We start from the raw sequence: 60759 nt of genomic DNA on the forward strand, positions 1-60759 counted from the left end.
TTCATGCTCAGAATCATTCTAGATACCAGATTCCAGGTACATCAACCAGCAAATGAGGAATGCAGGCTGAGTGTCTAAAAAAGTTTGGTGTACTATGGGAAAATTAGGAGATCAAATTAATTTTAATTCTGTAGTGGTCTTGCTCTTTAAAGTTTCTTTACAATGTTCACACTTTTGTGTAAAATGTCCTAGGTTTGAGAAAAGAAACAATGGTAAAAAAGAACAAAGACCCCTCTGAAAGCAGCTTTATCTTCCTGAGTATTAACAACCCTGCTGACAAAAAGTATCACATCTGAACATGCTGAGAATGACCTTAAAAAGAACATTAAGAGTTTTGGCCCCTGTATGGGTCCCTGAGGAACACCATTAGTAACCAGCCTCCTTTTTATGTGAAGTTAGCACTGCTGATCAACACCCATTTTACTGCACAGCCCAGCTGATCATCCATCCACCTTGTACATTTTCCCACTCTGTATCTCACCCATTTGACTGTAGGGACACTGTGGGAGTCCAGGCTGAAGGCCTCCCTTAAGGCAAGGTAAATAGCAAGCACTGCTCTTCCTCCTCTGTTGGGCCAGTCTTCCCATCAAAGGTTTACCCTTGGTAGAGCCACATTGCTCCATCTGTTCTCAGTAACCTTTGTGTCCCTCAAGTGCTAGGAAATGTGTTCCAGCAGTATTTTCCCCAGACTCATCCTGGGGACAGAGCTGAGGCTGACAGACCTGGTCACAGACCTGTAGCTCCCCGGCTCTCCCCTCTTCTTGAAGCTGCAGCAGCTCATAGATCAACCTTCACGCTGAAAAGAGCAGTGATGCGTTCAAATGCTCTGTGTCAAACATCTCAGAACGTCTGTGTGTTTATGTACTCGTGAGAAAGAAAAAGAAGCAAAACTTTTGGAAGCCTGGCTGAGCAAGATTTACATAATCTAAGGAAGAATTAAGCAAAGGAGAGGATTTTAAAAAAGGCATTTTATTAAGGAATTCTTGCAAAAAACCTTGCAAATGTATTATTTAAAAATTATGGAAATTCCATAGTCCACAGTGTCCAGTTTTCAACTCATTTGAGTTTAAAAAAATGACTTTATGTATGGATGTCAACACAGTAGTAAACATGTGGTTATAACCAACATTATAATAATTTCTTCTCACAGGACTTATCAAGATGGCATAGCTGACCATTAGCTTAATCTGGACAGATCAGCCTGGCTAGTACTGGGTGTCTAATTTACTACAAGTGTGTCAGCATTTCTGGTTAGTTAGTAGATTATAACTGCTAGATAATGCATTAATTACATATTAGCGGAAAAAAAACCCAAAAAACCAAAAACCAGAAACCCAGAAGATAATGAAGGTCGCTGGAGTTTTAAGTGTCTAGTGTAGAAAACTGGAATACTTCCCCAAGCAGAAATTCTATGGACAATAAAACTGTATTTTGACACATTTAAACTTTTTGAGAAGTTTATCCAATAGTTATTCAGGGCAAAGTACTGAAGAAAATGTTTCCAGCCTGGTCTTTTGCTGAATTCATTGCGCTGCTTCTGGAGATCCCTACCCTTTTCTAAAGAATTATCCCATAGAAGGGAAGATAGTCAATGGCAACATTTCATCAACCTTGTCTGGATGATGGGTATGTAGAAAAACTTGTGTTTCTTGGGAGGTGTGGTTCTCTTTGTAGAAAGTGATGCTTATATCTTTCTGCTGGTGCAATTACACATAGCTTGGGCTGTCTTAATAAAACACTCCTTCATGTATGGAAAAAGAAAGAGTTTACCCGAGATTAGAGTATGACTCATTTCTAGGCAGATATTTTTCAGAATATGCTACCTTGAGTTTTCATTTTATTTATTAAATTCCTGTTATTTTATATTAAGGCATATTTGTGCAGTAGTGGAATAATTTTGCTGAAATAAATAGAACTTGTTATAGCAAATAATTTTGCTTCTTTTTCTGCATGCTGCTTTCCCACAGATAGGGAAGAATTTTCTCCTTGTTAAAAATTTTTGCAACATAATTTGTAGGTGCTACTACAGAAATAAGGTAATTGTTTTGTTACAAAGTAAAAGGTGTCAAGTAAAACTCTTCCCTTCCCCTTGAAGATTGCTCTTAACTCCATGGTATCAACATATATTTTATCAAGAGTAAACAAAATATTGCTTGCATATTCCTCTATTTTAATACATTTCAGTGTCTGGCTATACTACACTTGGCTCTTAGTATATAATTTACATTTTAAATTGAGAAAAATAGTCAGGATCATTTTTTACTTGGCATTATTAGTAAGTGAGAAGTATTCATAAATAACTAGTGACAGATACTAAATATTTTATACATGTGTAAGATAATACTTGTATAAGAAACAAAAATTGTAAAGTGATACATGATAAGAAATTGGTCTACCATATTCCCAGAATATTTAGTAAGATGAGCTAACTTGAACAATATGCATTTTAGTATAGTTAAGTGCAGGCTAATACTGCTACAAAAATAAAATGTAATTTAGTTACCTGAGGGAGGGCTGCATCATGAAAAGGAGTGATACAGAAATGCAGTCATGGGCACACAGAAATGCCATCCTTATGAATAAGTGTGGGGAGAACTGTAGCAATAGGGATTTTGTTGGTGGAGCAGTAGGTCTTGCCCTGATACCAAGACAAAAACTGAGAAACTGGTTAAGCAGAACTATGTGGTTGCTTTAGGATCTAGAAACCCTTTTTACAAAAGAGACTTTAAGAGCTTCATCTCTTTAGCCCAATAAAGAACCAGGGAAGAACTAACTCACCTGGAACTACATAAATAAAGAGAATAATCATAGAAATCTTCAGTTTAGCAGACAAATCTTTTAAAAATTGGAATGGTTGAAAACTGAGTCAAGAGATATTTTTTGATTAAAAAGAAAATATCAGAACAAACACAAAACCCCTTGGATTAACTAAGCCCTGGGGAAAAAACCTGATAGATAGACCTGTAAAGTATTCTTTTTTCACATGAAATATTTAAATCAAGATGGTGGATTTTTTTCCAAAGGACACATCCCTCAATCTAATTATCACCTGTACCATGCAAAAGGTCAGGCTGAAGACCTGTGGTGCTTTCTTCTGGCCTGAAAACCTATGATGCTATGAAACCTCAAAATTAAGTAAAAAAAGCCCTTCCAAATGTTTTATAAGAATTTTAGAGTATCTTCCGTAATATTCATATGGTATGAGGTTAGACACTGCAATGAACAGACTTTCAAAATATTTTAACAGGCTACATTTTAACTACAATAAAGTTGGGTATTATTCCTGTTTGTATTGCTGTATTTTGATGAATAGATATTAGAATTGCAGTATCTCTTTTATTTAAGCTAGCAAACCCCTTTCCCCTGGTAAGATTTTCTTTCTTTATTGGTTTATCAAATCTTTTAAGACTGATATTTCAATGTTGGGTGTTCACCTAAGGATAGCTTTCTGGAAAGCATATTCTGTACTTGGCAGTGATCATAAACAACACCAAAAGCAAAATTACTGAAGCTAATAAAAAAAAATGCTATTGCAAAAAGTAGTTCCAAAATGTTAGACACATGGGCTAATATGAAGATTTACAAGATTTCTTTATCTTTTATATTACAAACTCTCGATAACTGTATTTTTTTTTCTTGTATGTTGATACAATATGAACACGCTTTTGGACATTTAAAAGTGCTAATCACAAAATAACAAAGATAACAAGCAATGTAAGACATTTATCTTGTAACATATAATCCCAGTGTCAGATAGACTCTTTTTTTCCAGCATGCATATGTAGCTCTTATTACTGAAACTCCAGTTGCACATAATTACTGGTAACAGAAAAACACTGGCGTTTACCTCCCACACACAAAGCCACACCTTGCCCTCCAGGAAATCCAGAGAGCTTCCTAAGAATTATTTCTAGCTGTGGCCTAGATTTCAGCCTCTTTTGTATCATTTTACAGTGAAGCTTGTCAGAGCCAATCCTGTCTGGTGGACAGGGTTTGACCAAAAAAAGAAATTAAACTCATGAAATCTGGTCTTACATTGGACCTTTTATCACAGGATCTCTTCTAGGTCTGCATGGTTCAACAGGTTTGATGCTTTACCCAATACAGATTGATGCTGGGGACAATCTCTGTTCTCTGCAGTAGGAGACAGAGGACAGAATTAAAAGCACATTTCCATAAAAGTTACATACAAATTGACAAGGAAGAATTAGCTACAGTAATACTTTGTCTGTATTTCCAAACTGATCATACTTTCCTCTCATTTAGAAAAAGACTTATTTCCTAAGCTTGCATGGAATTATTTATGAAAGAGAAGGCATGGCATGGTTGCCTTTGTCAGGAGAGTCAGGCTCAGTGGTTCAAACCCTATTTTTTTATTTTACCAGGCAACTTTTAGATATATCTGGAAAGAAATAGCAGCATTCATTCTGATCCAAGGATTGATCCAAGCTGACAATGCATCTGGCTATGGCCTCTGTCATTCAGCCTCACAAAATGTGTAGTACTGTAGTGCCGCTATGGGATTCAGGAGATCTGTCCTGTCCTCAGTCTCCTTCTTCACAAAGACTTTCTGGTAACCTCTGATACATCCCTTTGAATCTTATTTTTCTACAAAATCACTGTGAAAGTATTTTTGCCTTATACAAATAAAAAAGAAGAATATATATATTCCAGAAATAATTAAGGCCCAGCAAATCTCATAGGAAGCCCTCTGCTGGGAAGCAAAGTCAATGAAAAGTCAAAATGATCTCTCAGATCACAATTGCTACTTCTCTGACATAGTGACCAGAACATGGAAAGTAACTCTGGTTTGCCCAAGTAAGTAAATACTGAGAAAAGATAAAGAGGTTTATAGTTCATTTGTGTCTGGTACTGATGCAAGGAAAGGTGGAATGTTGTTTGGGATCTGGGTCCTAAATTCAAAAGAGTGATGAAAAATTAGAATGATTTCACAGAATAAAGATGAGACATGATTAAAGGATACTCCCCTTCTAATGTGGGGCTCAAGGAGTTCCACCTATTTAGCTTATCAAAGAGAAGGTTAATGGGGGCCCTTTATGTACCATTCTATGGGGTAAATATTCATTTAAAAATCCATGCCTTAGCTCAGGCAGACAAAGATCCAAGACCTGCAATCTTAATTTATAGTTACCCATAATTAACCACTGAGAGGGTTACCAAGAATTATGGTAAAGTTTTCCTTGATATTTATATCAAGATATATGTGTCCCCCTTAAGATGATACAATCTAGTTCGGACAGGGATGAGCTCAGGAAAATCCCCTCTCCATTATGCCAGAAGTCAGACTAGAAGATCACACAGGTCTTATCAGGCTTTCTAATCTGTTAATTAGATAGTTTATATAAATTCAGTTTAGTTGGGTCTATGTTTTTAATAAACAGTATTTTTAATGTTTTGTGTTTGACTGTAACCTCATGTAATCTCAGTTGATTCTTACTGTATGTGTGTGGTGGGACTTTGTCATTCTACCAACACCTCCACCTTCATCTTTAAGTGTTGCATCATTAGCTTGTTACACAACCTGCAGGGTTGATACTGTTGATATGATGCCAGCCTCAAAAGCATTTAGAGATGGAGTGATGGCATTGCTGGAGGTCCCAACAAAAGTGCTCTAGATCTTGCACACAAGTTATTTATCAAGACCAAATTCTGTTTTACCATTTTTAGGGCTTAAGTAGAATATATTGCTCAGATGATTGTAGTCTCTTTACAGGTCTTTGTTGCGAATTTTTAGCATGTTATTCCAGATATTTTTTTTTATTTTATTTTTTTTTTTACAGCTAAATGTATAATTTTCCAAGTTTTTATCCAGGATGAGCCTGATATTTAAAAAGTTTTGTTCTCACTTGTTCTTTCAGCCATATTTTGCTTGGTAGTCCAGGGAACAGCCTGCTACCTGATATCCATTGGACATGCTGTTGTTTCTCTGGGCACCCCTTCAGCTTTGCATGGAGACCAGCATGTCTTTAACACCTTCTCATCAGGAAGCATTCCATCCTTTGGGATTTCCTTTCCTTTGGGCTCAAGATCTTTCATTCCTTCAAGCCTGTTGGCAGAAATTAAAGGGGTACCTCTGCTGTTTCAGGCAAGATGTCAGTGCAAAGCCCTTACCTGCTGGCTGAGTTTCTAGGTGTTATTCTGCCTTAGGAAGAAGCAGGCACTCCACAACTGAATTTAAAACTCTTTGAAAAGTGCTGTTCCCTTCCTGTTTGCATTCATAAATTGTTTCAATATTTCTCATTTCCAAAAGCAAGCAGCAGAAGATAACCCTTTTCACTCTTTTTGTTGTGCCATGTTTTGGTGCCAGTTAATCTCCAGCTAGCTTCCTGAGCCCTCTGGCCTTTAAATACTTCTTGCTTTTCCAAGAACTTTCAACAGCCACTACCTCACTACCTAAAATGTCAATGCTACTGGATGTTCCAGTGTAGTCTCAAACCAGGCTTCCACCTACTGTGATTTAGAAAAGACATTGCAGATGTCCACTACATATCTTCCACTAGCAGAAGACTGTTTGCAGAAACCAAACTACCTACTGAGGGTGAAAAGCATTTTGAGAAAACCCTTGTAAGTAAGCTTAGGTAAAGGCTTAGCATGAAGCCAGGATAATCTTGTGACTAATAATAGATCAAACTCAGAAAAAAATTTTAGCAGCAGAACTGCTGTAGTGCACTGGAAGGGCTCCCAGAGAAGGAAGGAAATGAACTGTTTGAATCTGTTAATATAAAACACTCTTTATGCCCCCACCTTTGTATAGGCATACATCTTATCTGTACCACTCCTACATATCCTAGATCAAATGTGAAAGCCATCATACTTCAGGGATCTAAATACTTTTGGATGCTTTATTTCACAATACCAGAGTTCTGCAGGTATAATTTTTTTTTTATATCTCATATGTTCCTACATCCATGTACAAGACTTACTGGAACCCTTCTCAGTATTAAGCCATCTGGGACAGGGTGCTATAGGAATCTGAGGTACTCCTTTTGAGAGTCCAAATCAGGATATTCCAAGCACTAACAGATACAGACCTGTACCAGCAGTGAAAGAAATACCATGGGTGGTTTTCTTTAAGAACAAAAGCAAGTATTCTGATTGAGAATATTGGCTCTCTATGTGTGAAATACTTTAAAGGCTTGTGCCTTTGAATGTATTAGGTCCAATTTCCAAGGCTGTTGAGAACTTGCCAACTGCATAATTTTCAGCTGTAATTATGAAAGATGACTGTCAGAAAGGCTGACTTTCATTTTTGAAGGCAATTCTTGAGAAGATACTGAAAAAACCAGACTCACCCTCGGTGTTTCTGATGAACCTTTTACAGCTTCTTCTGACAACGTAATGCTGGTAAGATAATAGCTTTGCTAGAGAGCTTTTGAAAACTGGTCTCTCAAGCTTAGACAATCTGTGTGAAGAAAGTAATAGTTATCATTCAAACTTGACGCCAGACTCTAATTATTACTTCAAACACAACAGGATTTTTTTTTAATCTCCTTGGTACTGCAGTAGCCACACCTGCATCCTTTCAGAGGAAACATATTTCTCTTCTGGATACTTTGCACAAATATGTATTCATTTGTACAGTACACTCATAAATTTGTTTAGAGTTTGGCTCTTCTAATTTTTACTCTATTCATCTTATTGTAATGCTTTATGCAGTACTGCATTTAAATTAAACTGGACTTACTTCAAATGCTGTGAGCCCTTGAAACTTCCCTTGCTTAGGAAAGACACCTTGTTTATGGTAAAAAGTGGTAAGGGCCACAAAGCTGCTCAATTTCACTTTGCCTTTACCACAGTGGTCTAACTAAGCCAATCAGACCAGTTGTGCTCAACAGTGTTGTTTAGGAGTGTCACTTGATCCCACAAAGTGCTGGGCTCATACTCCCAGAGAAGACAGGGACTATGAAATACGGATTAGCCTCTTATCTGACATGCAGTGTTTCATCTTTCCTGTACTATCTGTCTAGCTGACAGTCATCTCAGTTGGAATGCCAAGCTAAACCCACAGACCCAAATAGCATTATTATATGATTTTCAAAGCAGCCAAACCACATGCTCCACGCCTCCTTTCTTAGACTGATTATATACGTGCTGGTTATTAACAATGAGGGCACTGAAATCCAGAGGAATTTAGCATTAAAGAAATACTACATTTTATTACAAAAAAGTATTGAAATCCCAAGTTCTCGGTACCTGCAGGGTCCCGAGCAGTGCTTGCTCTTTCAAAAATCCCAGCTGTACATTTTGACACACAATATGGGTCTGACTTGTAAAAAGGATGGGATTTGAAATATTCTTACAGTTTTCCAAGAGAGGCTTAGGATTCCTTAAGAAATTTAATGTATGGAAAACATGCATGAACTTGTATTTTGTAGTCATATTTGTGGCTTTATTAAAGGTTCTCCGTGGAACTCTTTACACCCAGCAACAGAAAATCATTGCTGTATCGAACACAGACATACAAACGTATGTTAAACACACCTCTTTTAAAGGGGCTTTTCTGAAAGTTCTTCCCATTGCTTTCCTGATACGGCTGTGTCCTGAGGTGACTCTCCCAAATTTTCCCTAAACCAAGACAGGCTGCAATGGTCTGGGGGTACAGACACCATAGGAAACATATGAAATATAATTAGAAATCAATGGAGAGGCCGTAAGGTACACACTCCCATGGAACATTTTCCCACTGTTCTTTGGAATCTGGTTTATTTGAAAGTGTCTGTGTTGTCAGACTTATTTTGATGACCAGGAAATAATGAAGGACACAGAGGGACTTTTTCTCACAAAGCTAAGATAGGACTATGAGGAGCAAATAAGCTCATCTAGAGTGTAGCAACCTTGTACATTATATACATTTTCATCCAGTGACTTGATACCATGCCATTATTATGCATTCCCAGGAATGGAAGAAGCACAAGGAGTCATACAAAGGAAGGATGGGAAAACTAATTCTGCTGTTAGTACCTCTGTTCTTTGGATTTTTATTTACTGTACGGTGCAAAACAAGACCTGCAGAGATACCTAGGAATGAGTTCCTTCATCCTGGTTTTCCCACATTCCCAGCATTTAGCAGGCTGTATGCACCTAAAGTATTTCTTAGCCTTCAAGGGAGATCTTCAATTTTCCTAGAGAATAAGCTATTCTTTATATCCACACCACTCATCTTCCTCAGTTCTAACAACACAAATCAGGACTGGGAAGACAGAGCTTCCATTCTGCCAGAGACAGGCTTTGAAAGAATATCTTAAGCTACTGAGATGTAAAAAAATATATATCTATAAAGGTGGGTATATCACTTTGTCCTGATTTGGGGACTGAAAATACAGACATGAACAAAGAGAGACAGGAGGTTCATCTGTGCCCAGCTCACGTGCTCAGAGAGGTTCTTGAGTCAAGGCATGAGGCCTCTCTGAGGTTTGTGCTAACACCACCCTGCCAGTGCCAGGGACAAGGTCATGGTCAGGCCAAGGTCATGCAACTCCTGCTGGGGACATTTTCATCGTGTTGGGACTACCCCACCAGCCCCAAACAGTTTGTGTCAGAGACTATGGAAGGTTCAGATTTTACCCTTCGGGTTTTATGGGGATTCCTGTGTCTTTGAAGTTCTGTTCCCACTGAAGATGAAGGCAAATTCCCAATGATATTAATGGGGTTAGGATGTGTCCTTGTCTCTGTTTTTTTGCTGTTGTTTCCTTTGTTGCAGTAGACCTATTCCTTTATTAAAGTTTTTGCCTGGGGGAAAAAGAAAAGCCACATTGCTAAATAAATTATGAAATATTTACATTTGTGAAGCCAACCCCTTATGCCTAGCTCCTCCTCTAATATTAAGATGACACTTTTTATAGAGCTTCAGCTTCTACACTGCCATTATTCCTCTGTGGGATCTGAGACCAGGAGGTGACAAAACAGCCACCATGAGCCAAGTGACAGTAAGTAATACCCAGGAATGATTGCTGATTTTGACTCAGTGCAATGAGAAACTACTATACTAGACCAGTGATGGTTTGTTTAGTGAAGGAGAGCAAAGTAGGATCAGAGATGAAACTGAAAAATACCATAAAACTGGGGAGGTTTCTAAACAAAGCTTGATTTTTAACCTGACAATAAAAGGCCGTATGTTGTACAAAATACCCATAATAATAATGATCCCAGGAGCAAAGTGTTAAAGGCATCAGTTTGCTAATCCCTATGTATGTTCTTTTTACTTTCTTTTGCATTTTTATTTACTTCTTTTTGCCTGCAGTACTCTCAAAGCTACAAGAATGAATGCAGCTCACTTTACTGTCACCAGCTGTAATGAAATGATCTGCAGTTACTCTTGTGAATGTTTTGCATGTCTTGTTTTTATTGCATTTGTACATTGGCTTTAAACCTATATAGTGGCTTCCTTCTCTTAAAAAAATGGTTTAGCATGTGTTCAAATATGTATGGTTCAAACTGGTTAGCCTAGCTTATGAATTTCTCCCTCCTACTTTTACCTGTTTAATGCATTCGACTTTACCTTACCCCACCTCTTGTAGGTTTGGAAACAGAGAAGCAATGACTTTCTCAGGTGTTGGTTTGTGCTGTGTTTTTTTATCACTTGGTTAAGGCACTTCAGTTAATGCCTTCTGCTTTTATCTTTGTGGTGTAGCCTATGGAGACTGTATCTGTAAAATGGGTGAATGTTAGGTAACTATCATAGTAAATGAAACAACCTAATAACTGGAATTTTGCACAGCTAACTTCAAAAGTGTCACCACACTCAAGGTCTCTGACTCACTTGGTGTTGACCATTATAATGTTCCTTCTGCTCTTCCCTTGCTTCCCTTCTCTTGCTTACCTTCAGTAGTCTTGTTCTCTTCCATTCTCCTACAAACTATTTTTGCTCCCATTTCTGTTTCTTCCTTTGGCAGGTTGGTGAGCGGCTGGGAATACAACTGCACAAATTGTCCCTAACTGCTGTGAAGTGTTTCTTTCTTTGCAAAACGTTCTCTGCAAAATTTTCAGTTCCTTCATTCTCACTTTGACTTTCCTGAAAAAAAATATTTGGAGTAGTTAGAAAGCAAGAATTAAAAGATTAGATTTGCCTTGCACAGTGCCTAGGATTTACAAGGTCAGAATATGAAATGGAGCAGCTTTCAGAGCAGGGAAGGGAAGAGTTCCTGAAATTGTGCTGAAGTGTAGGACAGTGGTGCTTACCTCCTACGTGTGTAAAAATACATTTTTAAAATGCACTATAGCAAGAAAAATGTTGCTATTTGGCTGACAGAACATTAGCCCAAAAAAGAACCCTGGAAAATGGCACATACAAAAGCGCCCTGGAGCTAAATACTCTCACTCTTTAGAAAGTCATAAGTAAGCAACAAAAAGAAAACACTCAGTGACACAGCTTTTAGTGAGCTTTTGGCAGGTTTTGGAATGTAATGGAGAAACCACGCAGCGCTATAATGTTATACCCTTAATTTGCAGGCATTAATACATGTGAAGACAGATTTTTGGATTACTGTATTATGATGCACAACTCTGGCTAATTTGCATGCAACATTTCTATGATTAATAAATGAGGCAATGCTGGTAACTACTGTATAACAGTGAACCACTTGTAGCAATTGCCAGCACTCCAGCATGCAACATCAAATACTATGCTCTGCTCCTGTAAGCTTTGAATATTTGAACATCAGTTTGCAGTTCCCAGGCTGCAGTGATCAAAGGAGGGGAAGAATGTTCCTTACTTTTATCCTTCTTACAGAGAACCAGAATAGTCAGCAGATACCTTGTGTAGAAATGTCAAGGAAACACAAATGAAAGAAAATAAAATCAAAAGGACTTACTAAAATAACTTGAGTAAAAGTGTAACACAGCTCTTTATAAAAAGCAAGATATATTTTCCAAGTCCTAATGTTTTGTAGTTAACAGTTCTAGTAAAATGAGCATATCATATATGCATAGAATAGCATACTCTCAATACTGGGATATACAATTTAAAGACCATAAAGATAAGCATATAATGGGTCTGCATTAAAAAATTATATTATGCTGTCTGAATCCAAGATCTAGAAGTGTTACAACTGATTTCTTGATTCAAACACAACTTCTTTTACTGCATTCATGCCAAATTTGTGAGGATTATGAAAAAAATCAGTATATTAGATCTATAATCTGCTATTTCTAAATAAAAAAGTTTCAGATATGTGACACATATGGCTAGCAATTTGAGGCATCAGGATATCTGGAATACACCGATATTGCTATCCTAGGTTGGAATTTCAGATCAGGCTCTCTGCCTTTTACTATGGAGAATTTTTTCCCTGCTACAAAGGGTTTTTTTCACACTTAGCCTAACACAAATTTTTTCATCTCCACTCTCATTTTTTAATTCCTGTCTTTTTAAGAAATCTCTTGTGAAATTCAAGAGGTGCATCATATTCTTGCATCACACCCTGAGCACAGTTAGGCTTTGGCTTACCGAGCTTTCAGGTGACGCTGCCAGCACCACTCTGCCTCCTGAACATTTTACTGCAGGCATGGGCAGCTTACATGTTCTGAAGCAATTACTATATTAAGTACCCAGTGATGTATCCTTCCCAGAAACTGAAAATAAAGGTATAAAAGAAATCCGCACAATAATTCATGGGCGTTAACATATGGGTGTATTTTCTCTGTGGATAATTATCTGGCTATGCTAATAAAGCCAAGGATGCTTTGATACATTAAAACAATTTCTCACAAAGATGCTACTGAGCATTTCATTAGTCAGAAGTATGCCTGCAGACCCCTGTGACAAAGCACTGGGCTACTTTAGAACGCCTTGAAGGTTCCCAGCTCAGAGAAATTGCTCCCAAAGCTTCCTTTGACTTGCTGGCAGGCAGCTGGCATGGAGCCCCAGAGTCCTTGAGAAATTCTCCAATACATTGCTCATCACTCCCATCATGAGTGCTCAGGGTATGTTTGGTGGCTGTGCAGACCCCAGAAGCGATTCTGCCACAAAGGCTGCCCTGTGAGGTGGGCTCAGGCTGCCACGCCTCTGCCTGTTTTCCAGTATTGCAATTGCCCAGCTGGAATTGAACTTCACACAGTTTAAATTTTTAAGCCTTCAAAGTTTTTTTTATATTTTTGGTTTTTTCTCAATGTTTAATCCTTTGACCTCTTGCAGTAATTTTGCGTAAAAATGCGCTATTCTAACACAGCAAACCACTGCCCTACTGACAAACAACTACCTGCATTAGGGAAGCATCCTCAGGGATACCGGGGCTTACAGAAGAACCAGCCAGGTTTTTTGAGCAGTGTCAGGGAGGCAGAGTCCTGCCCTTGCTCTGGGGTGGTGGTGGTGGCTGTGGGGAGGGCAGGAGACGCCCTGGTGTGGGGGGGCTGGATTTGGAGAGCCTGTGTCTGCATTTCCTGCGCCCCACGAGCGTGTCAGGCGAGCCTCGGCTTGTGGAAATGATTACAAGGCAACTTATACCAAACAACCATCCCTGCTGCTGTGTTTGTGTGTGTTTGTGTTGGCTGCTGTACAGTAATGTTTAGTGGATTAATGTTTGCTTTTGGCCTCTCCTACTCCCTCGGCAAACCATTTTCATGTATAATAAATGTTCTCAGAACAGAGCCCAAGGGTCAGAATAGCCAAACTTGCATGCTGAGAAGAGACTCCAGGTTTCCACACAAGAAACAGCTTTCTTCCCTCTCCAGGGTCCAGTGTCTGGGCTTTTCTGGAAGATCAGTTTTGCTGAGCAGGTACCCCTGAAACTGCAGAGGGGCCACACCACATATCTCCTTTTGCAGGAACCAGTCTGTCCAGTCTAAAGGGTCACAGTGGGCAGCAGAGGCAGCACAGAATCACCAGGACAGGCAGATATTTCTTGAGTGTTTGGCATTTTGAAATAGAAAAGCATATTTTAAATTAAAAAACTTAATCTATATATGTATTAAGCAAAAAGTGAACATTTCACACAGGGCATACTGTGTTGAGCATGATGTTGAGTAAGTGGCTTATGGTCTGGCATTTTCTAAGAAAGCCTTAGAGTTACAAACCCTTTAAAAATCTATACGGTTTATTTTGTCAATTATTAGTCTATTTTGGGAAACAAAGAGTCTGCCCACGTGTCATAATGTGTGGCAGAAATATAAGGATATGCAAATAAAGAAGTTACACAACAAAAGCAAAACTGAATTAAACTGTCTACAGTCAAAAAAGGAGAGAACCAGAGCTGCAGCCTTTTTATTGCTACACCACTGAAATGAGAGTGTGCACAGCCAGGCTGCTGAGGTACAATGGTACATGGTACAGCTGTTTCTTTACATCTTTCCTCTGCTCTTTATGCCTCCACAGTTACAGCTGAAATGGAGGCAACCAGCCTTGGGTACAATGAAAGAGGAACGTATAAGTAGTCTTGTAAAACTTTATGACGACTATTAATTGATCAAATAATTAAGAAAAGCAATCAGCACTTACTTCAAGTGGCCTGGGGAGCAGGAGCCTGGCAACACTGGGACAGAGACTCTTTGCTATTGAACCCTGTGACCCAAATGCTGTGGCTGAGTATTTGAAAATACTACAAGAAATACAGGTTGTGCCACAGATCCAGGTGCTCTCTGACACACATGGTGAGCTCGCCAGCACTGTCTCCAGTGGAGGATTTCTTGCCAGTCCTGTACACTGAAGTTGTGCTTACACAAAGCTGTGGGTAAGATACAAGAGCTCAGACAGGCAGGTTAGGTTAGTGTCTGCCATGAAAAGATAGGCAAGAGAAATTAATTTTGTCTTGGCTTATCTGAGCAATGCCTTACCATCCCACAGTGCAGTGTTCTGTGTCACTGGCAATTTTTGCTGCCACAAAAGGTGTTACTTGACCACAGCTAGCCAAACAAGAAGTAAATATGTAAAACAATTTGACTGGCATCAGACAAAGAACATTATCAGACATTATTTATCGAATGTTATTGGGTCATATGCAGAGAAAATAAAATTTAAAAAAATTCTTTCAGGATATCTGAGCAACAATACTATTTTCACTGAGCCATCAGACTCAAGCTACGAGCTATCTTCCATCCAGACTGGCTAACTATGAAACTTATTTCTTTACAACCCTCTTCATTATGCAGGATACATACATTATTTCTATCTCTTATGCACAATTTTTTTCTGAAATTAATTTGTTTGGCACTTTGCACACTTTGTTGTTTGGCTGATTGTTCAGGATGAAAAGGGAAAGAAATCTTTTGTAACCTCTTGTGGTTGTGGGGCATTTCCTTACACCTACTTCCATGGAGGTTCAGTGGTAGGGACCATGAACACAGCAAAACAGAAATGTGAGCATGACAGCCAGATCTTCAGACTGAAGTTTATATTACCAATTCAGGAAAAAAAGAGATAGAAACATATAAATATATTTAGGAACACATTAAACACAGATACACTTTTGAAATCTGAACACGAGAGTGTATTGGGATTTTGCCAGTCACCTTTATCTTTATAGCAAGACCATGCAAACTTCAGGTCCTAAGCCTGAGACCAGAGATATTGAAAATTAACAGCCGCACTTGTTGCAATGTGAAAATGTAGGTTAAATAACACCTTTCTTCAAATATATTCTTCTCTTTATTTTTTTTCCTAATTGTCTCCATTTTTCCCTTGGCACCTACAAAACACTGTAACCAACCACAAATAACTATACAGATGGAAGAGGGATACTGTAAATAGACCATTGTTACTCCTTATTTTGCTTATTCATATTTTGGACATGCTTATTTGTTTATAAAATTGCTGTACATGAATAAAAGCGCTAGAAATATTCCCAAGCTATTGATTACAGATAATTTAAAGATGATTTAAAGTATATTAATTCTCTAAAAGTGAATCATATGAAGATGGGGTCTTCCTGTCTTCAGATCTACTCATCTCCTTGTCTGGATCTAATTTTCTCAGCTCTTTTAGAGATTTAGCCCAAGCTGAGCAGAAATGCTGTGATTTATCTCAACAGTGCCAGAAATTCAGGGCAGTTTTGAAGTATTTGGGAGTACTTATCCCTTGCTACCAGCCCAGTCCTGACAGCCCAGCTCATGAGAGGTTTCTGTTGTCCCTCCTGTCCCATGTCCAGCCCCACTCCTAAGGTGCCCAGGGATACCCGTGCAGGGTGCTCACAGAGATGAGCTTTGGTGCAGCCCCATGCAGCAGCATACCTCCAGTCCCAGCCTGGTGGGAATGCTGAGAGGAGCCAGGGGAGCAGAGCAGGGCCCAGCACACAGCCCCAGAGGGCCCCACACCACAGGGAAACAGCTGCCCTTCACCTGCACACCACCTGCTCCTACAGCTAACAAGATGTGCTTAGCACATCTGGAAACTCACAGGGCTGATTTTCAGAGTGAAAGTACAGTTGAAGGGAGACATTTCCTACACTTCCCATGTAGCAAGGGCTGTGCTGGTTGGCAGGAATGGTTTGTTATAGCTCTCTGGGAGCAGAAGTGCAGCTTTCATAGTGGATTATCAGATGCCTGAAAGCTTTGTAGATCTGTTCATTCTGGGTACAGATGAACCCACCACTTCTCCAAGCTTGCTCAGCAGCACGGTTCAAGTCCCCAATGCATGTCCACTGATCTTTGTACTTCCTTGAAACAGCCCATTTGGAATGGTCATTAATGGAATGAAAGGTGGAGTTCAATGGCATCCCTATGATGTTTATGTTGTAGACGTGGTAGTCAAGAGAGCAATTTGAGTAAAGCTTTTCACCAGAACGCTGCCATGATTCAGCCAACAAATCAGTCTTCAGTTCCTGAGCCATCCAGGCCACATAGATATCTGTGGGATAACATAGGATGTGGACAATCAGTGTTTCATGTTCCTTCATTCAAGAATAGACTGAAAAGCATAATCTAAATTGTGCTTGTTTCATTGTAATGCATGAAGTCAGCCAGAGAATTTTGCCAGCTCCCCTTATTTTGACTTTTTCAGAAGTTCATTTCTAGTTTTTTTTCCTTCTAGAAAACATGTTACAAACAAACAGCAGGAAAAAAGGGAAGGGACAAAAAAATTGCAAGTCTTCTTCATAACAGAAAACCCCAGATGATGCAAACCCCCTGTTTCTTCTTTCCTGTAGTGTTGAGTAATGGAACATAATTTTCCTGAAAATCTAATTGTTGAATACCTTAGGATGGACCAGACAGCTTTTTGCTTTGTGGGGCTGAGAGAACACTGGGATGGGACAGCATACCTTGCTCTCTGTTACATTTATTTATGAAGCTGAACTTTTTTCCCCCTCAGGAAGAATGTGAATTTTAAAATAATTTATTAATTCACATTTTAAGAATTAATTGAGAATCTGTTATATAGAGAGCAAAAGGTTCTCTTACCATCTATGAACAAGCGTGACTTTGCAAAGTGGAGAAAGGTTTCCCCATGAGCTGACTGGAGCTTGGAGAGGTGGTGCAAAGGGACTGAGGGCAGCCTGGACTTGGCACAGAGTTTCTGGAGATTTGGGAGATCAGCTTGGAAGATGTCAGGGATGGAACAGCTGTAGATTCCTGGATTATAACTCAGCATCTGTTGGTCTGAGAAAAACCCACAGAAATGAAAGCATGCAGAATTAAAATGGGTTAAAGAAAAGCAATCAAGAGAGCAAAATTCTGTCTTGGACAGAAAACCTAATCTTAATCTTCACAGCCTATCTCCTGGATGAGTTGAGTGTCAAAGCACCTTATTTTAGCAACCAAGAATTTGTGCATTGCTTTGTATTCTGACTGGCCCAGCAGCACAAAGACTGGCTGGGAGAGTAACGCTCAGGCTTTCCACTTACACCTCATCATTTCTAGCAGAACTGTTAACTGGTGGTCTTGGTCCACTGCCACTTCCACCCATACTCATCTTCATCCTCTGTGCAGCCCCGGAGCACTCAGACATCGTGTGTAAATCCAAACCTGTCTGTATTTACAGGAGTAGTTTCCAGCTAGTTACAGCAGCCAAACCAAACGCAAACAGGAGCTGCCAAAGGGTCTAGTTTGGTTTTAGGGAGAACAGAACTCAACTTTCAGCATCTGGATTGAATTTGCAGAATAAATCTCCTTTTCTGAACAATGCACAACTCAACTGTAGAAGTCTTTGCCATGGATAGCATAAACAGCAAGGGAACAAATGGGCTCATTAGGTGAGTTCATGGAAAACCAGTCCATCAGAAACATTCTAGTCTTTCTGCCTCAGGAAATCCCTGAACCACAGATTAGCAGAAGCTGGAAGGACAAGGCAGGAAAATCATTAGCATATGCATCTCAGTTTTTGCCCTCTACTGCTAAACACATGCATAGATGTGTTTCCACAAACAGGAACCTGGGTTAGATAGCTCTGAGGTGTGGCCAACCTGGCAATTTGCACAGCACGTGTCTTTCATTAATATAATTTCAGGTTTTTAATGGAGAAAAGAGTGAAAAAAACAGTGTGAAAAGAGTTGAGGAACATGCCAATATGACTTCTTGTAGTGTCTTTTGATAGTCCCTTTTCAGGATTCCAGTACCAATTATCACTGCCAGTTAGATCTAAATCTTGCACCTATATTTTGTTGGGTTTGGGGGGTTTTATATATTTAGTATTAGCAATTTTTGCAGCAAAGAAATACCTGGGAAAATTCTAGGTGACATTTATTCCATACTTCCTACTTCTGTTGAGTCAATGGTACTACTCCAGCTCAGGCAGTGGTTGCCTTACATTTTTAGAACTGCAGATGACTGTTGCTGACTGAGCTATTACTGTCAAAAATTATTAATCATCCTACTTTGTATTTCCAAAGCATTTTGTTTGCGTGGACTGAGTTTACTCTTGATGTGCATTTGTGACTATTATTATCCTAATAGTCCCCACAGGGAGATGAAAACAGAGTGGAAGAGTGAATTTCCCACATTCACTCAGGAAATCATTGGATAAACACAACTGAAGCCAAGAATGATCTTTCCAGGCCCCACTTGGTTTCCCAATGTGACAAAAAAAAAGTCAAGAACAAGGAATTTTTGAGGTGAAACCTCAAGGAAAGCATTCAGAGAGGTGTGGTGGGACAAAGGCCTTCTTAGGGAGAAGTTTTCATACCTATTTCTGTGAACTGATCATATTTGAAGGTTATACAGATGGCTGTCTGTCCAAAGGACTCCCCAGTAGATGGATATCCATAACCATCCTCAGGAATGGGAGGGAACAGGGGCACACTGTGAATCACCCAGAAGCCTTGTGATTTATCCAAGAGCAGAAATCCTGTCAAAATAAAAGTTATTGCAAATGAATTAAGGAGGAAAAAGCCCTGAGATGATAGAGCTGTGCCCTACTTTGGTTTTGCTGCTGCAGATACCACATTTCTATGTGTTAATATCTACAGTAAGCTGTTCCAGAGTAGATTAGTAGACCATAGGAAACACTAATATTGTATTAAAATTGCATCAATTCTTCCCTGCATAACTCAAACTGTCATCATGTTTTATTTGAAAAAAATCCTTTCACACCCCCTTCCTCTGCTCAAATTTTGTCTTCAAGAGTTCTGACAACTTAGTAGTTGTGCTCCTCTCTCCATTTCTCATCTTTCTTCACTTCAAATATTCACTGGATAAAGGGAAACGGATTCTGTCAATACTGTGTCTTCTTTCCCAGACCAAACTGTTCCCCATGGGGAAGCAGCAGAGGGACAGGCTATGCTTCTCCCCTCCAGGGTAGATCACGGTTCCTGAGCTGTGCCCATTGATGCAGCCTGAAAATACAGTCCTGCAAAATGTGCTCATTTCCACATCAGGCTGGGCAAACCCCATCTGCTTCCCCAGGGGAACATTTAAACTCCACTGAAATTTACACTTATTTAAAGTCTCAATTTTGTGTAACTACATCCTACAGCGCTTCCATGATCTTGGCAGCGGTTTCTTGTCCCAGAAAGTTTGGAGGGGTTTCTGTTGAGGGTATCTTTCCCTTCACATCTTGTACTGCTTTGTCATTAGGAACAGGATGGTCCTAAAAGGATTTGTACTAGTTTCAACTCTCGAAACAAAGAATCCATATGCCCCAAGATCCTTCACACAGCACAGGTGTAGCACAACCCAAACAGAAGCTGCAGTATACGTAACTATATGAAAATCACACACCATGCAAATCCCTCTTTGGTTTTGCTTTAGGCAGGAATTTTAGATATGCAGATAGACAAAACAAACAAGTAAATGCTAACCACAGCTTTAGAAAGGAGAAAATATTAGTTTGGGCCTCTCCTTGTACCTTTGGTGTGTCCACACTTTGACCCTTTGGAGTCTGGTTCAGGGATCTCATCGTTGTATATCACATATGCAGTGGTGTTCCTCTGCAGGGAAACACACATTTCTGAAACATGACATCCAGTAAAAGGAGGACATTTAAGCAAATATCTGCTGGGAACAGAAGAAAGAATTCGGGATTCCTCTGTGTGAGCTTCATGAGCCTAATCCTGCTCCCAGTTCAGCTGACACAGTCTCCACAGACATTACAGTAAAATAAACCTGAATACTCAGCTTTATGGCCTCAGCTGACATGAAGTGGAAGTTCTCTCCATCACTGCAGTAGCCCTTTCCCAGGGGTTGAATATGCTTGCTAAGCCAGTTTACATGGGTTTAGTGGGCACTTGCTTGCAAAGGAGTTCCACTCTGTTTTTTGGGCCTCTCTCTGATTTGGCAATCAGATCTAGTAAAAATATTTGCTGAGTAAAAATAGACATGACAACTGTTCTTATGAAGGGCAAGCAATTAAAGCTTTTCTGCAAAACATTTGTATACGACCGCACCTTATTTCCCCTGATCAGAGAACTTCAAAGGAGTTGGGACATGCCTCCCCTCCCAACGTACTCTGAGTTTGTGAAAAGTTTATTACAGCTACAGTAAGACCTGGGATAGCACAGTTTTCTGCCAACATTTAAGTGACTTCTGGGAGTCTCTTCTACATACAAATTGATTGCACCCTACCACAAACCCACAGGAGAAATGCAGACACACCCAGACTCCCAACAATACTACATAGATGGGAAAAAAATAATTATAGGGAGATCTTTTGATATTTTACAATCACTTCACACAAATTTAAGTGAGGTGTCTGAGTGTGGGAGCAAAGAAGGTCAACAAGCAGCACATCTGCTGGAGCAGTCAGTGATTCCAGGGGGATGATGAAAACCCAGATTTGATTTGAGTCAGAGTATGAATCGCATGTTCATAGGAGGGCTTAGGACAAGTGTCTGTAACAATTCCACCGACTTTAGTTTAAACTTGCAACTTCAGATGTTGCTCAACATGAATTGCAGAAAAGCCAAAGGGAGAATGCATGAACACTTTTTTTGATGAACAACACTCTAACTATATGGAAAGCTTGACTAGATATTTAGAAGTTTGAGGATTATTCCTAATTGTAGCCAAAACTGCAAACAATCTGCCCAGCTGTCAAGGTGCTCCTCCCCTCTGTGTGTTTTAGCAGATCTATCAGTCAGACCTGGCCTAATGTGCTTATTTGGGCTGCTTTCATGTTGTCTGCATATAATATCAAGTAACCACACTAACAAAAATGAAACATCACTTGCCTTGGATTCATATGTCTCATACAGCTGCTGCAGTGTTTGTCCCAGAGCACCCTGTGTCATGTTGATGAGGTATTTACCAAGCTGCCACTGCGGAGCCAGGGTGTCCATGTACAGGTATTCCAGTCCCAGCATGGGAATCTGTCCTTTGGCATGTTTTGGCAACTTATAAAGAACAAACCTGCAACAGTGAAGAGCAATTGTTTTTTTTATCACCACCCTGTTTGAATGTGTAAATCAGTATCCCCTTCCCTGAGGAAGAGAAGGGTGAATCCAAGGATGCCTGGGCTGGAGGGAGAGCAGTGTGGACATCTCAGCCTCAAAGGGTTCCAGCCCAGGAACCAGCTGCAGTTTGGCAGCACAATCCCTTCTGCAGACAAATCTTTTCTGCTTCTTAGCAAGCAACAGAGGCTGATTCAGCATCAAACTCCTGCTGCTGTGGCCAGCTGTTGGTACCCCTGAAGAATCTGAGGTAGCCTTGGTTGAGTCCATGAAATCCCTATTGTTCCTGGTTCTGGTGAAGAACCTCAGGTCCCAAACCCAGTCTAAAATTCCCCCAGGTAAAACAATGTATATATTATATAAAATGCCTTTATATGAAACAGATAAAATTAAGTATTGAAATTTTAAAAATGTATTATATTATGTTTACATGTATCACAATCACAAAATAAGTATAAAGCAATATGATAAAATGTTGTTCCAGTCTTACTTTCCACAAGAGACTTGCACTCTGATGAACTCTTGCAGACTAGAAATTTTCAAACCAATAGCCAGGAACACAAATTCCTTCAAATTTGTAAAGTACTCAATATTGTCAGTAAATGGCTCAGTTCATAATAAGGTTCCTGACAAAGTAAACAAGTTTTCCCAGTGCACAAGTCAATGGGATTAATCACAATGTCATTAACTCAGCTACTTTCTCTGAGGGCTGTAATTGAGTAATTTGCTATTAATGTCAACAGTAAGGACTGAGTGGCATTATTTTCAATCTATTTAACAAAATGCAGCTATTTAACAAAAATGCAGCCTGTGCTTAACCCCTCAAGTATATCAAGAGGAGTAAACCCTGCCCAGCTGACTTTCAGGCTCAAGTTGGTCACAAAAGACATCTCCAAACACGGGTAAGACGTGTTAGGAAAACATTTTGCTAGAGATGAACATTTAATCCATAGGGAACGTACATGTACAGGCAGAAGAAAAACACACATCAATGGTGGTCCTGGTAACTCACCATTGCCACTGACTGAATGATCTCCCTAAAGCATCTCAGGAGAAATAATTTCTGATGACAGATCACAGGCAAGAAAGTGATTTACAGCTAGGCTGGGGAGAGCATTCTGTGCCTATACATGCAACAGGAGTCACAATTCCTTTATTTGAAATAAAGATTTGAAATGAAGATTTGGAAAGGAGGGGAATAGCAGTAGTTACAGTAGTAAGAGCTGATCCAGGAATTAGTAGATGAATTCTTTCCAAACTACTTTGAAACCTACTGAAAGATTTATGCTCTGGAAATGTTTACAGCCTCACACCTGACAAATCCACCTTAGCAGGTATGCTTATGAAAAACCAGTCATTGAGCTATCCGGAAACTGCCTGCAAATTCCCAGTGGATACATGTTTTGGCACTTTCCAGAAAGCCAGCTGAGTGTATTACCAATTAAAGCTGTATAAAATCTTTACTGCTATTCGTGCACAGGAAATTTCTCAAGGGCTTAGGCATTTGTGGGAGCAGAGTAAAAGTTATTTTCCTGAGGACCAAAAAAAAGTAAATCCGCTTAGAGCGGATTAGGAATGCCACATTGTTTGCTTGTGACTGAACACAATTTACAAGCAAGAATCACATCTTTACTTCTTCCCTTCCTCCCCACCCCCTTAAAAAAAGCCCAAACAAACAATGTGCATGGTGGCTTCAGTCCTTGACTCAACATGTCTCAAAAAGCATAGTTTTGGTTTTCATTTGCAGGGAAGGCTTCCCACAGAATACAGTGAGTTTAGATGAACAAAGGAAAGCCTCTGCTCTCCTCAGAGAGCCGAACCTCTGGCCATTTGCTCTGGTAGTCCCTGCGGGAGGTGCAATGAGGATTGTGGGATGAGATCCCGAGTGAAATGAAAACACAGGAGACTTCTGCCCGCCCAGGTACTGCGTGTGGGGAGGAGCTGCCAGCCCAGCTGGGGAGCACAGATGGGAGGGAGCAGGTCACATAAAGCAAGTGATTCCTCTGGTTCAGTGGTAAATGAAAGGGTGTGTGAAAACTGAGAAAGTATGGAATACTGCAGGATGAAACCACTGCATAGCAGGAACTCACATAAGCCTCTTGCTAAATGAAAATAATGCAGCGTTGTTTGTTTGAAAGGGCATTGACTTCTTTTTTTTTAAGAGGAGGCTCTTCTCAGCAGTTTCAGTTCTGCTTCTCCTGTCAGCTTCATAGCAACCAAATCTAGAATCTAAAGGCTGACTCTTTCTTCTCAATAAACCAGGAATGAGCCCAGCAGACAGGCAAGTTTCTCTTCCTTTGATCAGGGCATATTGAAAAGGAAATCCCTCTGTCCTACGTGCTAAATTTGTGAAGGGAACATGGATTTGCCTGTGCAGAACCCCAAGTTCCCTCCTGGAACAGGCCCCAAGTCACTGGCATTCACACAGAGACATAGGTGAATTATTCCTAGCCTCAGCCTTCAAATAATTCCTCAGAAAATTTTAACACTTGTCTTAATTTAAGAAATGTACAGTTTGTATATGTATTGGTGTGTGTTTTTTTTATTTGGTTTGGTTTTGTTTGTCTGTGGTTTTGTGTTTGTCATTCTGCAAGGAATAATTCGAGTTTTAGGAGAAATAAAATATGTCATACCTTTAAGTTCATGGGCTGCACCAACTAAGAGTCTGATTCCTGAAAAAATTACATTATCCAGAAGGGCCTTGGCAAAGGGGACAAGCCATAGGGATGGATTAGACCCTCATACATTTGACACTATGCCAACAGAGAGCAAAGCCAGCTTTGTGCTCCTGCCTGTGGTGTGAGGAGCACCTGCCTTCCCTGCAGTTAGCTGTGTGTGCAAGGAAAGGGATGGGCAGACTTCTTTAGCACTTGTATCCAAACTAAGCACTGTTCACAAGAAAAACATTTTTCTTTTGAAATTGGTTGACACTTACTTTCAAGAAGCTTATTTGCTCTTTTAAAACAGCCCTGATTTCACTTTTTAAATCTGGGCCGGGTATTATGCAGCTGTACTTTGCGTCTTTCCATCTTGTGAGCGCGTTAATCCAATTAATCATTTAATGCCCGAAGCTGGGCTCGCCGCTGGCAGTGGGACCGCACTGGCGGTACCGTGCCGGCAGCTGCGGGCAGGGAGCGACTTCTGCTCCAGCCACAGGGCACAGGCCAGGCTGCTGCCGCCAGCCCTGGGCCGGCTCAGCCTCCGCTGGCCCTCGGAGCCGGCAGCAGGAGGACGAGGCCCCTCGCTGCTGTTCCAAGGGGAGATGCGGGCGCTTTTCCCTCGGTGTTCCCGGGCCAGCCGAGCCCGGGCCCGGCCGTGCCCCGCTGGCGAGCGCAGCCTCGGCACCCCGGCACACCTATGTTCCCTTTGATCATGAGACACGAACGCCGTGTAAAATCGGGATTATTCTGCAGTTAGTCGTGATGCAGCACCGTGGTTGGTTCAGGGAAACGAAATCAGATTTTAATAACTTATCCTAGGTTTTTCAAACGCAGCGTTCAGCCACTACTCCCAGGCAAACAGCGCTGAAGCAGCGACCGCCTTCGCATTGCTTCTCGGTGACCCACCCACTTCCCGCGGGTGACTCTCAGTGTTTTTATTTACTCAGCCAGCGTTTCTCCCCTGCTCGGTATTTACTCACCAATCCACCGCCTCCCCGTCTTCATTCCTGCAGGAAATCTCGGCGGCCCACAGGGGCACGGAGGAGAGAAGCAGGAGCAGAGCAGGGTGGCACCAGGCAGGTCCCGCAGGCATTTTGGTTTCCCGGCAGCGCAGGGCGAGCCCCGAGTGGCTCTGAAAGGAGAAGTTGTGCTGCCTTAGCTCTCAGCTCCTGCCCACGGAGCACACCCCGGCACGGCGCAGCCGGCCAGGGAAACCGGGCTGGGCAGCACGGCCGTGGGCAGCGCGACACGGGCTCCTGCGAGCCGCCCCAAACTGCTCACCATTTCTTTAGGCCACAAAATGACAGCTGACAAGTTATGGCTTTGACAAAAAAACCCAAAAAATTATTATTTTGACTATTTAGAATATTCCTGGTATTCTGCTTAATAGAAACTCCAACCTGCAGACACTTTTTTGTTTTCTTTTTAGTGCTCCATGACTGACATACACATTTTTCACAACTGTCTGAAAAAACCCCTGGTGTTCACACAAGCAAACCAAGATCACTTCCAGCTTACTACTTCTCTGCCCTGCCCTCGCAGTGAGCGCAGCCTTCACACCGTGCCCGCAGAAAGAGCTCCAGGCCAGCGCTGGGGACCTTCAGTCACCCCTGGGGATTGAGCCCATAGGAACTGAGCCGGAGAAACGCTCTGATTTCTGAACCAAAAAAATTTACTTACAACTAGCTAATGTTATTTTCAGCTATTTTTAAAGTGCATTAGCTTTTCTCTTAGGAACAAACATGTCTGAATTGAGCAATTTGATATCTGATAATCTTATAGCAACTCACACATAAAAAGTTTCAATTTATATTTTGGTGTGGCAAATGCTCTTTCTCCCTTCTCATTATGTCTATGAAAAGGGGCTGACTTCCATTAGAAGTTGTTGATATGGAGTATGGGATATTTCAGCCTCATGGAAAGCCTAGTGCAATGAGCTCTGGATATTTTAGCACAACAGAAATCCACACAACCTTTGCTGAATTTTGTCGCCTTGCTAGTACAGCCTCTCCAACACTGTAAGAGATGTGTAAATGGGGTGTGTTTGACAGAAGCAGGGTAAAACTTTATAATTTGGCTTAATGCAAAAAAAACCAATGATCCTAGAGAAGAGACTCAGCGAAGGTCTGAGGTCTATATGAAGGACTATATAGTCAGGACTAATTCACAGAAGACAAATGAGAGACTAGTTCACTGTGACTCCTGTTCTATAATCTGTGCCCCAGAAAATTTTAAAATTTTATCACAGCTGCTACTAATATAATAAAAGGCTCCTAAAGCATTTTTTTCCCCGTCAGGACTCTGCAATTTATAATGAAAGTATTCTCATTATCACAGGTAACTACAAAAATAAAGGCCATAAGCATTGTTTATGTTCACTGACATTGTTTCATGACAGCATAAATCAGGCTTCCACTGCATTTCTTCACAACTGCCACATGTTTTCTTTGCAGATCAAGGACCTTGAAGTTCTCAACTGTGAATATGGCAAGAATACAATTAAGTTCCTTCGCCTTCATAGAGAGGGAAAGAAGCATTTCGTTAAAGAAGTGGAAGTGTGTGCACATCTCCGGCTGACTTCTCCTCAGGAGTACCTGGAAGGGAACAATTCTCTTGTGATACCTACAGACACCATAAAGAATATTGTCCTTGTGTTGGCCAAAAAAAATGGGGTATTTTTTTTATTTTTTAACTAGCCTTACTGTTTCTTACAATTTCATTTGCAAGTATTTCTAATAGTAACTTTTTATTTTCAATTGGCATATGAGATCAGTACCAAATTAATTTTCAATGATTTGGGAGAGTTTTCCTCCTCCACTGCTTGTCCAATGCACACTTTCTTAGTTTTCAAGAGTCTTTTTTTCTCAGGAGCTAGTACTGTTTTTTGTGGATTTGTCATATAAAAGCAATCTCTTTTTTTTTTTAATAAATAATTTAATAGCCCATAATCTTGCATTATTCCTATAGAGTATTTTTAAACAGAAGGTCTCAAAGTATGAGACTCCTCTTAATTCTTCTGTGCTCTTACTGCCATCAATTGCATGCATCGTAATGACAATCTGAAGCACTAAATTTCTCCATAACGAAATCCCATCTTTACCCTGTAAAATTTAATTAGAATATCACCGTATCAATCAGAATAATCACGATAAATTATTATTTCAGCATTATATCCTCAAAGCATAAGACTCCTGCAGCAGTTTCTCTCAGTCCAAGGACTACAGCTCACTGTACCACAGAATGGGAGATTTTTGACACAACTGTAGCTGCTATTTGCAGCATATGCTGCAAGCTGGTCAAATGACTGGGCATAGTGAGCCAAGCTAGGAATAAGAGAAATGTGTTTTTAACTGCACTGATTCTTCCCAAATACTTACAACAGCCAGAAAAATCTACTTTTGTACATGAGGTAATCGCTTCTTTCTAACAATACTGTTTGCTGCTTTAGATCCCAAGTTTAGAACAATTTGCTATAGATATCTGCAATCACTTCATGACAACATTTTGCCAAGTGGCCTACGTCAAAACCTACGTTCAAGAAGTACCATGGCAACGTCTGCATGAGGTATCTAAAACACTAATACATTACATTTGTTTATACTGTAGTCATTCCTCGCTCTCTTAGCTCCTGTTTTCAAATTAACATAATATTTATGGTACTTTTACTTACATGTCTGCTCTAAATTGCAGGATGGAGTTCCCCACATCCACTCATTCATATGTGTTCCTGATGGGATCCGCTTCTGTGAAGCTGAGCAGTGCCGGAATGGTGAGAAAAGAATTCTCTGTAAATATTTCTGCCAATGAGAGGTGAAGATGGCTTTAGAGATAGCTATGGGTGTTACAGGGCTTAGGGCACAGCCAAACTGCTCCAGAGGTCTAAACCAAAGAATATTTTTATAGTGTAATTTTGATGTTCTTGATCTCTGAGATGTGGCTGAAGAGCTAATGTAGCTCCCATTTGTATATGTATTTGTATAATATTTGTATATATTTGTATATTTGTATAAATATATCCCAAACATGGAATGGTTACAACAGTACATCCAGCAGGACTGTTACATTTTACCACAGGATTTAACAGCCTTCTGAGAACAGGCTGCTTACTTTTCTATCTTGTACTATAACCTGCAGTCTCCTCTGATCCCTACCTGCTACCACACTGCTGCAGGCCAATCACCTGGTTTGCAGTAATTTTCAAACCCCTGTCAACAGGCCCTCATTTTATTTCTAAGAAAGCAATTTCATTGCTGCAAGCCAGACTAGCTTGAACACTGTGAGCATGCAGGTCTATATGTGAACCATTTTTCACATGAGAATACTTCATTGTGCTTACTACTTTTGCACACCATGCATAAACAAAGCAGTATTTGGCTTGGCAGAGAGTTTTGTGATATTTAAAAGACAGGCTTTCAAGCTCAGCTGTCTGTCCATGAATTGGCATTCCAAAGGGAGTGAAAAACTTATCTCTACTTGCTGTAGCTCGGAACAAAAGCCTAAGTTCAGTCTCACTGTGATGGTGTTTTGTTTAATACATCTCCTGGATTACTGGGGACCAAGCTGAGCCCACTATTTCATTTCACACAATGGCTTTAGAGGGTTTAGGCTTTAGTTCAGTACCTACCTATAACACATTAATGTAACCTGGAACTATTTCCCATCCTGCCCAGAACCAGTGGCAAGACCAGTTGCAGACAGGACACAAGTTTCAAAAGGTGCATTTGAGCACTGTCCCTGTGTTCCTGATGAAAGAACAGAGAAAGCCTGCACAAGTCTCCAGTGCTTCTTGGCCACATCTTTTTTAATGTTTCTAGTAATATTGTTGTACTTTTGGCAGCCTCAGTAGTATTGATTGTGTTTTCTGGAAAACGTTAAGACACATGAATTAAAAAAAAAAGCAAACCAAAAAACCAAAAAGAGTCTATATTTTTTGAAAAGCTACTGCTCTTAATGTAGATTTTATTAAATTTTTCATCATCATAAAAATTTAACATGCAATTCTGCAACCTTAGATTCTACACAAACAGAAAGCCTTTATGGCTTACTGAACAAACCACCTTTCCTTTCATGCAGCCCTTTAGTTGTTTCTTTAGAATTCCCTGCCTAGGTGAACAATAACCAAAGTGAAGATTTTCAAATCACTTTTATTTTTCTTCAAAGAGAATATTCTCTATATTTAGCATCCTCCTATGCACCTATCAGCCAGACATGGGAGTTCATTTCAGTTAATCCTATCTTTTAACAATTTTCTTACCATGAAAAAAAACAAAACCCTAGCGAGGTTTAATAGAATTATTTTTTGCAATTATATCAGCTGATAAAAGGCTCCAAGTTTTTTGGAAACTCAAAACATCATAAGTAACTTAACAGAATCAAAATTTGTCAACTGAAGACAGCACGATCACACAGCCTCCTGAAAGCACAGCTTGAGCTGTTCACCTTGGAAACTCTCCCTGGGTGCTGTATCCTTTGGAGTGAGTTTCAGGTTGATTGCTGCACAGCCAGCCAGCCTTTCAGTCAATCTTTTGTTACAAGGAGCTCTTTCAAACAAGGCAAAGTATTTGAATATAAGACAAATATCTCTCCAGGTTCACTGATAGTATCTGCATTACATTAATACCTGTGTGTCACAGTCTTATACCCAAGTGATGAATTACCCAAGATCTGTACAAACCCCAGAATATCCTGTCCAAGGTCAGTCTCTTCTTTTGATCTTTTTAAAGCTTTAGTAAATAACAGGGGGACATAGGCAAAGTGATATATATACCTCCTTAGATTAATTCAAAAACAAAAATTAATGTAAACAAGAAAGGAAATAGATAAGATGTAGTTTCAATAATATCCAGTCACAGAGCATTTTAAAAACATCTAAACCTCTAAACAAGCATGCAATTTAGAAATTACTACCAGGGTGGAATTATTAAAAGCACAAATTCCTTCAAAGACATCATTTAAAGACAAAACTTGTCAGTCTTCCAAATCCAAGGCAGGATTACAATGCACTTGACATATTCAAGGATAAATTTTGCACTAGCTAGTGTGAGCACCAACAGCAGCACAAAACCAGCAGCTTGGGCTTCAGCCACTGGCTATCTGCATGCCATGAAGTTTCTATTTTCTGAATTTTTGGCAGTTCTGGTCAGTGAAATTTTCAGTTACCATCTTGGTGTGCTCTAAGTGACTGCTTGAAATTGAAATAGCTGCCATTCAAAAGGTGTGTAAGAAGAAAAAGTTCAGGTCACAACTACTTGGTCTTTAGAAGACAATGATTCACCCATGCAGCAGTGATCCTCAACAGCTTGTTTTATAAATAGTGGCTAAGAGCAAAGCCACTGTTGGTGGCATCTGTATCAGTGCCAGTTCCTGCTCATTAGCTGAACTGCAGGGATTTGCATTGGCTCTGGCTCTGATTCTCAGAGATGCAAAACTTCCAACAGGATGGGTATCTAAGGCAAATTACTGACCAAGACTCTGTCTTTATACAGAGAATTTTTATGTTTGTCTGTGTTCTTGGAAAAGGCACCAGACCTCTTGCTGCGTGGTAGCCTATTTAATTTCCCTTTAAAGGCATTCCTAAATTGACATCAGCACAAGCCAACCCAATGCATGCCACAGTTCCAAGCAAGTGAGATAAAAAAGTCTATCCTCAGTTTTCCTTAACTGCAGATCCCTTGACAGGATTCTCTGTTTTCTAGACTGAGCCTGACTTCAGTAGTTTCTGTCTTGTTTCTTACCTTTCTGCCAATATCAGTGTGCAGAAAGCCATTGTCTGCTTTCTGGCTCTGGAGCCATCAATGCAAGTATGCACCCAAAGGTTTCTTTCTTTGCATGAAAAGAAGCTCATATTTTCTTCTAATTTTCAATCACAGGTCCTCTGGTTGTCTTTGCTGGAATTAAGGACCTGAAACTTATGAAGACAACGCAGTCTGGATTTGAAGGCTTCTGTAAGGATGAACACACCACACTTCCTGAAAGGCATGACAGGATTCTGTGTGGAGAGCTCTTCTGCAAATGGTCATATGGCGAATGCAAGGATTTTGACTTTGACTGCATATGGTATATGTTATATCAAGTAATACTAATTTCCCAATCTATACTCAAAAAGTCCCTCTATACAATACAGAAGGTGTAAGGGCCAGATCCACAGGTGTTGTGCACCAGCCACTCACAGGTCTCAGTGGCAGCACTAAGCTCTTGTTACAAGGGGTGAGAAGCATGTCTTAGGGGTACTTCTCTCTCTCAGGGTAGATCATTGGACAGGATTCAGAAGAACAGTTCAGTGTTCAGTATACTTTAGGAGAATAATGTAACTAATTTGTTAAATAGTTTTAACAAAACCTATTTGTGAATTATATATCTGGTGGGGGTGGGGAGAGGAAACAGAATTTGGGTGATAGGACAAATTGTTCTTCCACAAAATCCCATGAGCTATTTATTTGTCAAAAAAGACATACAAAATATACAAAAAAACCCCACCCCACAGCAGAGCATAACAGATTGAAGTAGAGACAGCTGATACAAATTTTTTTAAGAACCTGTGTTACCTCTAGGAAGAAAATCCGTGAATGTATCCTTGAAGCCTTTGCTGGACCACCTGACTGTGGGGAATATTCACCCTCTTACCAGAAAACTGTCAACTGTATCCAGATGCTTGTCCTTTCCAGAGTGTCACAGGTATCTTCTTTCCTCCTAATGATGTTTTACTTCAACAATAGTGAATGTTAATTGCACCACTGAGAAGACCAACATGAGACTTATTTCCTCTGTCAGTTCTAAGACTGGAAACTCCCCAGCTGGGAACACAAGGTGTGAGAACATCACTCAGTTCTTGGCAGCCCTTGAATAAAAGTGAAAGGTGTGCTACACATGTTCACTAGATTGCATTTGATCAACTGTACTGGGGGAGGGTGGGGTGACATTGTTCTTTTTTACACAGAGTGAAAAGCCTGCCAGGCTGTTGACCGAAAAGGGGCCCTAATTCATTGTCTCATCCATTTTCATGGTTTCAGGTACAGGTCATAGAAGTCGTCTTGAACAACACTTTTTATAATGTTGTAGACATGAAGAATCTAGGCTTGACCAATGACAAAGAAGTAAGTAACTGTTTCAAATACAAGTTGACTGCCCTCTTTAGAAATACTCAGCCTCAAAGCATAGCAGCAGTTCTACATAAAACAGAGTTAAAGTGAGCAAGCTTTCTTCCCCTGTCCCAAGAAAAGCTCCACATTACCTCTAAAAAAGACTTACACTGATTGCAAAAGGAGGATAAATAATTTTCTTCTTGTGTTATTGGTAAAAGCTAAAGGTCAAGTGGAATACTCTGGACATCAAAAGGATCTGCAACAGAGACTGTCTCTGAAAAATTATTCCTGTTATCTCCACTGAATTTTACTCTCAATTATAATGTTAACCTGTGCATTTTACCCAAGCAGAATACACTGTGGCATCCCAGATTGGTCTAACAGTGGATGAGGTACAAGCCTGGGATCAGGCAGAGGGCATGAGGTAGGGGGTGAGATGCATTAGCTCCTCCCTCCACAGCTGCTCTAGCACAGCAAGGTCCAGCTGAAAGTCTATTACTCTCATATGAAAGAGAAAAATTGAGTTACTCCGTTTGACATCAATGGTCTATAGTCTGTTTATGCTCTAGTCTCCCTCCAAAGTCTTGTGATTCTGCTACTGGGCTCTGCCATCCTTTCCCTCCTTCATGTGGACATTACAGATCCACTTTTACTTGTGATAATGTCAGCATCTACCACTGATGTTCGTAAGAGAGGGAAAGAGTCTGGGCATGATTTTATAAGGAGGTGAATAGCTGCATTTTCTGCTGGCACATCCCCATCTCAAACATAACCTTTGTGTTTGTGCTTATGCCCCTCAGGTTTTGGTTCCAGTGGAAGCTCCTTATGGCTCCTGTGCTTGCACACTTGGCAGGAAGAAGTTTTTTGAAGTACAAGCCCACATGCTGAGAGATGAGAGGAAATGTCAGTTTGGACTGGCAGCTGCCCAGGGCAACTAAACTTCTTGGCTATATTCAGCCTTCCTGATAAACTTAGTAGCATGGCTTTCCTATCAATGTTTACTCCTTATTGGCCTCTTCCATTGCTGACTACTTTTCCCTGCATGGAAAAATACTCCTGAACATGGGATTTATGAAGGACCCTCATGAAATCAGAAATCAAAGTCTGCCCCTGAATTCCAGTGTAATTTGCAGACTGAAGTGCCCTAAGCTCTTTGGAAAATCCCAGCTGGAAACATTATAGTAAACTAATTTTTAAACTACCTATTCCCAGACCTTTTAATGAAATAATCAATTTGATATTTGTAACATGTTTTTGACATGTAAAATCAAGAAATCATCATATTATCTTTATTAATATTTCTTCAGTAAAATGAAAATACAGGCATGAGACCTGCTGTTTCATTGACATAAGCTGTCATGACCCCTTGATGCCACACTGATCTACAGAGCTGAGGTTTTCACCCAGTGACAGGAAATCAGCCAGAATCAGGATTTCTTTGCACTGGAAATGAGAAAAAGAAAAAAGAAAAAGCATCTCTCATATCTCCTTTGTGGTGTGAATAGTTAGAGCTATTGACTACTTTCTCTGCACATATTCTGACTGCATGACTGCTGCTGCTACTCATCAGACTATAGTTACTACAGTGCTTTTACATTAATCACTGAGGTGATATGAGGGTTTGGGCTATCTCTGTAGGTTTAATTAAACAGTTTTCTTTAGTCTTTAGTCTTACCAGGACTTCTGAGCAGGCAGGAGTCAACCTACATAGCCCTTTTACATTTGGGAGGGGTAGGGAGAAAATTAGACAGACAGATAATGCATATTTTACTTTGTTACCCCAGGCAATAGCTTTGAACATTGAGAGAAAACAATACAGTCAATAATTCTCATCTCACAAACTGTGGCTACCACATTTGCAACAGGAATCCTGCTCAGCTTCCAACAGCTTCTAACCCTTGCTCTCATTTTCTCCAAGTGTCATTTTCACAGACTCCATGTGACAGAGTACAAATTGAATGGGAAGTGCCAAAAGTAACTCCTAAAAACTGCAGTTAAGTTGCCTTTGTGCCTCCTGAGTTTGGCAGACGTGCAGCACTGCTCTGGGTACAATCATTAAATTCATAGGCACCAAAAATGGGGGAGATGTCCTTCTCTGTGTGACCTTTTGAGGTGTTTTGCAAGATAGAAACTTGCCTTGATGAGCAGGGCATAACAGATGCAAGGGCAGAAGAGTCCACCAGCCCGAGTTATCTCCTGAACAACAGGGAAAATGACACCATGGAGTGATGCTGTACCAGCTATGATGTTCTCTGGTCACCAGCCAATTCTGAAAGCTTTATTTACAATACTTCCAGCTTTTCCTGGGGACGTTCTTGCTTACCTTCTTAGATTGTGTTGTAATGTACTTGCGGGCTTATGTCTTGCTACTTCTGTCACTTCTACTACATGCTTTTAATTTATTAAAGTATCTTTTAAAGGCAAATAAAGAGCAACATCAAAAAACAAACTAGCTTTTGAGTATTTACTACTTACATATAAATGTGAACATTGTAAGTAAAATAATTATTTTAATTCATCCAATTTCACCTCAAAAAGTGACCAACCTTCTGCCAAATGACACTTCACTACCAAGAGATGAAAAAGGATCTTAGTGAACATTTCAGCATTTACTTCTTTCTGAAACAAGACAGATCTGCACAACCAACTTCCTTTTTACCTTATAAGAAATCTATTGCATTAGGCACAAGGTTTCTTTATTTACTCTTTGTGCTTCATTTGCGGCCCCGCAAGGGAGTGATGGACTAATCTCCATGGCAGAATGAGGACACAAAGGAGTGAGCAGCTGTTTACTTGAGCCTTTCCTGTGGCAACAAGCATACACATACACTTGTTCAATGTGGTTTGTTCAAACCTCCACAGACACACAGACATTCACTGTCTTCAGAGCATCTCAGTGCAGCTCCATCCAGCACTGCAAACCTGAGTCACTTACGTGGGCAGATTGCTTCTAAAGAAAGTACTTAGGCAATCGGAAGCAGCCCAAATTTCCCATATGGCAACAAGATTAATATAACAGTGGCATAAATCATTCTTGAAAATGTGAGTTAGCCAGACTCACTTGGGCCTGAAATCTGACCAAATTCCCATTGGTTTCATTGGATTCAGTCTCCACGATGGACTCACATTAATTTCATTGAGACAGATGTTTTTTTGAGTTCCTGTCCTAAGGAGCTATTCAAGGTGCTTACTGCGCTCTACTCAGAAGCAGCTGCGGTGCTTTGCTGACAACATCACACTTGATGAAAATGAGCAGCTAGCAGATTGTAAAATTGCTGTTTAAAATACAACTTCTTGCTGATAACATGAACCTTGCTGGTCCCAGACTACATCCCAGTAGTTCATAGGGGCTGAAGTCTCCTAACAAGAAGCAGAGTATTTCAAGCACACAAACATATTATCTTTTCAGTCTTTGATTCTTTCCCATCCTCTTTCTGTTGAATTCTGCTAAGTGCCCAGGACAGTCCCTGCCTCTGCTGCTCATCATGCTCCACACACAACCAATGTCACACAGATAAAATGTACGAGCTAAACTCATCAGCCATCGGTACCTAAAACTGATGAGAGCAGATGTCACTGTCAGGGTCGGCACAAGTCATCTGTCTTCCCTGACTGTATTATTCTATATATATTTCTATCTGCTTTCCAATAGACATTTAAACCTGCCAGTTTTTATTAACTATTACAGATACTTTTTTTTTCCTTCCTCAGAGTTGTCTTTTTCCTTTCTTAATTTAACCTTACTTTTATCAAGAATACTTAATCCTGACTCTAAGTTGAGGTGAGCAACTTAAAGTGACCAAAAAACTGTTTCTGGCTAAAAACCTCAAAATAAATACTTCTGAATTTAGAATTCCACTATTTTTATACATACAGAAACCAACCATATCCCTCCTGGAAAGTGCACAGCTGTATCTATAAATGAAACATATAAAATGTTTCCAGTTAGTGGATCAAAAATGTCAACTCACATCAGCTATATTATGAAATATTTTCTGAGAGCTTCACCATTCATAGCAGACTGAGACACACACATGTACCTGAGTGCATGCATGCACATATACACATATATGTGCATAAAATAAATGTATAAATGTCACTTATTAGATCAACTGATGTATGACTAATCTATGGTGATCACATCACAAAAAACACAATCTGGGGTTAGCTGTTGCTAAAACAAAAAAAACAAACCCAAACAATACTCAAAATTAGATAAATGAGAGGGTAGAGAAACCTTTGATTCAGAGGGAAATACAACAGACACCGGAGTGCCTGAGTACTGTGGAGCGCTTCTGCCACTTCTCAAGTGTGGCATTAGGAATGAATTTCAACATTACATTAGACTGAGAAAGACAAGAGTTCAAGTTTTAATGGCCTCTTACTCCTGCAACGTTTCAAATCCTCTAGACACACATATTTCCAGGTAGGAAAGCCCAGGCAAACTGGCATGTGTTATTTATGCAGAAGGGAGGAGGGAATTTGAAGAGTGTCCTTGTGAAACCAGCATCCTGGTGAAACCAGGCACACACCCATTTCCACACTTCTGTTCCCACAGTTTGAACACCAGCTTGTGAACAAACTCAGCCACAAGTTCCTTACTTTGACTTCCTTCCTCTTTCCACCATCCACTAGGACAAGACAAAGCAATGTTACTCTTGAATCCAAAAGATCAGTGCAAATGATGAGCCTTCCCTCCCTTTTCTGGTAAAATTTAGCTGCTAAAATCAGAGGCATCCTCAATATAGTAAGTATCAAAGAGTGTACTCTGTAGAGGGGCAGCTGGATTATAGCAATCATCCAAAAAGGGGAAGAGAATATCCTGAGATGAATGCAAGTCTGCCAATGCCAAGACATTTGCTGCTGCCTTATCAGCAGATCAGCTGATGATACAGCAGTTGTAACTGCTGACTGCTCCTTCAGCAAGGATGCTCGTGAGTGCAGCATATAAATACAACAGTGGTCTCCAGTACTCACCAGCAGCCTTCAGCAGCAATGAAACTCACATGGAGACCAAGAACCACTTACAGGCTTCAAGGTGCTCCCCTTGGGCTCTCCAGGTGCCTGAAGTTGCATTCTCCAAATTTTTAGCAACTACCAACCAATGTTATTCTGGGAATTGAACACACATTGAAGATCCAAATGAACATCACTAAATTAACTCCCTAATTATAGGGGCTAAGCAAAAAGTAATTTAATGACCATGCTACATTATTAAGAAGAAGACAGACTTTCCCAGTAGGAATGAAAGCTATTTATTAAATCAATCTGCCCATTCTTCCAATGTAGGTGGCCCCTGCCAGTGAGCTAATGACAGCCACTGTCCTCAGCACTCCCCCTGGGGAAACTGATGTCCAAACTGAGCAACACAGAGGTGATGCAATGAGACATGAGTGAGGTCTCTCAGATGACATCTCCAAACACCAAGTCCTCTTGTTTGATGAAGAAACCAATCCATTGCCTGTGTAAATTGCCCAAGGTGGAGGAGAAAGTAGAGCAGACCCTCCTCTGCAGTGCTCCTCTCGCCCCTGCTGCTTATGAGCCAGCAGCTGTCACACCCTCCACATGCACATTTACAGTAATTTTATTTCCCACATGACTTTTGGGCCAAAAGCCACTACTAGAAGAGAAGGAACTGCTCTTCTGACTTGGAAGTAAAAAACCAAAATGAAGACAAAGTAAATTAATACTTTTTCTGGTCCTACTCAGACTCAGCCTTTAAATTTTGTATAATATTGTCATTTAAAAAATGAGAAATAAATCTGCAGCTTCTCCCAAACTCACAGAAAATAAGACCCTCTGATTTTAAAATAACTGTCACTGTAACTTAAGTGGGATGGTGGAAAGAGGATTGTTGAAGACAAAAGATCAACCGAATGCTGATTTTTAAAAAGAAGAAGAGTGAATGGATTTGGTAGAATTTAAGAATGCTGGGAAAAACAGGGAAAATAAGGAAGAGTTTATTTAGCAATTAATCCACGAGTGACAGCCCAACGAGGTATTTTGCCAGGGCCATTTTTAACCAGGAGCAATGCATGGGGGCCTACTCCCTTTGTTACAGCTGATGAATCTTGTCTTATAATTATATGGGCAAAAAATCTTCTACAAACAGATTAAGTGCAGCATATTAGAACAAACTGGGAACAATGGCATGCAGGGATGGGAGAAAGCAGAAAGTAGTCAGAACAATTTTTTCAGGGTTGAGAAAGTGATCCTGGTGGACAGGTACTGCCACAGATCCCATACTTTGCTGACAGATGCCTTACATGTGCTTTGTGTGCTACTTGGCTCTCTTTGCATGCAAAGAGAACATGTTGTGTATCCATAGCTTGAGAGGAGAGTGACCAGAGCTGATGAACAATTCTAATATATTTCACACCCATCATACCAGAACACACACATTGTAATGCTTTGAAATAATTTTAGAAGTGTATGAAAGATTCTGATAGATATGCATTTCTAATATTGAGAGGGAGGACAGGGAAGACCTAGGCTGCAGCATGACTGGTTTTGTGCTGACCAACAGCAGGGCAGGGGAGCTCAGCACTGATTTATTCCTTAAAGCTGCCCGCAGGAGAAGGGCACTCTCAATTGTGATTCAGTGTGAAAGCCAAGACCATCATCACACTCACCCACTGTATCAGCTGAGCAGTCAGATGCTGGCAGCTTAACCATCACCCAGGGCACAGGCAGGGCTTTTAAGGAAGAGGGACTCTCCCAGCTGCAGGCACATATAAGGGCATGATTTAAATTGGATTCCTGCATAGCTCTGCGACTCATAGCTGCTGTACTGACATGGTATCCAGTAATGCCTATCAGTTGCTTCCTCAACAGCAGCTGTGTTTTCTGCAAGAGGAATGGTAGCTAAAAATAAACTGGCTTTGACTTCCTCTTTTAAACCCTTCAGTCTCTTAAAAAGATTTTTTTGTTCTCCCAGAAACAGCAAAGCGAATGTAAGAGACAAAACCAGAACGGTCAATTGCACAAAGAGAACAGCAGAATTAGAAAGCCCAGAGAACAGAAGGAAACTACAATAAAAATCAGAGACAGTAAAAAAATTGTCACAGTTTTGACCAATATTTTCCAAATTCCCTTTTGCACTTGCAATGACATTTCTGTTAGGCCATATATGACTCAGTGGTGCTGAGCAAAAGGGAAATAAGATCTGGATGTTTCTAAATGCAATTCATTTTCTCATTAAACATATTAAAAGAAAGAATTTTTTTCAGTGTTCATCAATGCACTCTCATGTCTGCACAGTGGAGATTTTTACCCCCTCTTGGAATAAGTATGTTTTACTTCAAATTCTGTCTTCCATAGGACCACAAAATGGAAATCCCACACCAAGCATGCAAATGGAGAAAGAATATTCATTTAATCCTTCACTAACACAGCACTATGTATTCTCATCCAAAATAATTCTACAAATACAGTGCTGGTTAGCATGTCCACACTGCTTTCATGATCCTTTTCATAAACATACATAATTCTATATTAAAATATTTAAGAGTTTCATGTATAATTTTTAAATGGCAATCCAAAATTAGCCAGATACAGACTATAGCTCAAAATTCCCCAAGGCAGGGTTGATGATCTCTATTTGAATCTAGTCTTCCAGCAGAGCCTTACTCCCAGCAGGTATCTCTGGACATGACCAAACTATAAATAAAATCATAAACAGAATTCAGACCATGACTTACAAACCTGCTGCTAACAGACCAATACCTGAAGTAAGCTCAGTACAAGGGACAGACAAAGAAATGATGAATACATCTCTGTGCTATTGTCCCAAATTCCAAGTAAATACATTTTACCATGTAAAGGTTAGGAAGAATCCAAGAAAGCATGCTGCTGTATATATTTATGTAATATAGCATATACCATAAGCTTTACCTATGGCATAGCTATCACCATGGCTTTGTCCCTTCTCTCCCTTTAACACCAGTAACCACAAGCATGAACAGCCACCTCACACTTGCCCAAGTCTAAGTGAAGACAGGGCCACTACCCACACAGCAGATTGCAGGAGTTTCTCCTTCTCCCTGAATCCTGTCCCCACTTGGCAGAAAGCAGCACCCTTCTCCCTTCCCAGCTGCACCCCCTCACCATTTCCTCCCACACCATTTCCACTTTCACCACACTCTCATGCTTATTTCCTACTCCCTCGTTCCTTTGCTCAGCATCACTGATGCAACCCCACATTCCGCATTTCAGGAGTCATGACAAAGCTGTCTGGGCCAGAGATGATGGTGAGCCCAGACAGGGCTCAGCACCATCCCTGGGCTGTCTCCCAGACATTCTGGGATAAACTGACCCACCCTGGGTACCAGGGCCAGCGGCTCCACACCAGTGACAGCTCCAGACAGGGGTAAGGGAAACACAGATGTTACTGGTGAACTGTGGCCAGGGCTGCTCCTGCAGCAGTATGTAACACCAGAGAAGAAAGAGCAAAACTAATTAAACCTTTAAATATTATGGTAGGTGATGTTAAAAGTAATCACAAGAACATAGAATATTAAGTAGGTTTTGGTACCTTTTTAATAGGAAAATGGAGAAAAGGAGCTCCAGTATACCACAACAGAGAAAGTAAAAGATCTGTAAAGTAAACTGAATCCAAACATAAGCAATGTTTTATTGGGATATAGCAAGCAACCTATCAAATAGGGAACCAGTACAAACGGATTGAACATGACTCTCTTTTAACAGAGATGTATGGTGACAAGACAGCTTCTTTCAGTTATTAAAACAAGTATTCAAAATGTTAAGTAAAGCATTTAAAAAAACAATCATTACAACACCAAAGACAGACAATATTAAAAATGTGCAGAATTTTACTTTTTACAAATTTCTGCATAATGTTAGAAAACAATCATAAATTAAAAAAGGAATAAAATGAAGCTTTTTTGTTTGCAAAGCAACACAAACCTTTAAAAACTAACTATATTTTACATAGGACTACTATTAAAAACAGGTGAATAGCTGAAAATTTAAAGGACAGCAAAAAATACACAACCCAGTTTCACCTGTCAGCAACACCTTCTGCTATCGAAGGAGTTATGTTAGTTCTATGTACAGCTTTAAACATTGCAGCATACCACGAGTAAACCTTAATAAGGTCAAAATAGGACCCTCTGCAAAAAAGGGTGACTTGGCAAGTGTCAGTCCCATCCTGAAATTATAAGTAGTAAAAATTTTAGTAGGTCTTTAGTGTAAACCAAAACATACTTTAATTGGTTCCTCTCTCTAAAGATGCATGTAAACTTTGGGGTTGTTTTTGTTTAATTTTTTGGTATCTTAATTAATGAAATCAAGAACATGTCTGGCTCAAAAATGAGAATGACATACCTCCCTTTTGTTCTGGATACAGTGATGTAGCTATCTCAACATGCTCATTGACACTTCCTAAAAGAGAAAATCATTATGTACTATGTAAAAAATACACACCACCTCTCTCAGTTCAGACTCAGTATATAGTATATTGCCAACTCTATCCAATAGGATATATATTCTAATTTGGTTTAAACTCTTAATAGATATATTCTCTCTTTACAAAGTTCCATCACATGAAACCAAATTGCTTATTTTTCCTTTGAGGCACAGCATGACCCCAATTAGACAATTAGCTATAAAGAGTTGTTCTTTAGATGTTGTGTCTGTAGAGGTTTTACGTGATATTCATAGATTTTCAGCGCAGGCCCCAGTTTTAATGAAAGTCCAGTCAGTACATCATTTCTTGTCATCAACAGTAATGATTTGCCATCAATTTCCTATAAGAAGAATTAAAGAGTTGATAAAGACAAATATACAAATCTAACAGATGAGAACAGTCATGCAACAAATGGAATACTACTATAGAGGATCAGTGAGAAAAACAGTAGCCTTGATTTTCCTGAAACCATGCTCACAGCTGCTAAATTCTGCTTGCTGTCTGCTTTTCAAGTGCTCACCTGTGCTGACTAAGGCATAAATACTATTTAGTCAAGCACAAAATCCAAATGAGCCTAATTTCAAAATTCCCTCCTTGTAAACCTTGTTCTAATTAATAGGTACAAGTGAAGAATACCTAATTATCAGCCATTAAGGGAAGGGTACTCCTAAGAATGCAGCTTATGAAGTGCATTTCCAAAGCAACTATTACTATTGACAGCAATATGCAAGTTTGAACTACTGAATATCTGCTAATAACTTCAGGTGCCTTCTTTAAAAGGCCACCCTTCCCATGCATCCTGTGGGGGAAAAAAGGGAAAAGAGTCTTGCAATCAGAAATTTTGAAAGAGCCTAACTGGAGCCTGACACTGAGGTGAAAATTTCTCTTCCTCTACTTTCAAGGGAAGACAAGAAAAGCAGCAACTTGCCAGCTTAGGTCTCAACAACCCCTACACTTTCCTGCTTAAAATACCTCTTGTAAATCACAGACATGGTGGGATTTTTCTTTTTTCCTCTCAGACCTTGACTTTCTGACCTGTTTAGGTTAGAAATCCTGTAGGCTTTGGATTTCTTTCCCATCTCAAAACCTTGACAAAAGCTTGAAAACTCCATCAAAATAATTTTTCAAGTCAAAATGGAAGAGAAAGAATCCACATCTCTCCACTCCCTTCTCTTGTCTTGGAAATATCAGAGATCCCATCCTTGATTACAATGCAACATGAAAAAAAGACCTCTATTAGAGGTCAGCAGGAATTTGTCAAGACTGACCTCTCTTAAAGTTTGACAAAGTTTATAAATACAAAATACATGGACAAACCACAACATAGCCAAAGATTAGCTGAAAGTGGCATTTAAAAAAAATATCCCAAGATGTATACAACTACTAATCCCTCAGGGGAGTACAAAGTTACAGTAATTCTTAAAGAAAAAAAAAGTTTCCAATAGCTTTTTACCCAATTATAGCAGGTGCCTCTTTCCAATTACTGTTGAGAATGTAAATGGTTAAAACCAGTTTCTATCCTCTCTTTTCCATTCGTCACAATTCTTTCTGTGGGAATTTTGACACCAGTGAGTGTTTTGCTCATTGCTATGACCGATCTGAAGTTGCCTTTTCTGCTGCTGTTCAACGATGCTATGGAGGAAGAACAGCCTCCAGCTTGGTAGGATCCAAATGGAGTAAATCCAGTACCTAGAATAGGAGAAACTCCAAGAATAGGAAAAAAGCATCTATTCCTTTCTCTTCTTCTTCCACAGGGTTTCCTGTATTTTCTAGAAATGCTGGTAACTACTAAGACTTCCACTGAATAGAAAACTGATTCTTTAAACACATTTGTGTAGGAATGAGTGATTACATATTCAGAGTTCAAGTGTTTTATATCTGTGTGAATTGTACGCTTTACCTCTTTCACTTCCTTTAAGTTTTCCACATTAGCATGCTTCTGCAGAATTGTCACACTTTTTTTGCACCAGGTAAGATTTTGCTCTGGTGACTTTTCTGATTCCTTCTCTGCTGATCCTCTGTTTTCTGGATTTTTTTCAGGATGGAATTTCAATGCTCGCTCTCAGCATGTCTTTTTAATGTTAACTGCAGAGGGACTTCTCTGCACAACTCAAGCTAACAATAATTCCCCACTGTGCCAGGATGACCTCAACACCAGTATCACATTGTCTTCAGCAAATAACCAGGGGACTGGTTAAGCTTCAAGTCCTCCCACCGCCCCTGCTAAGTGACTGAGAAGTGCAAATTTTTACAGTAAGCCAACACAAGAGCACAGCAGCCAACACACTCACGTGCTCCTCCACACCATGGCTCTGCCAGAAAGCAGCAGTGGACACCAGATGATGTCAAACCCCAGTTTCCCTTCTGGTAAGGCACTGCAGTGAGGCCAGCAAACCAGCACTGGGTTACCTGGGCATATCTGGCTATCATAACATAATGGTCAAGAAGCCACATGGGCCATAACAAAGGTCAGAGCACACCTTGAGACCTTGTAAACAGCTTCAGTCTTGGAGTGAGCCACAGTCCCCTGTGCTTCCAGGGCTCCTAGAGAAAGCTCAGCCACAAATTGGCAGGCTGTACTTCTCTCAAGGTGTTCACACCCTCATCCTGCAATTGCTGTTCCTCCCTCTTCAGGTATCCTGTGTCCCCAACTTCTTGGCTTGTCTGATTTGCTTGCTGATGTTATGGATTTTTGTTATGGATTGTTGTTTTGGGCAACTTCCTTTGGTTGAATCTGTTTTCAGGAGTGAGATCTTTTGAATTGCTGACATCAGTGGAACTCCAAGAAGGAATAAAAGATAATCATCATACAAGCATAACTTCTTACCAGCACTTAAAAATAGAGTTTTTATTAAAACATTCTGCAGCCCTTCAAATGTCTTCTAATTTTCCTTAAAATATTGTAAATTCAGGTCTTAAAAGATTTTTTGAGCCACTTATTTTAGGTGAGTCCAGACATATTCAGATTCATCAAAAGAAAGTGTGGACTCATTTATTGCTGTGTAAAAGCTCAGTGTAATATTAGATGTCATGATTACCTTCTGGGCTAAGGATATTTTGTAAGGAAACCATTGTGCTACCACTACTGAAGCAGTTCAGTGGAAAACAATTTCTCAGTGTTGTAGGTGAAACCGAATACTTTCCTTTACTGCTTACAATCTCATTCCTCTTCCAGTACATATTCAGGGCAGTAGATCAAATGAAACTAGGTTTCTGGGGCCCAGGAAACTGCGAATGACAGAGAAAAATAGAAATGGCCAGAACTGCAGCTGCATGCCTGGTGCTCAACAGACAGAGGATGGCTATTGGGTTCAAAATTAACCTGTCTGCACTCCCATACCTGAGAGATCCTGACAAAAAATACTGCAAGAGCACAGTTAAAGTTAGTGGTAGCAAATAGTGTAGAAGAAACTGAACAGCACCACTGATAAGAAGTTAGGGATGGGATTGTTTATGGGGCTGTTCCTGGTGGAGACAGGGAATAGGCTGACAAACCTGGCACATAGAACCAGGCACTTGCTGCTCCTCATGCTGCTAATGGAAAGGAGGGGGAAGGAAGTGGCAATGACTTCTGCTGTGATTATCCATCCCTCAGCTCTTGGCCACATCCTGGTGGCAGCTGTCAGCCTCTCTCTCCAAGGTTTTAGCATAAGGTGAAGTTGGCAGTGGAATTAGAGCCACATTTCTGCACATGGCTGTCCTAGCAGAGTCCTCACTTACCCTACTGAAGCCACTTATTCTCATTGCAGAATACTAATAAAGCATACACTCTACCTCTAAGCTGCTTTCTGTAAGACTATTGCAAACTGATTTCCCAAAACTCATAAATTAGCCTCACCTTTCTGCTGTAAAATCAGCAGTAATTACTGCAGTATTATTAACAAGCCAGCTGTGAGGCAAAGAGGTCAAGATATTTGATGGAAGTCAGAGGTATCTGTCAGTATAAAGAAAAGACTCCCAGAGGCCACAATTACTTTGCCTATGTTGTTGTTTTAAGCACATTTTCTGGGCTGTTGTGACATGGATGCTGGATTAAGGAATGGACACACTCAAACATTTTCCTTTTTGGCCTGTTCACTCGTCTTCAATTTCTGAAAAGTAAGTAGCAGCTGCAGAAAGAATCCCTCTCTGCAACCCGCCAGAGAATCACCCAACACCAGGCTTTGTTCTTGTTTCCTCCAGAACAAAGAACTAGATTTAGATACTTTGTTATATGCATCAGGTACAATCAGATGGGATTTCACAGACTTGGTGCTGAAGGTCAGCAGCATTAACCTGACCAACCATGATGTCATTTCACATGCAATGTACAGTCTCCCTGCAAAGCTGCCAATAACTTGCACAAGCTCAGTACCTTGGAAGGTCGAGCCATTTATTTTGATAACTAATTACAAGAGTGGGTGAATAATTTCCTGGTAGTCACACACAAGCCTACAGACTTATCTGGGGAGGTGCTGAATTGCCAATCTGATGTAAGATAGTTCTCTATGGAACAAGTGGGCTGTAGGCCAAGTAAGCTGACTTCCCAATTCTGCCCCACTAACACACCTTTACCAGCTGCTGGCAGGTGAGTTACAATGAGCCACCTGACTGTTAAGCTCTTTGCTGATCTAATCTACCAAAAGAAGTCTTCCATCAGTATCAGAAGTTACGAGGCCCAGAAACAAAGACCCAACCTGTTTCTCAGACTGGGTCCTACAAACACGCTGCTCCTCTGCCAATTAGTCCTTTCCATATTCACTTGTACTGCCAAGTTCCATGCAACACAGCAGCAGCCCCTTTTTCACCCTATGCCTTCAAACTCACATTGTTGCTTAGAAGCCCCAGGTTTTACAAATACTCATGAGTGTAATTACACAATACACTAAGAAAGAAGGGAAATCACATTTTAAACACCATTCACATTTTAAATAATAAGACAGTGAAACTGAGTGGGTTGTACAGGGAGACAGTTCAAGCTAGAAAATTTGTTTAGATTTCTCACCTTTCTGAATCTTATCTTAAACAAACTCCAACTCATTATCCTCAGCTTGTAGAACAATATTATTACTCAGAGATCACAGTCCCATGCATTGTCACCCAAAACCAGACTCAAATCCCACCATTAATGTGGGATTTTCTCTCCCATTTTACAGTACATAACCAGGCCCACAGCAAAAATTTGCAATGTGAGTAACTGGTGGCAGTCAAAAGGTGTTTGCTAACAGATTTACCTGTTCCTGAAAAGCACTGGCTTGTTCTTCAAATCCAGCTGTTCTGAAATAATTCACAACATCGGTAACAGCCCAGTCAGCAGGATCCAGAGGTCTCCCATTCTCTACTGAACTGCAAGATGCAAATGCAGACAAGTAATCACTAAAGGTGTGCAGAACATCTGCTGCTTCTTTGTGCATGCCTCACGTACATCCCTTCCTTCCTTGTTTCTCCAGAAAAAGTGTTCTACAATATATCTCCTCCACTCCAATACAGAACAGTCACTCCTGTTCTTTTGCATTCCAAAGACCTGATGCTGGAGAAAACTGAGACACCTCTCCTTTCAGAAAAAAAGGAAGTATATGAAACATCACATCAGCCAAAGGTAATCAGTTAGGATCTTCCTACAAGTGTGCTGTCTGCTGTTGGAGAATGAATACTACCATAACTGGGGTACCAAGTTCCTCCCTTTCAAGCCTGCAGCTTGCTTTCAGCTACCAAGTACTTAAAGAATGATATGTGGATTATTCTTTACACAAATTAGACTGTCCTTGTAACATGGGTAGAAATTACTGGTAGCCATCTTTATCTTGCAAAACAGCAACAAATAAATTACAAACAAACAGGACTCCCCAACTAAAACAAAAAAGAGGCACCAAATGATTGCACTAATTCTCAATATAGAAAATTTCCCAAAACTGTTGTCAGGCTGATCTTTGGACAAATCTATGGACTTTTTAAATAGCAGTGCATCTGAGAAAACATCTCTTAAACACAATCAGAATTAATTCCTTCTGCAATTAACCTCAAGCAATTGCTTTCCAAGTACCAAAAACAACAAAACATTCATATTCCTATCCTTATCCTGCATTTCTTCTCCTCAAACTGTAATCACCCTATCACAAAGATAACCTTGGTGAATCTGAACATTTTGGGTAAAAAAAGACACATAGTGAACTCGACTGCCTTTTCTACTGCAATTTATGAGGATGAAGAGCAAGACATTAAAAAGCTTCTTTAACATATTTCTCCAACTAGAAGTCCTGAAGTTCATGCCAAATATTTTCCATTGTTATATTTGCTTAACCATAATGAAGCAATACTGAAAATGTACAGATCAGGATACGTGTCAGAATCCTGTCCATTTTCTGGTCTGAAGCTTAGACAGGACTTTGATTTCAACAGCACCAGATGGAAAAGAAACACAGATTATACTCTCCTGATAATATTTTTGTTCTGTCCTTCAATTTTATTTTTTTTCCAACTGTCACCATCTCTGCCTTGCCTGGACTTGTATGTTTTTCAGCAAAATAACTGGGCAAATCAAGGGCCAGCAATTTTTCAAAGCAGCCAAAAGGAATCTACACACAGAGTGCCTCCCATCGCTGTTTGTACAACATTCTTATTTCTGCAACTACCTGAGTCCTGGGAAGGAAGACTCATGAAAACAATGATTTGTGCACGTCCCCTGACTCTTGAAACGCGTCCGTCATTATGGCACCAAAATCTGGCTACAGGGATAATCTGCAGCCTGTGTTACACTGGGCCTTCTAAAAGTAGTTTCTTTCACTTATCACAGAGCTACAAGCAATGAGAAATGGAGTTTCTTACTTTTGCTCATCACATAATAACTTACTTCATGAATTGCTTCACTGATTGTGATTATACAGAAGGCAACACTCAGCAAAATTGAAAATGAGACTATCTGACCTTATCAGAGCTGCACTTTTTTCCTATGTATTTTTTTTTAAATTGGAGAATGTCTTTCAACCAAGATTTTTTTGGTGTTGTGCACATTCTGAGACCTAAGAAGTAAAATGTGAAAACTGCCACACAAAATCTGCACGTGTTTATAAAAGTAGCATTTAAGGAATTACATTTAAATCTTTGCATTTTCCCTAAGACAGACTGTCACTTTCAATTACTTTCATTTTCTACCAAAAAAATAAATAAACAAAATGCCAAGTACTCAGTTAAAAAAAAAAGATACTAAATTTAACCCTTCCTAAACAGCAAATAAAAGGTTCAGTCTGTAAAAATATCACCTAACTGTAATTTGCTTATTTCTCCAAACACTTTAATTTCAAATTAAATATGGCCCCAAACCCTCCTTTCTACATTTTTTTTTCTCAGCCCAAGAGCTTTATTTTTTCTTGTAGCTCTTGTTTTATCATTAGGGAACTACAGCTTGATCCAGGTCCAGCCCCATCCAGGGCTCAACTGCAATGACTTCAGGGACTCTACCTCAGTCACTAATTAATCACAGAAAATAACTGCAAGTTCCTGCCTCAAGGAATAGCATCATGCTGGACCTCAAGTAGAGCAAATTTCCACAGATATAGCTGCAGAAGACTGGAAGGCATGTAGCAGAGTACTGGAGGCTGGCTGGATTTTAACCCATCTACCCACACAGATGCTCATTTGGCTTGTAGACTTTGTTAGTCTCCTCCTCACACTGCTGCTGACATGGCTCTACTCTTTAGTCAAGGCAAGGGAATATATAACATCCACAGCTTAGCCACGCACTAGCTTATGCCTGACATCCTGGATGCTTTAAAATCTTATGAGGACTGGCATTTTAGGCTTTGAAAGGAAATACTAGATACACTGACAATGAATAAGAATTAGGCTTGTCTGTTTTTCACCACTGTCCCTGTACCTTTATTGCCATCATGTGGCAGAAGCAGCAAGGTCTGAAAGGATATAGCTGAAAACAAACAGATTTTATCCAAGCTATTTTTATGCACTTCAAAAAAGTGTCAAATACTTCCTTTGTAGACATGCCCACATACACACTATATACATTCATTTAGAAACCACAGCCCCACAGTTTAAATACAATTTCCAGCTACTCTAAAAAGCCACCTTAGCAATCAGTAGTTGAGTCTTTATCACCCAAGCCTTGGGGAAAATGATTAAACGTAAACTGTCCCTGCTTTGACTGCCTCCTTTCTCCTCCCACCCCAGAGTGCTCATTGAAAAAAACAGACTGTCAAAGGGAAGGTGGTTTCTGAGGGACACACGACAATTATTCATAGTCACTGAATAGGAAAATGCTCTTTATGTTCATGTGGTGTAGCCAGCATCTCAAGTGAAGGGGGAGGATGCCGATTTTAATGGCTGCCATCGGATCTTTTGATGCTTTTCATAATCAGTAGTCTGAAGTGACCATTATTATTTACCTTACCCTAGTGCCTGGTAGCCTATGTATTGTTGAGTTTTCTTGGATAGCTTATGTAAAAGAGATCTGAAAGAGAATAATGAGGTACAGCTGCACAAAGTGTTGCAGCTTGACAGAACAGACTAAAAGCTTGCTCCAGTACCTTTCCTTATGGTCTTTTTTTTTTAAATATATATACATATGTGTACATCTCTCTCACCATGGCCTCTGTAAACCTAAAGCAGCAAAGCCAAGTTTTTCCACACAGAACTTCACTTCTCAGATCATGTCATTCAGAATTGCTAGTCCTAATTAAAGAATTTCTGACTTTAAGTAAATGCTCACAAAAAAAGTTCTGATGCCTTAGTCTGTAGTCTACCACACAAGCGAAAGTTGTAGAGCAGTACACACATCTCTGCCTTATTCCCACTCTAGGTCTGAAATAAAACCCCAGCCACTTCAGGCTTCTCCAATAAGCAGCTTAAAGTATCTGTTTCAGAAGGGAACTGACACCTAAGAGATGCTGCTACTGCTTCTCAGCCCTAGACAGGTGGGCTGGCAGCAGAGAAGGGCACAGAGAGGTCACTTCCACACAGGACACTTCTCTCATTAGGCACCGTTTCTGCAAAAGCCACTAACAGCAGGTGACCAGAGGAACAATATTGGCTACAATGCTGCTACTTGTTTTAGTCTCTGGTTGAGAGGAATAGAAAAAACGTACCCCTAACTTACTTGTTTCTACACCTCTTCATTGCTATACAGTTATACCACACATCGCTTTTAATCAGCTTAGTGCCCTGGACTCAAAGCTGAAATACAACAGAAGTAATTAAGAACAGGGAGGGTTTGAAATGAACAAAGATGGAGATGGCCACTATTGCCAACCACATTAGTTCAAAGGAAAACTACATTCAAAATCCACGTGCTGTTTACATAAAAGGAACACTTACTTTTTGACATCCAGAGAGCCATTTTCTTTGTTTTCCATGTCAACAGTTAGCATAGGGAGGATAGAAGCTTTACTTCAGCAACTGATTGATAGGGAGGGAAAGAAAAGCTGTGTTTAATTACTGGTAGTACGACCAGAGCAGCGTAATGTAACAGAAACAAGCATTCTAGCAGGGACACAAGCACGTTTCCACTTGAGAGCAACAGTGTTGTCAAAGACTGATTTCCTTGGAAGCCTGGCAAAATTGATAGTAGCTAATGAACTGGGAAAAAAGTCGGCCTATGCCTCAAACACAACAAATAATTCTTGCCTGAAAATCAAGGAAGGTAATATTACATTTAATCCTTTTCACAAGCATTAAAATTTTGATCAAACTGTATGTATTCATATACATGGAGATTGACCTAAAATACATAGCAGTGTATCAAGAGAGCTTAATAGGCCTTCAGTCATCCTGTGATAGAGGATACAAACAGATGGAAGATCTTTAGAAAAGTTTGGAAATCCATAGCCTTGTTTTACAAATGTGGACTTGGATACAGATGAGTATGTCACTTATACCCATTGTGCAAATGAAGCTGGTAAGCGGAATTACTAACTGAGCCCCAAACTCCTGAGGCCTAAATCAGTACGTTATCCATAAGACCTCCCTTCCTGCACTAGAGCAGCTTCTTCTATAGGTATGCTACACTGGACTCCAAAAAGGAAAGGAGCACTTGAAGGACACAGGAGAAAATCCAGTCTGTTTCCTTCCTTGCAGCATGCTGGAGTACTTGTACCACATAGCTTTTTCCATCACTCCTCAGAACATGCAGAAATGACCCAAGCCTTGCATTTCTGTTCTCAAGTAAGCCATTTCTATTTCAGAGAGCACCAGAGAACGGACCAAGGACTCAGGATGTTCTTGCTGTAGCATTAATGGATGCCAGTGAAATGTCTCAAAGCTCTGGGGAGTACAGAATAAGAAAATCATGCTCTTCAGCTAAAACTTTGCAAAAATAGAGAATAGCAATTAATATTGCTGTGGGAAAAAAAATAAAAATAAAAGAAGACCCTTTATTATACACGTAGAAGCACGTAAAGCACCAAGAAAACAGTAACAAACTATTCGAAAAGATGCTTTTCCTGCACCGCTGACCAACCAACTCCACGCATTCCCTGAAATCACTTCTCGGTTCACCTGAGGTGACTGCAGACGATACCCGCACCAGCCTACCTGCGGAACGCCCCGCGCCGCGGCCGCGCACGGCCCGGAGCCCCCGGGCTCGGGGCGGGCACCTCCCGCGGAGCCCCCGGGCCCGGGCGGCGGGGGCTCCCGGGGCTCCGCTTCTCGCGGCGGCGCCGGGGCTGTGACACGCGTTCAGCATCTCACGGGCAGCCCCGAGCCCGCTCGCACTGCACCACATTGTCAGTTCTGGCTGGGGGCGGGGGAAGCAAGGCAGAAAAACCTACCTACGAGCAACTAAACCAGCGCATGGCTACCGGCTGCTGCGGAGCGGCGGAGCCCGCGGCCCCCGCCCCCCGGCGGCAGCGGGCGCTCCGCGGCGGCTCCGAGTGACACCGGGAGGAGCCCCGCCCGGCCCCGTGACGCGGCCGCCACACACGGACCGCCCGCGTCATGGCCGCCGCGTTAAAGGCGCCGCGCCGCCGGCCCGCTCGGCACCGGGGGCGGCCGTGGGGCTGCGGACGGCAGCGGGGCGGGACGGGAGCGGCGCCTCCGCCGAGCGGCTTAGCCACGGCAGCGCTTACCGCCGGGGGAACCGCGGGCCGCTGTGGGCGGGCTCCGACCTGCCGACGGCACACGGCCGGAGAGAGCGCTCGGGGCTCGCTTCATGACTTGAGGCTCTTGGGGCCTCCTTGTGGGCCTTTCTACTCCTACCAAACGGGGTGTAAGAGGTAAAGGAAAGGAAACAAATCCTTAGTTGTCGAACGTTGCAGTACCTAGCCGAGGAAATTTTATGCAAGGTAGGAAGTAGGAGTCGCCAGATGTTGGAAAATTGATAAAGTTACAAAAATTCATTCCTAGAATGAGTTCGTCAACACGTATGTGAGTAGAAGATACTTGGCTTTCTGTGGAGGTCGTGCAACTGGAGGTTTGGGGTGATGGGAAAGACGAGTGACCAAGGACAGCACAACCGAGTCACCCCCTCCGTGCCCCCGCCGGCACTGGGGAGAGAGGAAGGAGATGGAGGCATTGGGTCTGTGGATCTTACTCGACTGAGCTCCAGACTTTATTTCACAAGGAAACCATACCCACGGGATTTTCTGTACAGAAAGAATCAACTCAAAGCGCTTACAAATTACTAAGTGTCCCACTGGCAATAAAATCTCACCCATAGAGTTTAATGCAAAAGTTGTCAAGTTTTTCTGGCAACAGTACTTATTTTTTCTTTTTATGCCATTTTTTTATCTCTTCAGTATTTCCTTGATTGCTCATGTTTTCTAATGGCATGTAAGCATTACCTAGATGCACTGTCAGTGCAAGGGAAATCAAGCAAGCACTATCAATACACCCTGCTTTCCCCACACATGGGCTTTGCAGCCAGGGCTGCATCCCAGCCACTACTCAGATGCCATGACCTTTTGATTATCCTTAACAGGCTAGGTTATTTCAAATCTGTGGGATGTTTTACTTGAAAAATTTCTTTCTGAGTCAAGCCACTCAAATTACACTCCTGCTGTTTGCTGCAAGGCAAGGGGGACCTTACAGATTACCTTGGGATTTGCACAGAACCTACTGGTGACTCCGGCCTGATTTCCGCAGAGCTTTGACACGAGTGCCCGGCTGACATGGACAGACAGAGTCTGCTTGGCCACCAGAGTGGGCACATGGGGCTGTCCCAGGCGCTTTGCATCCATCTCACTCCCAGACAAACCTTACTGAACCCTGGCTTGCATGGGGATTCAGGTCACCTACCTGCTGACTGGACACAGTTACAAGCACTAAAATTACCAGAAAAGTGAACTTTTGGGCAAAGGACTGTAGACACAATTTCCCAAACCACTTTATTTTGTATTATGTATGTGCTGTCAGATAAATAACCAGAGCTTGCAGAAGCTTTACAAGTAACAGCACTCAAGTATCGACAGAAGTGTTGAGAACAGAGGGCAGTAACAGTCCTCACTGCTTTGGGATTTAAATAAATGCAGATAAACAAAATAAATAGAGGATTAAGTGTACTGTGCCCTAAACAAAACCCTCTTCCCATCCCAAAGCGTACTGTAAAATGTGGCATATCTGTGTTGGACAAGTGAGCCAAGCAAGGCAATTCTTCTCTGTGTCTAAAGAAATAAACATTCTAAATGAAGCCATAATGAGTTTTCTGCATCAGCTGGTTTCTAACTTTGGTAATGAACTGACATTTGAGGATACAAATATAAACGAGCTATTTTACTCATACTCCCTTTCATCATGTTCTTCAGTTAATCCTTTGAGTATTCAAAGTGAGGCTCACACAGTGCATGCATTCCTTCTAGAGGACCTTGAAAGAGAGGAATTTTAAGGAAATGGGTTGTGGAAAAATTCAGTGTGGAATATGATCTGTGGCTTGTATTTTTATTCATTGGGGTAAGGTAATTTAATTATAATGAAATTATGTCTGGGGGGAGATAAAGCAGAAAAGTGAATTAGTCTTTTGTTTGACTATTTGCATCCCACTTCTAGCCAAAACCGAAAAGTTTCCAAGCCATGCAGCGAACCAAGTGAGACCAGGGTTGGTAGATCCAGGTCAAGGGGACTGTCCTGTGTGTGTCTGAACTTCTGCTATCACACGAGGGGAAGCAGGCAAAAGTCAGCACAGGAATCGGACACCAGCAGACCCTGTTTTCTAGGTACTGAAAAATGCCAGTTTTCTACTGCAAAGCTATCCTTTTGTTTTGTCCCTGGCAATGAAAGAGTAGAAGACGAAATGCACGGCACATGTGGCAAAGGAGAGCGTAGCACCCTGTTAGCTGTGGAGAGGGTACTGAATTTCAGTTCCCCAGAGCTAAATAAAGGCCTTTGAACCTTCTTTATTCCAGTGCCTGGGTAAAAAAAATATGGTTACGTGTACGTTGGGAAATGTGAGTGAGGAAATAACACAGGACCTGTGTGGTTTCACACTGAGGGAAGCCCCCCTCTCAATAAGATGGCATTATGCAGAGTAGAATTGATCTATCCCAATGTAAAGCACCATTTCTTTGCCAAAAACGACAGAATGTTTCAGAGCCTCGGGACCGTGCACTAAGCATGGGCGGCCACGCAGGCCGCGAGCCACCCGGCGCCGCGGGGGCTGCTGGGAGTTGTAGTTCCGCGGGGGCCGCCCCGGCCGCGCCTTCCCCTCACGGCCCCGGCGGGAGCAGCGGGGCGGCCCTGGGAGCTGCTGCTGCCGCCCGTACCTGAACAGCGGCGGAACAAACGCTGCAAGGTGCTTGCTTCTCCTCTGGGTTTTCAGGGAGACAGTTCGGGGCTGGACGCGATGGTTTGTGGCTCCCGGGGTTCACTGTGAGGAGAAAGTAAACCAGAGAGCTTTCATCCAGATGTGGCTGGAGCCCAAAAAGTCATCAATTCCTTGTAATGCCCAGCACTGGCGGCACGGGAATCCAATGGGGTACAGGCTGTTTCTGAGTAACTTTTGTCAAGAGGGTGAAAGTGACACCGGTGTAAGACGCCATCTCACCCGACAAATTGAATTAATGTATAGCTATGTCCAATCAATTGCTAACAACAGTCTAAAAATCCCTTTAGCATCATTTGCCTCCTAGCAATACAAGACTGAAAAGGGACCAGGCCATGAGGTTTGATCTCCTTGGCATTGCAGCCAAGCCCTCGCACAAGCCCATTATCACCCAGTGCTGGCATGGGGCTCCCCTAAGGAATCTCAGCCCACTCTGCCGGGCAGAAAGGCTCTGTCCAGCTCCTCTTTGCTGAGGATTAAGAAATTTTAATCTACAGCTTGGAAAATATATAAACAGTTTATACCTGTTTGTTCCTGTAGTAATAATCTTTAGTTTAATATTGTTTAGTTTAATATTTGACTTCTCTGTTTCTCCGGTATTTACATTCTTATATAGACGCGGCTATCTGAATGACCACAGCCCTTTCGTTCTCTACATTTTCTGATCTTGTTCCCCCTTCTCCTTTCTGTACATTCACCTTCCAGGAGAGGACATTTGGACCTGCACCCTGGGCTGCAGTAGGATCTCAGCAGAACCTTCTCCCTTTCCAGTCTGCTCTGACTAGCCCCTTATTTCACACTACACTTTTATCACACCTGTATGGTACTGATGATTTGAGACATTCTTGGACTGATTTTTCCACAGCTCCTGGCAACTACTATCTACCCAGAAAGAGGAAAAATCCCTGTTACTGGTCCAGTTGCACCTTTCCAGAACTTCACTCTCAGAAAACTGTCTTTCCTCACTTAAGGTCTTTTCCACCCCTGTCCATAGTCTTTTTAGTTTGCTTGAATGGAATTTTGCTGTGTACCTTTCTCTACAGTATCAACAGCTTAATACATGTTGTCCTGCTCTCCCTGCCCTACTTCTGTGCTCCACAGAGGAATGAGAGACAATTCTTACCCCACGGAGTCCAGTAATTAAGTGCCTCTCTTCAATTCCTGTCTTGGCCAGGAAGGTTCTCCAAAAACCATGCTGTGTCTTCTTCAGGGTCCCCTTCTGACTTGTCAGGGTTTCTGCATGGCTGGGTATTGTCATGTTGCTCTGAAGCTCTGCATAAAACCTGGACAAAAGCCTAAAGATTGCAATGGTGTTAAGCAAGTGAGAAGGGAAAGGCAGCAGAAAACCCATGGCCAGAATGTTGCAGAGCAACTTGGTACCAGCCTGGCATTCATTTTCGAGGCAGTTATGTTACAGTGTGTGTTAAACATGGAATCAGAGCACAGCAGCCAGTCAGCCTCAATTTGCTTTCCATACACTGTTCCCTGGGTACATTCTCACAAGGTGAAGAACAGGGTCTGTAGATGTGCACAACGTTTTGTGAAAGTTCTGGCTGTCAGGCTGAGAGCTGTGAAAGTGCCCAGCGCTGGATTAGTGGCAGCTCCTGGCTGCCAGCCTGTGTGGAGCAGCACTGCTCAGACTCACTGACCTGGCAGGGGAGCAAAGATCTTGTCCTGGTGGGGAGGCCCTGAAACCTTTGCTTTAGTATCCAAAGGTACTTTTTATGCAATATGCATTACCCAGTCTTTTTCTCATATGAATTTCCAATATGATGAGCAGTGTTTCACTCTCTTCATACCAGGCTAAAAATGAATGTGTGCAGAAGCTGACTACAATGCAAGGCCAGTGATACCTTTCTGCTTTTGCTTCCTTTTTTTTCCAACACTGAACTGCTTAAATAAATCTTCCTGCACGTGAATTATATCCACTTCACTGAGAATTTCTTGCCCTACTTATTTTGTTGTGCAACTCCTTATTGTGGTAGTTGCTCATATTTAATAAAGCTTCTGTCTAGACTTAAACCTTCATTATTTTAAAGCTTATACCTTATATTAAAAAATCATTGTATAAAACACAGCTCATTGTGCCCATACTAGCAGTAATACCTGCCACATATTTTCCCAGCTTGTGATAATGTAACAAGAAGCTTATAAAAAGTATTCACATGAAATACCAACACTGTTGAAGAGAATCCAGCCTGATAAAAACATTTTATATAAACATGGCTCAGACATCTCAGTTAAAATAGCTACTACCTCTCAGGGAAAACTAAAATGTAGCACTTGGTTGTAAAAAGTGAGGTAAATGAAAAACCACAACATGATGACACATTCAGAAAAACACAGTTACAGATAGAAATGTGTCAACAAAACACCAGCAGAAATCTCAACTATATTTCAAACAGTACACTGGAAAATTAGTGCTAAGTTTTCCCCCCACTTTGCTGGGAAGCTTTTCTCCTAGGAGTGGAGAACCTGACTGTCAGAATGTCTAGATTTTTAGGATTTGTAAAGCAACCATATCTCAGTAAATACTGGCATCTTCTCTCCATGTTGTTATTTTGGTGTAACTGGCAGAAGTGATCCCAGGTACGGAGGAACAGAGTCTGGCATTTCATTCTTTGCTTAGCCTTGGAGGATGCTGCTCCTCAGCCCTCTGAAAGCACCCTGGACCCAGGGAAGGGCATTTTCTGCAGCTCTCAGTTACTGCTTCTGTTGGGGGAACTTACAGGTGCTCTATCTGCTCTTAGGCTCTGGACTGTGAGCAAACCAGAAGAAATGACATCCCTATGAAATGTGTGTTACTATGCAAGCTTAAAGCATGCACACACTGCTTTGGTGGACAGTGGTTGCCAAAACAGACTGCAAGAAAGGAACTGCTGTTACAGGAGGGCAAATGTTCCAGTCACACATTGGATGACCCTGTTTTCCCTTCTCTTCTTTGATATAAAGCAAACCCAGATACATCTGAACATGAGCAGACATGACATTCATGACATGCTGTTCCGCATTAAGGTTATGACAGTTAAACTGATCATTTAAAAACTTACTCAGCTCTTAAACTGGTTGATGAGACTGATCACAGGTGCTCTCAAGAGCACATTGCTGTAACTTGTTCTCCAACTGCTCTGGTGACCACATAATTCAGAAAAATATGAACAGTTGTTCTTTTGCCTGTAAACATAATTAGTAGAGACATATCTAAATTTGATTACCATCCAACTCAAAATTTTATATCCACTCTACTATAAAATCTATTTACTTAACAAATCAGCTTAGGAACACTTCAATTTTTATCGATGACAATCTGATTAAAAACAGTGTATTTCTGAACTTTCAATTGCACATAAAACAGAAATGTCATTGGGGGGTATTAGTACAGACATGCCCCTCTGGTTCTAGCTTCAAATAAAAATAGGAACCATCAATCAGGGATTTTTAGTGAAATTTTTATATAGTCCATGCAATAATACACATTATGAAAAAATGCTTTCATTCAAATTAGTGTCAAAACCTCATTTTTTTGCTCATGCTGATATGAAAATCAGTAAAATAAATATTGCAGCTATTAACTCTAAAAGGATTTAAAGGCAAAATCTACTAATACAGGAAGAACAAATACTCATGGTTGGTATTGCATGTATTATTATTGACATATTATGTGACTCGTACAATCTAAATTTTTCATTCCCTACTGCTCTTAAATATTTTTGAAGTCTCTTGTTCTTACTGTGCTCTGCAGCCGACATTTCTTACACAGCGTTCTACACCATGTAAACGTGACATCTACTGGCAAATAAATGTAACTAGAGCAGTTGGTTATGGAGAGCTCCTGAAGGTGCAATCATAAAATACACTGGGTTTGAAGGGACCTTAAAGATCATCTACCTTTATGATTTTAGTTGACAGGATTTTGCAGTAACCTGAAACATTAAAAAAAAGTTCAAGAAAAGTCAGAGTTGAGTTCTGTTAGTTAATAAGTAGTAGCAGAATTAAGACTCTTTTAATAACTTCAGACATAATACTAGATACGCCCTAAAGCCGAGGTTTGTGTTGTACAAATCCCAAGTGAAAAAGCATTTGTGCTGATATTTCAAGTTTCCTAGAGGGGCTTTAAAAAAGACCAGATAAGTTTATGAGACTTTAGGGAGTTATTTTCCTCCCAGCATTCCCTGCAATACTTCTCTTGGCAGGATACATGACTCGTGGCAAACACAGTCCTGCTCTGAAATTCCTTTCCAGAATCCATGGATGGGTACTGTGGCCTTGGGAGGTGGCTCTCTGGAGTGGATGTCCTCCTGGAGCCAAGGCCCTGGGTTATGTCCTAAACACAGAGCAGATACTTCTGTGGAAGCAGAACCACTCTGGATATGAATTCATGTGCTTGCCCTGACAAACTGTATCACAACAGGCACCTTACATCACATGTTCCACCACTGTCATCCTGTTTCTGCTGCAATGGGATGTTTTTACTAAGGCTGCCTGCTCAGTTGCTCTCTTGGTTTTTCCTGCTGGTAAGCAAGCCTGCCAGATGCACACCTCCCAGTGCAAATGGCCAGAGAAAAACAGAAATAAAGTATTAATTGAGGACACATAGTGCCTTTTTTAGGGGTGCAATTAAGAACAGATACTTTATAAACACTGGACATTTATAAAATGATAACATATTGGTTGCTTAACCTGAATTAACATGCCTGTGAGATAGGTGAATTATGTTTTACTTATCCAGGATGTTACCTATCCTTAACAGACTACCAATCCCCACTTCACACAAACATCAGAAGGATGATGGCAAAGATGGGAGAAAGGACATCCCAATCAAGCATTTTGTTGAACTGTTACTTAAATAACTACATACACATTCAAAGTAGCAATGTAGATACAAAGTAAAGAGCAATACTTCTGGTATTCTTGTGATAATGCTGTGTAGACTAAAGCATTAATACACCACTAAATCTAAGCGAGATCTTGGACTATTTTTTTTCTTCAATTGAATCAAATTACGGTGGATGAGGAATTTCAGTTAACCAAGTCTTTCCAGAACTCCAATTTTCTCTTAGTCAACAGTAATTTTTCCTGGAACTTA

General features: G+C 40.8%; 3 protein-coding genes and 1 long non-coding RNA gene across 7 annotated transcripts; 2 read left to right on the forward strand and 2 right to left on the reverse strand.

Moving 5' to 3' along the window:
- Window positions 1–14033: 14033 nt before the first annotated feature.
- DNASE2B (deoxyribonuclease 2 beta) lies at window positions 14034–47236 on the reverse strand. Of its 4 annotated transcripts, none has more exons than XM_033516298.1 (9): window positions 47149–47236; window positions 28098–28224; window positions 26811–26903; window positions 25408–25559; window positions 21549–21726; window positions 20228–20309; window positions 19067–19228; window positions 17347–17544; window positions 14034–16795 (listed from the first exon to the last, which is right to left on the reverse strand). In XM_033516298.1, exons 4-9 carry the CDS (start codon window positions 25518–25520, stop codon window positions 16440–16442), a joined length of 1089 nt encoding a protein of 362 aa, XP_033372189.1. In that variant the 5' UTR covers window positions 25521–25559; window positions 26811–26903; window positions 28098–28224; window positions 47149–47236; the 3' UTR covers window positions 14034–16439. The 4 variants fall into 4 exon arrangements, with proteins under 4 accessions (XP_033372189.1, XP_015491898.1, XP_033372190.1 ...); XM_015636412.2 differs by lacking the exon at window positions 47149–47236 and adding an exon at window positions 31162–33592; XM_033516299.1 differs by lacking the exon at window positions 47149–47236 and adding an exon at window positions 29052–29307.
- LOC107208239 (uricase-like) lies at window positions 26815–33624 on the forward strand. The gene is made up of 7 exons (XM_015636415.2): window positions 26815–27099; window positions 27876–27992; window positions 28118–28196; window positions 31297–31483; window positions 31978–32101; window positions 32437–32520; window positions 33309–33624. Exons 1-7 carry the CDS (start codon window positions 26866–26868, stop codon window positions 33444–33446), a joined length of 963 nt encoding a protein of 320 aa, XP_015491901.1. The 5' UTR covers window positions 26815–26865; the 3' UTR covers window positions 33447–33624.
- SAMD13 (sterile alpha motif domain containing 13) lies at window positions 41029–51321 on the reverse strand. The gene is made up of 3 exons (XM_033516300.1): window positions 51239–51321; window positions 47149–47260; window positions 41029–42275 (listed from the first exon to the last, which is right to left on the reverse strand). Exons 1-3 carry the CDS (start codon window positions 51289–51291, stop codon window positions 42132–42134), a joined length of 309 nt encoding a protein of 102 aa, XP_033372191.1. The 5' UTR covers window positions 51292–51321; the 3' UTR covers window positions 41029–42131.
- A 1559-nt stretch (window positions 51322–52880) lies between these two features.
- Window positions 52881–53583, forward strand: LOC107207972. Its single transcript, XR_001523017.3, has 2 exons — window positions 52881–53133; window positions 53264–53583. It is a non-coding gene; the product is annotated as an uncharacterized LOC107207972 (long non-coding RNA).
- Window positions 53584–60759: the final 7176 nt, after the last annotated feature.

Source organism: Parus major, chromosome 8 (genome assembly GCF_001522545.3).
Source record: "Parus major isolate Abel chromosome 8, Parus_major1.1, whole genome shotgun sequence".
In the NCBI taxonomy this organism is placed as follows: domain Eukaryota; kingdom Metazoa; phylum Chordata; class Aves; order Passeriformes; family Paridae; genus Parus; species Parus major.

Coding starts and splice junctions, on each gene's coding strand:
- DNASE2B (XM_033516298.1), bottom strand. CDS start 25,520: ATGCCTGCGGGACCTGCCTGGTGCCACCCTGCTCTGCTCCTGCTTCTC. Junction 20,310..21,548: donor ATGAGACATATGAATCCAAG/GCAAGTGATGTT, acceptor GTTTCCCTGCAG/AGGAACACCACTGCATATGT. Junction 19,229..20,227: donor AAAGTGTGGACACACCAAAG/GTACAAGGAGAG, acceptor TTATTTTGACAG/GATTTCTGCTCTTGGATAAA.
- SAMD13 (XM_033516300.1), bottom strand. CDS start 51,291: ATGCTAACTGTTGACATGGAAAACAAAGAAAATGGCTCTCTGGATGTC. Junction 47,261..51,238: donor GGCTCTCTGGATGTCAAAAA/GTAAGTGTTCCT, acceptor TGCATCTTGCAG/TTCAGTAGAGAATGGGAGAC. Junction 42,276..47,148: donor CCAGTGCTTTTCAGGAACAG/GTAAATCTGTTA, acceptor TTCTTCTTATAG/GAAATTGATGGCAAATCATT.
- LOC107208239 (XM_015636415.2), top strand. CDS start 26,866: ATGTTTTCTTTGCAGATCAAGGACCTTGAAGTTCTCAACTGTGAATAT. Junction 27,100..27,875: donor TGTTGGCCAAAAAAAATGGG/GTATTTTTTTTA, acceptor TTGCTGCTTTAG/ATCCCAAGTTTAGAACAATT. Junction 28,197..31,296: donor AGCTGAGCAGTGCCGGAATG/GTGAGAAAAGAA, acceptor TTTCAATCACAG/GTCCTCTGGTTGTCTTTGCT.